The following is a 60,329-nucleotide window of genomic DNA, read 5'->3' on the forward strand; positions in this document are numbered from 1 at the left end:
CCAGCCTCTTCTGAGATGGAAGCAGAATCTTCCTCTGCTTGTGGTGTGGAGGCTGAGGGCCGGGTTTTAACTCAACAAGCACCCGGGCCATTGAACACTGGCCATTGGTGTCTGGCCAGGCTTCAAGTCCCAAAAGCCTTGACATAGATAATCTCTGACCACTTTCCGCCTTTGGCAGAAATTAGAGAGATCTAATAGAACGTTATAGCCAAGTGCCATCTGCGGCCATTGAGATTGGTTCGTCTAATTTATACTGCGGCCATGCCACAGTGGGAAAGGAAAAATTAGCCGCTTCTGCTCTTTTAAATCTTGGGCTAAATGTAAGGTCAAGTTTTTGATAAGACACCCTATAAGTGTCCTTAGGGATTTTGGATTGTGAGGTTCACGTTTAACCCACCAGAAATGGAAACCCGACTAATGCGGTAAAGCCGCCCTTTTGCCGCTGCTAGAGACCGGGGCCCTGGAGCCACTAACGAGAATTGAGTAATTTAAGACGGACGTCTCCGGGTTGAAGGCTCCCACTCGCCATTAGGTGGCTACGTCCTGGGGATGTATCGCATCTAATTTCAGGCCATAATTTTAAACGGGGACGGAGATGGTAAACAAAGGGGAGTAATTCCACGAAGAAGAAATTCTCAGAGCGGGCACCAGTGGAAAGCTGGAACACTTGTTCGGTGTTGGTGGTTGGTTGGGTTGGGAGCCGGTTCGCTAGAGGAGGTTCCTCAGACCTCGGCGTTATAGCGCCCTCCCAGGCCGGGCTTCGCACCAGCTGCTTTGTTTCGTTTTTGCTTCTCTATTACTATTATTAATAGACGCAAAGACTAAATATCAATAAAGGCCAAAACGAGTGAAGAAAGTGGCAGCCCTTTTATTTGCAAATATGCACGCACTCTGGACGAGGTTCACTGGTCCGCGGGAAAGGGCAAGGGAAGTCGCGCCAGCGCTCTTGGGTGATGTTCTCCGGTCCACGAATGCGGGGGGGCCGAAGAAGTCACGCCGGCTCCTGCCTGGGAGCTGGAAGAGGAGGAGTTTGGGGCGTGTGTGTAGGAGTGGCTTCTTGAATTTCGGTGTCCCCGGCTTGACGTCATTCTGCGCATGCTCAGTTGATTTGGTTCTTTTCCCGGGCGTGGGAATTTTTCCCGGGCACGGGAAAATCTGTGATGAAGAACCCAGAAACAATAGGGACTGCTCCATCTTGTTCACCTTCCTCCATCTTGTCCCTTTTCCCTCACCCAAACATATATGATTACTGCTTATTTCTGTATAATTCTGTTTAACAGTTGCTTTAAAGGTGAATTTGGCCACATTTATTTTGACAACAATATAAAGAGAGAGATAGACATGAACCTGGATTTCAATTTAAAATCATGCAAGATAGGACAAAAAACAGCCTAAGAAAAATCTGTCAGGCCTTTGAGCCCAATCCAAGTCATCGCATCCCCTGTGACTTGCACATATATGCCCAGATGGCCTGAAGTAACTGAAGAATCACAAAAGAAGTGAAAATGCCCTGCCTCGCCTTAACTGATGACATTCCACCACAAAAGAAGTGAAAATGACCGGTCCTTGACTTAAGTGATGACATTACCTAGTGAAAGTCCTTTTCTGGGCTCATCCTGACTCAAAAAGCTCCCGCACTGAGCACCTTGTGACCCCCACTCCTGTCCTCCAGAGAACAACCCCCTTTGACTGTAATTTTCCTTTACCTACCCAACTCCTATAAAACGGCCCCACCCTTATCTCCCTTCGCCAACTCTCCTTTTGGACTCAGCCGGCCTGCACCCAGGTGATTAAAAAGCTTTATTGCTCACGCAAAGCCTGTTTTGTGGTCTCTTCACACAGACGTGCATGACAAAATCAACTGATAAACTGCAAGAAAAAAAATGCAACTTATACCACAAAGGGTAATTGTTTTATTATTTAGAGAGTGCTTAAAAATTCAAAGACCAAACTTCTCTCCACCCCACAAAAATGGGCAAAGGACATACAGCTAGGTCACCAAGAAAGAAGAGCAAGTAGGCAGTGAAATACACGTAAAGATACTCGATAGGACTTTTGCTTATCTGGATCGTTAGCAAATCTCTTATTTCTTGGGATTTTGAAGAAGTAACTTTTAAAAGAGGACTTAAGACTAAATGTTTGGGAATTGGCCTTTTTTAGAATTAAAATTTCCCAACACAAGAAAAAAAATCCTGTGTTCTTTATTTTCCAGAATGGGGTAGGTCACTGAGCAATATGATTAATAAATATGTAATGCCTGTGTCTTCTGTTTTGTTTTGTTTTGGAGACAGGGTCTTGCCCTGGGGCTGGAGTGCAGTGGTGCAATCTAGGCTCACTGCAACATCCCCTGTGAGTTTTTAATTGCAAGAAAGCCAAAAGATTTTTTTTATTACATCAGTTATAATGGGAAATACTGTATATATTATGATAAAATACTTTATTGCCAACTTGTATTATTAAACAATTCTGCTGACCTTTGACCTTACATTTACATCTGAAAAGCAGTGTGATAGGAGTTATTAAGAAACTATTTTAGGCAGATGGAGGGGTACTTGGAACGTTTTAGTTTCTTTTAAAGTAGCTCCAGAAATGTTTCTTGTCTAGCAGGAAGGCCCTGGCTCTCAGAGCTGGGCCAGCAACCTTTAATATGCAAATGCAAGCCATTAGAAACTGGGTCCACCCAACATGGTAATTCCCACTGTTTTCCTCTTGCCCTAGCCGGGAGGTGTGCCTGGCCACGTGGCCACTCCCACATATCTCCCCATGTGTAGAACATCTTGGTGCCCTGCATTTGTATCTTAAAAGGCTAGGGTGGGAAGGCCAGTTTTTCACAGTCTATGTGAATGACATCCCTGGCCAAATCAATCCCCTGAGCCCTGTGCAAATCAGACACCACCTCCTCCAGCCTCTACATATATTTGGCTGTTTTCCACCCCACATGGGGGTCTCCTGTCTTGGGTTTGGAGCCCCTCCACCCTCTGTCTCTGTAAAGGGGAGCTTCTGCCTTCTTTCTTGCCTATTAAACTCTCTGCTCCTTAAAACCACTCCATGTGTGTCCGTGTCGTTTTTCCCAATTCAATATGAGATGAAGAACCTGGTTGGTGTTCCTCCACTCCTCAGAGCCGTATCATTTTGGTGCATGGGCCAGGAAAGGAAATTCATTCATCAGACTGGTGAGTATGGAGTGGATCTCAACTTTAAATCTGTCCTTTAATCTCAAGGCTGTCTTCCAGCTACCCTGTCACCAAACTTTCTCTTTTCAGCGGTCTCTTACCCTCTCTCTGTGTGTCTAATGTGCAGGAATCTTTACAGTTCATGGCAAAAACAGTTCATGGTCTGTTAGAAAAGATCACGAATCATGGCAGGCAGTAACTTAATAAACGTCTCTTACTCTCTACCGTTTCTCTGGCGAGCACATGGTATTTCTAAGCCACCTAGTGGAAATAAAAATCCTCTTCATGAGACACATTGCTGGTTCTCTGCAGTACATTGCAGCTTTGCTACTTTTCCATTTTGCACTTTTCTACTGCTACTTCTGTGGACGGGAAAGCTCTGCTTTTAACAGTTAGGAGTAAGATGTCTTCTGCAATCACATTTTAGTCTCCATATTGTCCCACTGGCAGAAAAACGAACATTCAGTTCCTATGTTCCTTTAAGGCGTGTATTCTGTCTCCTATTAAGACAGTACTTAATTAGTGAGGGAATTTTAAGTCCAGAAGTTAACCGGAACCATTTTTCTGTGGGTAAATGCTTTAGCACGGACTATAATAGCAGGATATAGAGTTCAATCTAGCATGCCCCCTCCCTTACAGGGACCTTGCCCAATTATGTGATTTTTCTTGAAATCCATTTAGGAAGGAACACAGGCCACACAAGTCTAGGACGTCAAAGGGAAATAAAAGGCAGAGGACTAAGACTGCTTGGGGACGGCGTGACTAAGGCCCAAAAGTTTAGTTCCTCTGGTGCCATAGCTTGGAGGGTAACGCCTGCAGTCATGGGTGGCACATTTAAACAAGTGCTGGGAATCCAGGAACCCTGGAGGGAATATAGTTGGGGGGACGCCCTCTACTGTTTTTGTCTCTATCCTGGATCACATACCGAAAGGGAGGAGACTAAAAGGATGCTTTTATTCTCACTTCTCTTTCTAGATGGATAACAAATCATCTTTTAACATGCACTCCCCTGGAGTGTATTTTAAAGCACTGGGACTCCTTCGACCCTGAAACTTTGAAGAAAAATGGCCTATTTTCTTTTGCACAAGGGCATGGCCTTTTTACTTCCCCAAAATTAAAGAAGTAAGTTACAGGGGAACCATCTGAGGATCCCCCTTATTTGGGGGCCCTTCAAGTTCCCTTCTCATTGCAAGGCCTCAGACAAGTAAAAGGAGTCTTAGGACTATTTTCGGACAACCCTGATGGGTATATAGAAGCTTTCCAAAATTTAACTCAGGTATTTGACTTCTCATGGAGGAATGTTATGCTGTTTCTAAGCCAAACCCTAACTACAGCTAAAACAGGCAGCTCTGCAAGCAGAAGAGAATTTTGGAGATGAGCAATATGTCTCCTATAGTAGGCCAAAAGGGAAAAGAGAAAATAGGGAAGGCAAAGAAATAGGGGAAACACCATTCCCAATAGGAAGAGCCAATACCTCTTGACAACCCTAACTGGAACTCCTTTCTAAGGTGTTTTTCCTGTTTTTGCAGTTTAAAATGGATTCTATCTCTTTCATAATGTTCTTCCAACCTGGGAAATGTTAATTTTCCAAACCTTAAAATGCTTGGCTTAGAGTTGAGCCAAGGGGGAAGGGAACCCAGAAGCCTGATATGCTGGCAAAAGGGTAAAAATTTCTTACTAGTCAGGCTTTTGACTTCTCTGTCCCTGTGCAAACCAGTAAACGGGATAATAAGGATCATAATTTATATTATCTGTAAAATTATAATTAATGAAAAAGGATTTGTGAGGTTGGTCTTAAGCTGCAGACAATCTGATGTGCTCTGCATGTCTTTCTGTATGGTTCTGTCAAAGAAAGGGTATCTTAGGTTAGGATGCAGGCCCAGTACCCCATAAGCCTGCTGTTCAAGGCAGCCCAACAAAACGGTCAGTAACAAACTTGGCTACAGGACTCCATCTTGTTTCATGTCCTTGGGAACATAACCTGTAACCGCATGGCAATACTTTGTTTTAGTTTCTGCCATTTTACAATGGTGGCTGTCTTCTTGTGCTGAGTCAGTTCCTGGGTGACAGCCACAAAGTCAGATAAGCCAGTTTGTCAATGTGGGTGGTACCAGCTAATCCATCATGAGCAGGGTTTACAAAATATCTTAAGCACTCATCTTGAGAGGGTCAAAATCTTGTAGCCTCCAGCTGCATTACCCCTAAGTCATGGTTTCTAATCTTATGGCTAGTTTCTTGGTCTGGTCCCCTGGCAAGAGGGGAGTGTATCTTAAGAAAGTGCTGTTATCATCTTTGTTTTAAACTATACACTGTAAACTAGGCTCCTCACAAAGTTGGTTCAGTCTATGCCCAGGGATGGGCAAAGGCAGCTTGGGGGCTGGAAAAAAAATGGAGTTGTTTGGGTTGGATCTCTTTCGCTGTCTCAGTCACAATTTGGCAATGACAGTTTCAAGAGCTGCCTATCTCCCCTTACAAAATACCTTGTACACTTGTAGTTAAATCATAACCTACTTAAGGCTTGTTGGTTTCACCTGTGAGGTTACTTTTTGTAAGGTTTAAGAGTAAAAATCTTAACTGCTTGGTGTGGCTAAAGTCAAGTAACAAGGAGTTTAAAAGAATTTTCTTAAAGAGTGCTCAGCTTAATTAAAAGTCGATATTCAAGTTATAGGTATATTTAAAAGTTTTTCTGGAAAAAGACTCTTCTGTCAGCTGAATCATTTTTCTCAATTTTTTGTCTTACCACTCTTAATACATGCATGAGAGGCCCTAAGATAACTTCTGGTAGCATGGGACTCCTTGGGAAAACTTCTGGTAGCATGGGATTCCTTGGGAAAAACCGAAGACGCCACTTTGGGGAAAAAACAAAAAACAAAAAACAAAACTGTTTTCCTCATGAAACCCCAGGAATTAAAAGGAGATAGATCCCTCTCAAAATCAAAGGCTGTGTTCTGTTTTGCATTGTGTTATCTGACGGTTTTGAGTTTTGGGGTATCAAAAATTACTTCGCATTTTGAGAGAGCTTTGGTGTGTAGTAACCAGGTAGGAAATATACTTTAAGGGATGGCTAATAGCAGTTATAAATCAGAGAAGCATGCTCTTGGCCTCCTGAAAGATATGGAAACATCCCCACCCCATCCCACCCCCAACTAAGAGATGAGACTCCCATGAGGGATGGGCTAATTACAAAATAAGCCGATTGGTTTTGGGTTGCCTTGCAATGAAATACATGATAGAAGCACTACATTGTCTTCTCCCATAGTATCTATAATCATAAATTGAGCATTGAAATAAAAGTATAGCAAGGAAGTCTTAAAACACTAAACTGCCCTTTAGTAAAAGGGTTATAAAAAGTTTGTTAAGCTTTCACCTCATGGTCAAATTGGATTAGATGGGATAATCTATAAGGTTTCATTTAAACAAATTGGGGTTTATATTAACAAACTAATGCAAGGCTAAAATTTGTCTTTGAACAGGATTTTCATGTCATAGTAAAGGCTAACGAAACGTTTTTGCCTTTTGAGTCATCATTTTGGCAAAATAATTTATGGCAATCTGGAATTCTATTTCATAACATCAAGTGTTCTAAACCTCTAACATTTTAACAGTCATCTCAAAATCAAACTTCAAGTTTCAAAATTTTCCTTCCTGAGGGATGGCTTTTTGGATGGTTCAGAGGGCCCCTGAAACATTCAGAAAAGAGGTAAACAGGATTATTTGACATGTTTAGTCACATGAGATTGCCAAAATGATGTCCAATCTTCTTTTAAGCCATATTTTGATGAATAATATATGTTCCAAAATTAGATGGGATTTCCAAAATTCTAATGTTTAAGTATATGCTATCAGTCATAATTAAGGGTAAAATTATTGGAAGCCACAGAGATAAATAAACTTCTTTTTCAGTCATGTTTTTAACTGTAACTATCTGGGAAATGTTGCCGTTCACAGATAATTGTTCGTCTTGCTTTGTTCCTTCTCAAAACACGGTTTATAACCCAGCTATATTAAGGACTTTAACAAGTGTTCTCAAATGCAGGTTTTTAACAGCATTGAACACTGTAACACTGGAATAGAGAAAGGATGTACAGGACTCATAAAGAACTGACATGTTCGCAGATATTAAACAAAACAAGAGTTAACTAAAGGGACTGCACTCAGAAAGTTAAAGCAGACTTTTTAACTTTTGCTTGGAATATTGTTGGTCCTTGTTTTGTTTTTTCAGAGTCAAGGAAACTTATTTTAAGCTATTTCTGGCCTTTGATAATTGAGTAAGGTTTACTACTGTGAACAAAATTTGGAGCATGTTTATTTTTCTCTGCCTGCTTCCTCTGGAATTTGGAGACTATCTGTGAGTATTCTTAACTTATAGCAATATAGTTGTTTGCATCAGTGCAATAAGAATCCTTTTTTTTTTTTTTTTTTTTTTTTTTTAACAAGACACAATTGGAAAAACTGGTTATTTTACCAAGGCTTTGACTGAAAGGATGTGTTTCCCTTTAAGGAATCAAGCTTGACATGCAGAGCCAATAAAAAGCCCTTGGGGAGAACTGGCCTCATACCTTGTCTACACAGTCCCTGCACAGAGTTCCTAATCTGCGGTCAGTAAAGAATGTCACTTTCTAACAGGTCTGGGAGTTCCGAGTTTATCTTGGGATCTCAAGAGGCGAGGATCACCCAACTCACAGGTATTTGCGGATACAAACCCATGGTGGGCTCTGAAGGTCTTATCTGGAATTCCTTATGGAACAGAGTTTCATCAAAACCAATCCAAAAGGCCTATGTAAAAATAACCATTCTTGCTGCATTTTATGCAAGTAATCAGGCCAAGTATAAGATTAAAGTTTATTCTACAAACAACACACACGGTCCGATCATAATTTGTTTTTTACCAAAAATGAGGACTGGAGAGAGAAATTATGCTCCAAAGCTTATCACACATTTGTCATTAAATCCTAGTTTCATTAATTGTTTTTAAGCTTTTTGCCTACATTTAAAACTAACCCTGCTTATTCCTGAAAATCAAGTGATCTCCTGCAACTTGGAAGAAACAAAAAAGGATGGGTAATGTAAAAATCTGGATCAATATGCTAATTATGGGCAATTATCCTGCAAATTCTGCCAGGTAATGAAAGTAAGTAGGGTGCCCATAAACTGGAGGTTTCTTTGTTTGGGAAAATAAAACCAAGGAACTTCACAAACCCCAAAGGGAAATTGTATATCTTAGAAAGTAAAATTTTAGATGGAAATTATCTACCACACCACACTTGTGGGAACTGCTATACTCACTCTACTGTATGTGATGGAGTTATACATGGTAGCATCTTCTAACTGAAATATTGGACAGAAAGTTTCCATTGCTGTATATTTTGCTTAATTATTATCCTTACAGGAGGGATAATAGTTACTAACAAAAAGGAAGCATCAAAGTTTTACTGAGTCTGCTAGGACTTTTTATTGGAATTAGTGATGCACTTTCAAATGAAACATGCTGCTTCTGGATTAACACCTCTACTAAAGTACAGGAAAATCTACAGGTACTCGAAGATCAAATCTAGCCAGGCGCGGTGGCTCATGCCTGTAATCCCAGCACTCTGGGAGGCCGAGGAGGGCGGATCAGGAGGTCAGGAGATCGCGACCATCCTGGCTAACACAGTGAAACCCTGTCTCTACTAAAAAATACAAAAAATTAGCTGGGCGTGGTGACAGGCGCCTGTAGTCCCAGCTAATTGGGAGGCTGAGGCAGGAGAATGGCGTGAACCCAGAAGGCGGAGCTTGCAGTGAGCCAAGATCTCGCCACTGCACTCCAGCCTGGGCGACAGAGCAAGACTCCGTCTCAAAAAAAAAAAAAAAAAAAGATCAAATCTAAATCATCAACAAGCTCAGGAAAAATGCAGGCTTTAGTCCCGGGTAGTTACAATCCCTCTTTAATGGATTCCAGTCTTCTTTATGGAATTGGTTAAACCCTTTATTAAGCCCTCTCTTGCTTATATGTCTTGTATTAATACTTAAACCCTGTATACTCAATACTGTAACTCAAATTGTTTCTTCTCTAGAAGCAACCAAACTCCAAATGGGTGCTGCAAACTGGATCACGCATGGACACACCCTATTTCCAAGAACCCTTAGATAGACCCCAGGAAGAGCCCTAGCTGGTGTTCCCCATTTGACGTCCATTTTCAGCAGGAAGTAGCCAGAAAAAGTCATCACCCATAACCCCCTAACAGCAATTAGGTTGTCTCCTCGGGGGGTTGGGGGAGAATGTGATAGGAGTTATTAAGAAATTATTTTAGACATATAGAGAGGAAAAGGGGTCCTTGGAAAGTTTTCATTTGTTTTAAAGCAGCTCCAGAAACGTTTCTTGTCAAAAAGAAAAGCCCAGGCCCTTAGAGCCAGGCAGACGACCTTAGATATGCAAGTACCGGCCATTAGAAATTGGGCCCACCCAACATGATGATTCCCATGGTTGTCCTCTTGCCCTTGCCCCAACATGTGCCTGGCAACATGGCCCCACATATCCCCACGCGTGTAGAACATCATGGTGCCCTGCATTTGCAAATTAAAAGACTAGGGTGAGAAGGCCAGCTTTTTCGCAGGCTATGTGAATGACATGCCTAGTGAAACCAATACGCTGAGCCCTGTGCAAGTCAGGCACCACCTCCTCCAGCTTCTACATATATCTGGCTGGCTTCTGCCCCACTTGAGGTCTCCACTCTCGGCTTTGGAGCCCCGCTGTCTCTGTCTCCATACAGAGGAGCTTCTTCCTTCTTTCTTTCTTGCCTATTAAACTCTCCACTCCTTAAAACCACTCCACATGTGTCCATCTTGTTTTTTCCAATTCAATGCGAGACAAAAGAACCTGGTGTTCCTCCGCACATCGGAGCCCTATCAGCAGGGGCTGGACACCAATTGCTCTCCGAAGCTATTCCTAGTACTAACATTCTTTGTTTTGTTTGCTTTTTTGGCACACCAAGTATATAAAGTTTATGAGGCTTAAATGAAATTTTCTTTCTACCATTACAATGAGAAAGGAGTAAAATACTTTATTTTTATTTTGCAAATCGACGTATGGAATATAATTTCTAATATACTTATGTTTTTAAAGCCTTCAAAAGCCAAGAGGAAACAAAATACTATCCATTCCTTCTGAGAAATGCACCTCTTTCTATACCTGATTGTTTTCATAATCCCTGTGTTCATATGTAATGCCACAAAAATGCTCTTGATAGTAACAGGAAAGAGGATCAGACACAGCTAACCATAAAGGTCAGTTGGCTGGCAGGTGCTTAGTAGATGCAAATAGAGGCCCATTCATACTACTACACCTGCTCCTGAAAAGCATAATGTAAATACAGTATACTAATTTACGAGGCAAAGAAACATCTAACATCAAATTTTAAAAGAGTTGGCCACAGTTTAATGACATCCCTGCACACCAGCCACCACCCACACTGCCCTTCATAAGCCCCTTAAAGGAGATCCCATAGTTCCAAACGTGGTCCACAAACACACATATCCTCCATTCTCTCCTTTTCTTCTCTTTGGCAGTTTGACAAAATCTATAGGAGGAGTTGGAGGAAACATTAGTGTTTAATCTCATAAATCCACTTCATTCAAAGCTTTGGCTTCAAGCTCTACCCCTGTTAAGGCCTCAGGAAGTTCATTGTCGACAGCCTCCCTTTGAACTGGTCACTAAAATGATCTCAAGGCTAAGGGATAGACCACAGCTCCACTTTACAAGTAAGCTTGCAACACCTGATTTAGGAAAGTTAGCTGTGCAGACATTTGTAGCTCATCCCTTTTACAGACAGATCTCAATTTGTTTTCTAGGGTCTAAAATTATTTAAATCAAAATCTCTCAGAACTTTCTGGGCATTTGGTAAACTCATGCTGGGGGAGAACTGGCAGAGACATGTTAAATGCCCTTGACCACAAGAACCATTCATTTCATCCAACATTTACCAGTTATTCATTGTATACCTATTATAGATTTTGGCACTGTAGATATAACGAGAAAACGCTATCCCTGACTCATGAAACTTATCCAAAAAGTAGAGAACAAGGCTCAGAGCCATTCAAATGAAGCCTCAGTTGAATCAAATAAAAATAAGTTTTAAATATTTAATGTGAAAGTCTTCGAGTATGTTAAGAATGGCTTGATTAACCCCAGGGATAGAAATTTTACTGATTGAAAGAAAGTTTCAATAAAATATCAATCTTTGAGTCTTATCTGACACTTGAAACTAGGAAATCAAACACTAGCCATACTTTTTATTCTATAGTTTATAATAAAATTCCTCATGAGAAAAAAGACATTTTTCTTCCAAGCCTGAAAATAGATGGAGAATTTTTAATATTTATTGTTGCAGAGGACAATAAATAGACTATCCACTTTCGCAAATGAGTGCTGGCATTGAGCCACAGAACATGTCTGTCATATAACTCTTTCACACCATACATTAACAGAAATAATAATTTCCCCTCATTGAGTTTCCTATTTACTATCTCTTTAATTGTACCTGCTTTAATTGCTGTCATGGAGCGTCTGAATTTTATAATCCAAGATACTAAGATGTTTATTTGATATACCACCTCCACACTTAATGTCTTATAATCTCTGCCAAGAATTTTAAAATTTTTGTTGGTCTGACAGGAAGAGGAATTCCATGGTTTGGAGAACCCAGAAAGTCTTCAGTACATCTCAGTTATAAAACTGTTAAATACACTTCAGTTCTATAATTCTATAAGACCCATTTGAGGTTTACACACTGAGCATTCAGTTCCTCATCTTCCTCTTCATAGGTTAACCCTGTGTAATACAAGTTCTACTCCCATAATTCTATGAACAAAACAGCCCTTGATACATAGGTTTGATTTTTAAAATATATTTTCTTTACTTTATTCTAAATGTAATATAAGGTCAACATAGAAAACAGAAAACTGAAAAGCATAAGGAAAGTGAAATATCTATAATCTTATCAACCATTATTTTTGTTGTATTCCCAGTTTTTTATATATATTAGTATGGTACTTTTAATAAAAGTAATGCCAAAAGGCATATGCCAATTTGAACTCTGCTTTTTCCACTTACAATTATATCAGTTTCTCATATTTGGTATTCTTTTGCAATATTTGCTGCATAGAATTCCATCACAAAAGCTAACTACCAGAAATTCCTTATTACTTTTGCTAGACACTTAGGGTTTACATTTTTTAAAATTTATAAATCTTTGATCACAGCTCTGATGATTTCTCTGGGAACTGATAGCCTAACAGAACTCATATCCACTTTAAGACTTTTAACATTCTGAAAAATTGTATTACAAACAGAGTGCTGGTCTCCCTGCAACACGTTCACTCACACTGGCTGAGGTTTTAATTCTTTGCCAGTCTGAGAGGAAGAAATGCCAACTCTTTGTTTGCTCTTGTAATGCCAGTCATGTCCCTTTTTTTCCTGTTACCAGTCATACCGGTTTACTACTCAGAACCCTACAAATCAATCCTGCTCATTCTTAATTTTCCGATATTCTTCCTAAGATTGTTTCACCAGAAAACTTCTCCCCCTTATCCACTCTTCACCTAACAATTTCTACCCACCCCAATCCTCCTGCATTCATTGCTTCCAACTGGCACGTAGGACACCCTTGGTCTTACATTGTTCATGCATGTGTATTTCGTCTTCAATAAAACATTCAGTTGCTCAAGGGCAAGGGCCCCATAGAGTCTCAATATGCTAACGGCCTGGTGTTGCTTAATAATTTAGATTCTGAGGGGTCCTCTCCAGGGAGGGGAGCAAAGAGCAAATTATCTTAGGGGCTGGGAGTGCAGAAGTCAAACCTTTGAGATTGTGAAAACAAGACGGCCCCGAGACGACACAGTAGCAGGCATTCAAGCAAGAAAAACTGAAATATTGTTCCTAATAATGCCTGACTAATGCAAAATACCAAATAAGGGCCCAGGCAGTCCAGACAGCCTGCAGGGCCCCAGGATAAAACTAACCCTGAGCGGTGCTGGCCCACGGTGACCCCCTGCCTGGACTCTGGATCTCTGTTTTTACGTCGAAGTGCTTTATTCTTGATTCTCGAGTTCCCGGAAACGATGACCAAAGCAGCTTAGTTTTCCACCCTTCCTTGGTCACAAATATGACGATGAGGCAGCCCTTTCCCGCACTACGCCTCAGACTTCCGGGATGGTCGGCCAAAGGTTTCCCAAGAAAAGAGGCGGGTCCGGGAAGCCAGGGCAGGTAGGCCCCGCCAGGGCCACGCCCTGTCTCCTTGAAGGCCAACGGCTGCCTCTGAGCGCCGAGGCCCCACCCCACAGCCCGCCGATTGGTCCCAGCCGCCCTCGTGAGTCGACTGACTTCCGCCCCCGGCGCGGTTCAGGCCACGCCCACCTGTCCTGAGGCCCTAGATACTTTGTGAGTTGGTGATTGTTGCGTACCATAGCCGGCCTCAGAAGGGGCTTCCCTGCTCGGCTGGCTCTCGGTTTCTCTGCTCTCCCTCCGGAAAAATAGCGGCGTCTTCCGCATCGCGCCATGGCGCTTCCCGGCCGCCGCGAGCGTCCCTTTTCTTCCGGTCGGTTTCCTGGGTTGCTTTTGGCTACTCTCGTGTTGCAGCTATCCTCCTTCTCCGGTAGGACCCCGGGACGAGTTCGCGCGTTCGCGGCGAGGCTAGAGCTCTGCGCAGTCAGTCGGGCAGGAGGCGCGGGGCGGGGCTCACTGCACGTCGTGCCTGCCTGGGATAGAGAGCGAGGCCAGGTTCTCCGAGGGGTGTAGTGCTCAGATCCCGGGGGTATGTGGCGGGGAATGCGGGGACCACGCAGAGCCCGAGGTGAAGCTTGTTTCGGGGCGTGGTGTGCGCGGCCGGCATTTACGCAGGATCTGGCTGTGTCCCCTTCAAAAGCGTGAACAGTGTTTTCGGGATTGAGCCCTGTCGACAAGGGGAGTGCGGACTGGGCGCCCCAGGTGAGGGCTTGCTCTGGAGTGCACAGGTGCGTGGGAATGTTGCTAGGGCCCGTGCTGTGCCCGTGGTGAGAGTTTGCCCTGTGTTCCCTTGGTGCCTTGGTGAGTGGAGTGTTCATTAGGGCTTGGACAGTACCCGCGGTAAGGGTTGCAGTGCGTCTGCTGTGCCCCATGTGCTGGACTGGGCTGGGCGAGAGGGGCCTGGCCAGGTGTTGCTGGGAGCTTGTTGTGCGCAAGTGGCCTGTGTGCGGAGTTCACTGTGGGCAAGACAGCTAGCTCACTGTTTGCTTTGAATGGAGTGAGCGCGGACGCTGGGGCTGGGGAGGGCATATTGGGTGAGAGCAGGCTCTCAGTGCCTGGGGTTAGAGAGGTGGTAAGGGCGCGCCATGATTTTTGTGCCTTCTGTGAACAGACTTTCGTGTTGCCTGAGCTCCTATTAGTTTTTAAATGGCTGCTTTTTTGGGGGTGGGTGGACCATCGAGTCATCTTCCTGTTCCCAACCAATAGAGACAGTATCTGATTCCATTACCTAATGGATTTTTGACATTGTTTTCCTTCTTTTCATTAGAGTCATATTTGAGAGATGTGAAGCAACCTAAAAAACACTGGTAACCAAGCCTAGTGAGAAATTAGTATCCTAACAAAGGAAGGCAAATAATGTTAATCTTGTTTTCCCCTACAGCTCATAAACTAAAGCTTAAGGCCTATCCCACTAAATGTGTATTGTATTTCATTGAATGGAATCAGTAATTTTAAAAATGCATGCTAGGCCAGGCGCAGTGACTGACGCCTGTGATTCCAGCAGTTTGGGAAGCCCAGGCGGGGTGATTGCTTGTGCCCAGGAGTTCGAGATCAACCTGGGTAACATGGCAAAACCCCATCTGTACAAAAAATACAAAAATTAGCGGGGCATGGTGGTGTGTGCCCGTGGTCCCAGCTACTCTGGGGGCTGAGGTAGGAGATTCGCTTGAGCCCAGGAGATGAAGGCTGCAGTGAGCTGTGATCATGCCACTGCACTCTAACCTGGATGACAGAGTGAGACCCTGTCAAAACAAAACAAAACAAAACAAAAAAAACCGCTAAGAAATACATGCTTATTGTACGACACGAACAGAATCAAAAGACAACTATTTTTAATATTTTGGTATATTTCTTTCTGACTTTATGTGCGCTTCATGTGTATCTATGTCCAAATTATATTTAGGATCTAATAACGTATAGTTTCTGTGTTGCATTTTTTTCCTTAGGAGCATTTGCTCAACGAATATGGGTTTTGTATGTCTATTGCTATTACACTGGTAGGCAATAACAAACCATTCCTATTTTCTTGATCCTTTTTTCACTATTGGTTTACACACACGTTCATGCAGGAAGATAAGCAGAGACTTTGTTTTGTTCGATGCTAAGTGCTCAGTGCCGGGAACACAGTAGGTAACCAATAAATTATTTGCTACAATGTATTGGGAGTGGCAGACATTAACCAAAACTTAATAGTAACAAACAAATTATGAACCAAGGAAAGTTCTCTGGAGGAAAGGAGTATAATTTTCAGATATATATCTGACAGCATTTAACAGATGTCTCGAGGGAGGGAAGGCTTTTCTGCTCATCAAACAGACTTTGGGGCATCTGTGCTTGCTGTTCCCTCAGCCTGGGAACACTTTCCTCCTGTCCTGCTGCAGAAACAGGCCTGCTCTTCTGCAAAGTTAGCTGGAAGGTTATGCCCTAGGAGACCTTCTCTGAACGCGCCCCCCCGCCCCCGCCCCCACAACCTCCCCCATCTCAGGTTGAACATACAACCCGGTTCAAGTCCCTCTTCACTTGTAATCACCCTTTTAAAATGACCTTTTCTGTTCTTTGTCTCTCCCTGTCAGAATGCAGGGATCCTGCCTGTGTTGTCATACTTGTGGTTCCAAAAGCCCCGTTTGTTTGCCTCCATATCTGTTAAATACCAGAAAATTAAATATACTATTCGGCTGGGGATTAGAGCCTAGGAAAAAGCTCCTCCTGCCTCCAAGAGGAGGGTTGTTTAAAGAGCTCTGCTCAGGATGGTCTTTCTGTGGTACCTAAAAAGCTAGGGCAGGGGCAGCTGAGGGCCAGAAAGGATCTGTCTCCCCTGTTTGTGTTAACTTTGCAGGGCTTCCAGTACTTCAGTCTTGCAGCTCACTGATCATTAAAATGTTCATTTTGAAGGAGGGTGATGGGAGTAGGGAGCAGTGGTGATAAGAAAACGAGAGGACTTTTTCTTTTTGTCTTTTACGATTAATGCTTAGAATAGGCTTAGTGCTAGAAGTGCAGCCTGAGCAACATAAGGAGAGCCCACCTATACAAAAAATTTGCCCACCTATACAAAAAATTAAAAAAAAAAATTAGCCAGGTGTGATGTTGCATGCCTGTGGTCCCAGCTACTTGTGACGTTGAGGGGCGAGGATTACTGGAGCGCCCGCGGTCAAGGCTGTAGTGAGCCCTGATTGTACTCCAGCTTTGGTGACAGAGTGAGAGACCATGTCTCAAACCAAACAAAACAAAACACAAACAACACACACACACAAAACAAAACAGTAAGTTGAAGATGATGAATGCGATTTGAAATAGAGGAACATACAAAAATAAAATGAATAGGGTGCAACATGGAAGATAAAACTAAGAATGAAGAGAAGGAAAAACAAGGTTAAGTTTGAGGTTCATAAGCATAAATCAAGACAGGTATGAAACCTAGAGAAAGTGAAAATGAGAACTCACGATGTTAGGCAGAGAGAATACATGGATTAAAATAAACATTCAATTTTTGGAGCAACTCAGTCTCACAAGGAGAAGGTTTTGTAAGCAGACAGTGCTGTGCATGGGAGACCTGCCCTCTCAAAGGTAATTGCCAAATGGTTCCAGATAGCTGAAGGAAACAATGTATCAAAGTTCAGGCCAGTCTCATTCATTCCTCCAGTAGAGGAACTGCTTTTTTGGACAAAATCCCCAATCTCCTGTTGTATGTGGTCTCTTCTGCCTATTTTAGGTGTTTTCCTTATTTCCGATGAAAGAAGCCAAGATCAGTAAGTGCTTACACAGTAGCTTCTCAGTTGCTTACTCGGCATACTACCATGCATAAGAGAGCAGTCCATATCTGGTCACCTGCCAGGATACCAGAAGACTGGGAGATAGGCAGCACGAGAAATGGCCTAATCTTCTTTCTCCACTGTGCTGTAGAATGATTGTTTTCAATATGAAATTGGTTACAATATATTATTCACATTGTTTTGTGTTTGACAGCAGTGGACTTTGAGTACCAATTTTTTTGTGGATAGCTACTATGAGTGACATATTGTGCTGCATGTTGTGGCTGCATGGATGAATGGAGTTGGCCATGTTAACTATTAAACACAAAAGCATGTGATAATTACCTGAGAGATCCATGCAGGAGGAGATTCCAGGGGAAGTTGACTGATCACTGCTTCCCAGGGAGAGGCAGAAAATGCTTCCTGGAGGAGATGATGGGTGGATTAAGGAAGATAAGAGTTGAGCAGGAGTTGTAGCTACTGGCCAGGGAGGAAGGGTATTCAGAGCAGAGGGAGCAAGGTGAGCAACAGCACCAGGATGTGACACTACTGGACTGCCAAGCTACTCAGTGTGGCAGAGTAGGGCAAAAGAGGCAAGAAATAAGGAAAAGGATTAAATCACAGGGCAAGTAATTCTGAAAAGCAACAGGCTTATCAGGAATAAACACTCATCATCATAAACTCAGACTTTCACTTTATTATCTGTCCTTTTAGGGCAGCTTGAGCCTTTTGTTTGACTTAGCACAACATGAATCCAAACTAGGGTTGTTTGATCTCCCCAGGCACAGTAGCAGACAATTTATTGAATACTTATTGGCAGATAGAGTTTGTCAGTGTCAGCATTTCTTGAGCACCCACAAGGTGGGTGGAGTATAGTAGAAAAAGAAGAACATGTTCCTTGAACCCCAGGAACATGCCTTTTAAGAGAAGATAGCCTGAAGCGACAAGCTATTATAAGTTAGTGTTTTAAACTATGGAAGAACAATCTGAGCAGAGTGCTCTATACTGTAGAAGACTTCTTAGAGGAGAAGTTACTTTTGAAATGCATTTAGAAAAATGTGGGGAAAGATGCGTCCGTATATTTTTTAAGACCAAAGACATTAATGCTGTCTCTTCAGTTTATTGGTGAATGCTTATTCCCAAAGAAACCAAAAGCTAATAGGATTGTTACTTAAAACATGCAAGTCCCATTTCCTCCACTACTACCAGCACTCAGGTAAAAGCATGGAACAATCATTTAAAATCTTGCCAAGGACCTTTCTGTTTTTTCTGTACTACTTGCTGCCAGACCACAGTCATGGCTCATTAAAGTGCTATCAGTACTTCATCTTCATGTTCCTATTCTCTTATCCCTAGATGCCTGTGAGGCGCCACCAACATTTGAAGCTATGGAGCTCATTGGTAAACCAAAACCCTACTATAAGGTTGGGGAACGAGTAGATTATAAGTGTAAAAAAGGATACTTCTATATACCTCCTCTTGCCACCCATAGTATTTGTGATCGGAATCATACATGGCTACCTGTCTCAGATGACGGCTGTTATAGTAAGTAAACGAGCCCCCCCTTTTTTTTTTCTGCTTGCTCTAGAGATTCCTTCCTTCCTTCCTTTCTTCCTTCCTTCCTTTTTTTTTTTTTTTCTGCTTGCTCTAGAGATTTGCACATTTTGGGGTACATATTCCACTATGGTGATAATGATTTTCTTCTTGTGAAATGAGGTTTAAGATAGCAATGCATTATTGCGGGCTTTGAGAAATCAAAATCTCCAAGAAATCTTTTTGTAAATAAAGAAAATAATATTCCCATGCATTCAAAAGAGCACTGCAGAATTTTGATTCTGATTCAGATCTGTTTTATAACTGGATTGAAAACTGTCAAAATTATTTTCTTTTAGGAGAAATGTGTCCACATATACAGGATCCTGTAAATGGTGAAGCAATCCTTGTAAATGGGTCTTACGAGTTTGGTTCTGAGTTACACTTTATTTGTAACGAGGGGTAAGTTGCTCCTTAGAGGAAATAAGGGAAATGTTAGTAATTTTATTTTTGTTTTGCTTCTCTTCTTAAGCTTTCCTGTAAACTTAATTTTGCTTTCTATGTGGCAAGTTATACTTCTAGCCAAACAACTCTTGGATGTTTTATGGAGATAGGCAAGATATTAAAGTAAGTAGAAAATAATTGATACTGAAGGAAAGCAAAACTCCTTGTTATTTCTGACAATAAGTCTGTTGTAAGCATTAAGAATGTAGTAATCATGAGAATTTATCCTTCACAACTGAGTGTCCCCTATTTAAATCTGCCAACTCTTAGAGTTTAAGTAGGGCTCACAAAAATGAGAAATAGAATTGCCAACTACGGATACGCTTGTATCCAGATGACTCTGTTAAGTGTTACCAGACCAAAACTGACCTGGTTAGCCTTTACCATCATGTTGATCAAAATCTCTCAGTTGAAAAACCTTATTTTTGAGACTGCTACAATGTGAAGCATCTCAAAAACCGGTACTGAGTGCTCAGTAATAGCCTTTGTTCTGTAGAGATTTTGAAGTCTTATATATTGGAGATACTAGACATTTGAGATAAATGTGCATTTAGAGAGTAAATGTAATTTTCTGTCCATTTTCTCTTGCTAAAACAGAACACTTAAGGCTAGGCATTCATAAAGAAAAGAAATTTATTTGGCTTATGTTTCCAGAGGCTGGGAAGTTCAAGGGCATGGCAGTAGTGTCTGGCAAGGGCTTTCGTGCTGCATCATAACATGCTGGAAAGTGAAAGGGAAATGTAGCACCTGCAAAAAAGACAAAGCACAAGGGAGGGGCTCTCGCTTTATAACAATGTGCTCTTGTGGTAACGAATCGAAGCCTACAAGAATGAGAGCACATTCCCTCAAGAATTAATGAACACCCTCTAGAAAGGCATTATCCTGCTTAATGACCTAATCATTTCTTAAAGGCCCCACCACCTCTCAGTGCTGTTACACTGGCAATTAAATTTCAATATGAGTTTTGGTAGAGACAAACCAGATTCAAACAACAGCAGTAATACACCATAATATAGAAAAAGTAAGTGAGTGTTGGAGGAAAAATCAGCTGTGACTATGTAAGGCAACTGACAGTTTTTAAAATTTGGTCAAGTAGAAATATTGGAATATTCAGTTAACACATACTGCTTGCTTGGCACACCGAGGGATACCAAAACTTTAAGACACTGACCTTCCTAAAAGAAGTTCTAACCTTATTGAGAGACAATATATACTGAGAGCTATAAAAGCAAAATCCTAAATGAGGAATACCAAATAAGTAGAATTATTCATGATGATTCAGAGTCCAGAAGGAGGAGAGATTCCTATGATTTTAAATCAGGGAAGATTTCATTGAGTATAGGGGTATACTTAACGAAAGTATTCCTATACTCAATGAGCTATTCCTAGAAATACACTCTGTTCTAAATAATATTAATAGGAGCTAAAACTTATGTGCACTAACTATGTGCCAAATGCTAACTTATCTAATCCCCTAAACAACCCCATGTACTGTTATCCCCTTTTAATCAATTAGGAAACTGAGTGAAGGAACTTTAAGTGATTTACCCAAGCTCAAGCAACTAGGTAAGTTGAGAAGCAGGGACTTGAATCTAGGCATTCCAGCTCTAGGGCCTGTTCTCTCTACACAGTCCTTGTCCTTACTGTGCAAAGTGGTGTGAGAAAAGGCACAGAAATGAATGTGTGATGTGATTGCAGGAGGCAGCAAAGAGGTTGGGCAGAAAGGCACAGCAGAGTTATTTAGACATCTTTGCTCTTGGCCAATATGTATTCAAATGGAGAAACTCTATTTGATTAAATTGCAGATTTATTTAGCACTTTCATTACATAGTATGTTGTTTAAGAAACCACCTCCTCAAACTACTGCAGTATAGAAAAGAAACCATATAAAAAGTTCCTTCATTATTATGTGTGTCTTATTAATTGCTATGTAAAACAGTAACCCTTTCTTTTCTCATTTAGTTATTACTTAATTGGTAAAGATATTCTATATTGTGAACTTAAAGACACAGTAGCAATTTGGAGCGGTAAGCCCCCATTATGTGAAAGTAAGTAAATTCTTTTTTTTTTAAATTTAGACCAGTAGTCCTCAAAGATTTTTGCCTCAGGGAACCCTTTACACTTCAAGATTAACAAAGATCCCAAAGAACTTTATTTTATGTGGGTTATATCTATTGGAATTTATCATATTGTAATTCAAACAGAGAGGTTTTTAAATAATTATTGATTCGTTTTGGTTTTGTTTTTGTTTTTCCTAAGACAGAGTCTCAGGCTATTTCCCAGGCTGGGGTGCAGTGGCACAATCTCAGCTCACTGCAGCCTCAGCCTCTCCGGTAGCTGAGACTTCAGACATGTGCCACTATGCCTGGCTTTTTGTAATTTTTGAAGAGACGGGGTTTTGCCATGTTGCCCAGGCTGGTCTTGAACTCCCGTGCTCAAGCAGTCTGCCTCCGTGGGCCTCCCAAAGTGCTGGGATTACAAATGTGAGCCACCCCACCTGGCCTGATCAATTTGTAAGAATAGATGCAATACAAATTAACATATGTAACATTTTTTATGAAAAATAAAAATTTTCCAAATAAAAATAAAATTAGTGAGAATAGTGGCATTGCTCACATTTTTTTGCACATCTCTTCAATATCATGCAAAGTCATGCTAAGCCTTTGGAAAAAAATCAGTGTATTCTTATTAGGATCAGAGTGAAAAAAGACAATAATATTTTGGTGGCATTGTGAACCACCAATTTAGATAATGAATATATTTATAAATTGCAAAGGATTTCTCCACCATCACTGAGTTAAGCATATTTTCTCATTAATTGTCAGCATTTCTTGTGATGACTAGAACAGAACTTAGCATGGCCTTGCAAATAAATATAGGCGTATTAGGCCGTTTTTGTATTGCTGTAAAGAAATACCTGAGACTTTGTAATGTATAAAGAAAAGAAGTTTAATTCGCTCATGTTTCTACAAGCTCTACAGGAAGCATCATGCTGACATCTGCTGGGGGTTTGGGTAGACGTCGGGAAACTTAATGATCATTGGGAAAGACAAAGGAGGAACAAGGTGTCTCACGTGGCAGGAGCAGGAGCAAGGTGGGGAGGACGGGAGGCATTGCACACTTTTAAATAACCAGATCTCCCAAGAACTCAGTATCATGAGAACAGCACCAAGGGGATGGTGCTAAACAACTCATGAGAAATCTACCCCCATGATTCAAACGTCTCCCACCAGGCCCCATCTCCAACACTGTGGACTCCAATTCCACGTGAGATTTGGTGGGGACACCGATCCAAACCATGTCGATGGGCATTTACACTTTGAGAAAATGAGATTTGTTCTGAAAGTTAGTTACTACATTAATGGTTTGAATTTGGGATAATATATTTGCTCATAGAAACCTTCTTTTAAATCCATATTGAATTCACAACCAGCTGGTAGAAACCCTATGTTGACGAATTTATTGAAGACATAGAAATTTTACTAAGGCTGTCTTAATCTTTTACATTTCCTTTCCTCATTTTCTTCATTTTTAAGAGATTTTGTGTACACCACCTCCAAAAATAAAAAATGGAAGACACACCTTTAGTGAAGTAGAAGTGTTTGAGTATCTTGATGCAGTAACTTACAGTTGTGATCCTGCACCTGGACCAGATCCATTTTCACTTATTGGAGAGAGCATGATTTATTGTGGTAACAATTCAACATGGAGTCATGCTGCTCCAGAGTGTAAAGGTAACCTTTCAATTTATTTCCTTCTTCATTTGTAAGTACTCTGGAAACATTTTGTAAATAGTTTTATCTACAAATAAACAAAGCAGGTGTATGTGCTTCCTCCTCCTGTATAATTGGTTTCTAATTTATTTTAATACAGGTCAATTCAAGTCAAAAAAGAGTTCTAGATAGAGTTCCCTATTTCTCACCCCTACATGTTCTTGGCATTTCATTTTATACAGTGTGAACTGCTGTGTATCTGTATGAGTTAGAAGTTTTTGTTTGAAATAACCAAAAACAATAAATCAACACACACTAGCTTAAAGAAAGTTTCATCTTGTATTATAAGAAATCTAAGAGTTCTGGCTATGGTAGTGGTAAACTGTAACAGACTAATCATCTCACAAATAAAAATGATAAACTCTGATTAAAAAAAAGAAATTTAAAAGACCAAATGTTTAAGGCACTCTGGAGTGACCAAAAGTATGAAGACCCTGTAGGGGACTTGCCCATTTAAAGAAAGAAATCGCTGAATAATTACAGTGGTTTAAAAGTATATACTCCCAAAGTACACCTGAAACATTCTCCAAAGTAGACCATATTCTAGACAATAAGACAAATTTTTAACAAACTTCAAAAAATTGAAATCATTCAAAATATATTATCCGATCACAATAGAATGAAAGTAGAAATCAATAACAAAGCCAGTCTCCAAAGAACTGGAAAGTATACAGGACACTTCTAAATAACCCATGCATAAAAGAAGTAGTCAGCAGGGAAATTACAAAGTGTTTTGAATTTAATAAAAACACAACATGTCAAAATACCCAAATATGTAGGATGCAGCTAAAGCATTGCTTACAGGGGAATGTATAGCATAACATACTTGTGTTAGAAAAAAAGAAAAGTCTCAAATCAATGATCTAATTTTCCACCTTAAGAAACTAAAAAAGAGCAAGTTAAATCCCAAACTAACAGATGTAAGGAAATGATAAACATAGAGCCAAAATCAATGCAATTGAGAAGAGAAAAAAAAAGAGGAACTCAATGAAACCAACAGTTGTTACTTGGAGATCAATGAAGTATGTAAACCTATAGCCAGACTGACAAAAAAGACGCAAATTAACCAATACTGAGAATGAAAGAAGTGGCAGCCAGGCACGGCACCCCCGCCAGCTTGAAGACCCTGCCCTCCTGCAGCCGGCAGGGGCAGTCACTCCCGGACTTGTCCTTTTAGAAGCTCCAGCTTTACCACTTGCTGGTGGAGCCCAACCACTGCCATAGGGTCCTCAATGCCAACACGCCTGGCAGATCCAAGAGGAGATGGCCCAGGATGGGATGTGGTGAACAGTGGCACCCGAGAGTGTGGGGTGGGTGCTGCTCCACTGCCTGGTTTCTGCAGAGATCCTGTGCCGGTGGCCTGTGCCCGCCATGCGGGAGCCAGAGGGGGTGTGCCATGCCCCCCGCTTTGGACACTGCTGTATGAAGGGGCCAGTTTTCAGACCTTTCCTCTGTCACCTCAGCACTGGCGCCAGGAGTCCTGACAAGCAGTATCTGGGAGGTGGACAGCCCTGGGGAAATAGAGGAGACTTTCAGAAGTATCTAGATATTTATTTGAAATACTGAAGACCAAAAACCCCAGTTTGCATGGAAGAGCTGGCCTCAGACGTGGTCAATTCCTACGACGACCTGGACACACGGTGCTGATCCACACCGTGGGAGGTGGCCCTGCAAAGCATTCAAAGGTTTGGCCCTGTAGCCGCCCCGCCTCCCACCTCCAGCTGCAATTGCATTCTGACCTGGGCAAGTAGGAATATGTGGTGGAGATCCTGATGGAGACCTGAGCCAGGCACCCCAGAGTGCTGGCCAGACGTGGAGTACGGGATCCAGCTAAGGGAGTCTGGCCGGCCTGTATCCCCCCAGCCTTGTTGGCTCCTCTGCTAATTCCAGCAGAGTCTGCAGCCCCAGACCTGTCCCCTGTCTTCCCCTCTGCAGAGGGTAGGCCGGAGGCTGGTCTCAGTGGGAGCTAGGGTTCTCCTCAAAGGCTTTTTGACCTTGGGGCAGTCTTGACATCCCCACAGCCCTACGCCCCTCGTCCCTTTTCATGTCTCCTGGAGGATGGCAAGCTGCAACTGCAGCAATCTTGTTTAAATTTAGGTAGGTGAATTTCTTAGAATTAAGTTTTGTATGTTTTGAGCAATAAATTCTCTTAAGATATATATTTTTTAATCTTCTTATGTTTTATCTCTGAATATTTTTTATTTTTTTCAATGTATGTTTTTTCTGGAAACATTCTGTGCTGCTACATTAGAGCCTACACAGTTGTAGTTGGTACATTTCATTCCTTTTGGTTTAAATAAGGGATTTTATTTTGCAGTGAGTTTCCCTGTATTGTTATTGAGTCAACAGCGTTAACGTATGATTTTTTTTTTTTAATACTTTAAATTTGTGTGCAACCCTTCTCCTTTATGTTCTGTGTTACGGTGAGAGCTTGGTCAAAATGGGGAACACACACACAGCTGCTACATTTTTTTTTTGTCATTGGAAGATCTGTGCCATGTCTTCCTAGACTGAAGTGTAAATTATGGAGGGTTTTATTTGTCAATTTATATGTAAATGTCATTGAAGGCTAAGGTTAAGTCTTTGGAAATCACAGGCACCAGTTGATCTTTAGAGACCTCAGATCCCTTCAGGTGGCGCCTTGTGACAGGTGGTGTTCTGGGAGGCTTCTTGTCAGGTTCAGCAGCACAGGCACCTGCTCTGGGCATGGACCGCGCTCCTGGGGTGTGCATGGATGGAGCTGCGGTGCGCCAGTCACACGCGCTTGGAAACAGCGTGTGCTGCTAGATTGGAAATGCCTATGTTGCTCTGTTAAATTGGTGCTGGAGCAAAAACCTAAGGTTAAATTTAAGTCTGGAATGAAAGAAATCTGAATCCATGCAATTAATGGCCGCTTGATCTTGAGAGTCTTGAGAGTCCTGCCTCAGGAAGTGAGGTGGGGGTTCCTACACCTTTCACTTTCCTTCTTCATGTCTACCCCACATGTGTTTCTCATGCTTTTTCTAACTTCTCCAGCCCTTAGCCAAAAAGCTTTATATTCTTTTGTGCATATGACTATTCTTTAATATCGGTGATGTAAACTTCACTTGAATAACAAAATTATCCAACAGACAAAAGAATGAGAAAGAGAGTATCACTAAATATCCTGCAGACATTTAAAGGATGATAAGGGAATACTATAAACAACTTTATGCCTACAAATTTTACAACTGAAATGGACAGATTCCTTGAAAGATACAAAATGTCAAAACTCACTTGAAGATATGGATAACCTGAATACTCCTATAAAGAAATAAAATTTGTAGTTAATAACCTACTGCAGGCCCAGATGGCTTCGCTGGGGAATTCTACCAACCATCTAAGGAATGAATAATAGCAATTCTACACAAGTGTATCAAGAAAGTGCAAGAGAAGGGAACACTTCTCAGCCCATTTTATGATGATAGCATTGTCATGATACCAAAGCCAGAAAACAAAAACATTATAAGAAAATTACAAATAATATCCTTGATGAACACAGGACCAAAAGTCTTCAACAGAATATTAGCAAACCAAGTCCTGTGATACGTAAAAAGAAAAGTAAATCATGACCAAGCAGGATTTACCCTATGAATGCAAGATTAGTTCAAATGCAAAAATTAATCAATGTAATTTACCACATAAGGAGACTATTAAGGAGAAAGAAAATCATGTGATTATCTTATTAGATGCAGAAAAACAAAGTGTTTCACAGAATTCATCATCTTATTTTTTCATGATAAAACTTCTCAGCAAACTGGGAACAGAAGGATACTATCTGTCTTACCCTGATAACAGACATCTACAAAAATCTCACAGCAAACACTACACTTAATGGTTCAAAAAAATTATACGTAGTGGTAAAAATAACATTGTACTTAGTGGTTAAAAAAACCTTAATTACATTTCTGTCTAATTAATAAAGACCTAATTCTGGAAGGAAAGCAGTGAAGATGTCCACTCTTACCACTCCATTCAGCATTGTACTGGAGATCCCACCCAGTACAATAAGGCAAGAGAAAGCAATTAGGCACACATATTGGAAAAGAAGGAATAAAAACTGTCTCTACTCACAATGAGATGTCACTAAATACCTATTGGAATGGCTGAAATTTAAACACACACACCCCAAACTGACAATACCAGGTACTGACAAGGATATGGAGCAGATGGAACTCGAATATGCTGATGGTGAGAATCAAAGTGAAATGACCACTTTGGGACCTTTTTGGCAATTTCATATAAAGTTAAATCATACAACACAGCAACCCAAATAAACTGAAAACATTTTCACACAGAAACTTATATGAGGATGTTCACAGCAGCCTTATTCATAATCACCCCAAACTGCAAATTGCCACACGTTCTTGAGTTGGTGAATGAATGAACCACCTGTGCTACCTCTAAAAGATGGACTCATACTCAGCAATTAAAAGGAATAAACTCCTGATTCATGCAACCACAACACAAATGAATCTTGAAAGCATCATGCTAAGTGAAGCCATACTAAGAAGGCTGTGATTCCATTTATGTGAAAAAGTCCCACTATAGGGATAAAAGTAGATCAATGGTTTGCTGGTTGTGGAAGTGGGAGTGAGGGGGAAGAGGGGTAACTCACAAAAGAGCATGAGGAAATTCTGGAGAGTAATGGAACTTTCCTGTGTCTTTACTGTGGTGGTAGTTACATGATTATTTGCATTTGTCAAAACTCATACAGCTGTACACTTGAAAGGGTGAATTTTACTGTATGTAAATTATATCCAATAAACCTTTAAAAATATCGTTAGGTACAATTGGACACAACAAAAGATCAGTGAACCTGAAGACAGGTCAATAGAAATTGAACCTTATTTAAGAAGAAATGTTGAAAAAAGAAAGAGAGAGGCTTACAGACCTGTGGGAGAGTATCAAGCAGTGAAACATACATGTAATTGGAGTTTTCAGAAAGACCGGAGAGAGAATGGTGTAAAATATTATTTGAAAAAATATTGGCCAAAAATTATCCAAATTAGATCCAAAACAACCTCAGATCCAGGAGATTCAGTGAACCTTCAGCAGGATGAATAAATTACTAAAATTTGCCACCACCACCGACCCCCTGCAGTAGTTTAGTAAAAACTACCAAACAAAAGTTTAAAAAGCAACCAGTGAGTGGGGAAAACAACAAAAAACCATATTACATTCAGGAGGGCAGGGACAAGAAAGAATGACAGCCAGCCAGGTTTTCTTAAGAAAACGTTACAATATGGTTATGTCTGTTAGTACTGAAAGAAAAATAAAACACCCTAGAATTCTATATCAAGGAGAATATATCAGTTAATATTTAAAGTCTTTTAAAAAATGTTTTTAACATCTTGCATTCCATTCCTTGTCTCTGTTCCCAATGGAAATTACTACTTTGTACTACTTTTTCTGTTAAAGCAGATATCCATTAATTCTGAGGTTTCTCTAATTTTCCAGTGGTCAAATGTCGATTTCCAGTAGTCGAAAATGGAAAACAGATATCAGGATTTGGAAAAAAATTTTACTACAAAGCGACAGTTATGTTTGAATGCGATAAGGGTTATTACCTCAACGGCAGCGACAAAATTGTCTGTGAGAGTAACAGTACTTGGGATCCCCCAGTTCCAAAATGTCTTAAAGGTACAAAGGTGATCTTTTTTCCGTCTTGGTTTGTTATTGTTGCTGTTCGTTTTAGACTTTACTTCTTTGATATTAACTGTCAGTCATACAGAATAACTGAAAAGAAACAATTTTAGTATTTAACTCTGTCTTGTATTCATTTTTGTGCCATCTATATGACATGAAATTCACATCAAATCCTGCTGTTGTGATTTTGTGTGCTTTTCCAGGGTTCTTAGCATGTTATGTACATTGCATGGGTATATGCTTCTAATATTTTTATGTATAAAAAGTGAATTACAACTTTTTGGAGTGAATTGAAACAGGCATTTTTATCTAAGTAAGTCAACAGTGGCATAATTCATATAAAAAATGAGAGCAATAACTCTCAAGTGGTTGATCTTCTAACATTTTGTTTTCTAGTGCTGCCTCCTTCTAGTACAAAATCTCCAACTTTGAGTCATTCAGGTTTAGTAGCTTCTTCCTTATATGTCTCAAAAATCTTGTAAATTCCTGGAGAAAATGCCAGCAATAACTCCCAAGTGTTTGGTCCAATCTACATTATTATTTTGTTTTCCAGTGTCGACTTCTCCCACTACAAAATCTCCAACGTCCAGTGCCTCAGGTTTAGTAATATCCTGCTTATATTTTTTTCGAAAATCCTTTAAATTCCTGGTGATTTTTAAAAAAATCCTTCAAATTTCTGGTGGTGTCCACTTATTTTTAGTAATGAAAGGAGGGAGGACATTTCTATAGCCATTTTAGTTGTTATGCATAGTGATTCTAAAATTATTTGCCATAATCTGCAGATATTTGCCATAATCTGCAGATATAAACAGGAATATGACCTTGGGAAAGTTGTATAAATTTTGAGTGTGTGTGTGTGTGTGTGTGTATATATAATATACATATAGTATATTGTGTGTGTGTGTGTGTGTGTATATATAAATTGATTTAGTACCTTCCTTACTGCGTATTAGTAAGGTATAAGTGGGATGCATTAAAAGCACTTAGCACAGTGCCTGGTATATAGAAAGGTCTTAGAGCTAGCTAATATGACTTATCCTACGCTTAAATTAATGTTAGGGAAGGGGAAAGTTCATGTATGTTAGTTAATATGTATGTGTGTTAATATGTTTGTTCGTTAATATGTATGTTTTATGTCATCAACTGTGCTATTTTATTCTTTTCAGAAGTGATCTGTTGACACCTTTACTGAGTTTGTTCCTATTGCATGACTCTTTCATTTTCTGGAATGCAGCAAGTTTGAGTCTTCTCATGTAACACATTTAAACAGGGAAATTTCTGCTGTCCTCAGAACAAGATCTATATTTCTGCCTCTTCCCTACCTGCCCCTCTTCTACACCTCATAATGTTGCTTTTTTTTTTCTCTCTCTCTAGTGGGCAGTTTTATCTGGCAATAGCACTAAATGTTATAGCAACTGAAAGGCAGGAAAAAGTCCTTATTTATTGAAATGAAAAAGAAGACTTTTGCAGGGACTCCTGGTCATCCACTGTGCTTATGACTGGAGAGATTATTTTGATATGACGGGAGGAATTATCCTGATTTAATCTCTGGTTTCGCTTTGCTTGCAGCAGAAGCAAGAGACAGTAGTAATTGTGGGTAGAGCTTTAGTCTGGGCAGAGTGTGCTTAGTTAACATCATTTCTGTGGTCTTCAGTTTCCCTTTAGTATAATATGAGTGTTGAACTGAAATCTCAATCAGTGGCTTCTAATTTGATTATATATTTCCTATCTCCCTAATATTTTAAAGGATCGAAAGGAATTATGCATGTTAACATAGTAATTAAAATACCTTCTTATAGGCTGGGCGGGGTAGCTCACGCCTGTAATACCAGCACTTTGGGAGGCTGAGGTGGGTGGATCACGAGGTCAGAAGTTCAAGACCAGCCTGGCTAAGTTGGTGAAACCCCATCTCTACTAAAAATACAAAAATTAACTGGGCATGGTGGCAGGCACTTGTAATCCCAGCTACTCGGGAGGCTGAGGCAGGAGAACCGCTTGAACCCGAGGGGCAGAGGTTGCAGTGAGCCAAGATCATGCCACTGCACTCCAGCCTGGGTGATAGAGTAGGACTCCATCTCAAAAAAAAAAAAACAAGAAAAAAACAAACACACACACACACACACACAAACAAAAACAAAATACCTTATAATTCCTATAAGAGCTTGGTAACTGGTAGCCTCCTGAGTTGAGTGCTGTAGGGTTTGAGGGTCAGGAAGAGATGGGTTTTTTAGTGGACTGATATATAAGCAAAACAAGATTGCATGTGCAATTTATACTCAGTGAGGCATCCATGCTTACTAACGTGCTGCTAGTGGGCATATGCACTAAGTTTGTTGATACAGTCTTTTGAAAGAATTGACGATAAGCATTTCATAAAGTATTTATAAAACACTGGTCTAGCTTAGTGTTGGGAGAACGGAGAGCAGAAGAGAGAACTGCTTGTGATAAAATGTTTATTAAAAAGAGAAAATGCAAGGATATTTTTTGAAACATCACAAATCAAAATTCCTTACGGGATTGTCAGTCATTTTTTATCATCAGTTAGAGGAAGACTAAATAACAACATAATGATGTCAAGGTAGATCTAAATGTGTTAACATGAAGAAATGTCGAGGAAGTCCTAAGTGGAAAAGAGAAAGATGTAAATTATGTAGTATCATACTACTTACAGTTTTTTAAAAAGAAAAATATGTTTACCCCAAGCACATTCCTTTTTTTTTTGAGAGAGTCTCGCTCTGTCACCCAGGATGGTGTGCAGTGGCGCGGTCTCAGCTCACTGCAGCCTCCGCCTCCCGGGTCCAAGCAGTTCTCCTGTCGCCTCAGACTCCCAAGCAGCTGGGATTATAGGCGCCCACCACTACACCGGCTAATTTTTTGTATTTTTAGTAGAGATGGGGTTTCTCCATTATGGCCTGGCTAGTCTCGAACTCCTGACCTCAAGTGATTCACCTGCCTCGGCCTCCCACAGTGCTGGGATTACAGGCATGAGCCACCACGCCCAGCCTCACATTACTTTAATGATTTACTATTGGTTATCTTCTAGGATTTCCATTATAAAATACAAAATGTAGTGAGCATTCTTGTACATACATCCTTATATACTTGTGTAAATATATATGTAGGTTAAATTCTAAGATGTGGAATTGCAAAGGTTGTAAAGTATGTGTAGTTTTCATTTTGATAAAAAGTCAATATCAAAATTAAAGTCATAATTTTATATTGATAAGGCCCTGGTGAATTTATAAAATCAAACTTATTTTTCTAGGTCCTAGGCCTACTTACAAGCCTCCAGTCTCAAATTATCCAGGTTGGTTAACCCTTTATCCTACTGATATTATTAAGAATTTATTTATTTATTTATTTTTATTATACTTTAAGCTCTAGGGTACATGTGTACAACATGTAGGTTTGATACATAGGTATACATGTGCCATGTTGGTTTGCTGCACCCATCAATGCATCATTTATATTAGGTATTTCTCCTAATGCTATCCCTCCCCTAGCCCCCCACCACCAACAAGCCCTGGTGTGTGATGTTCCCTACCCTGTGTCCATGTATTCTCGTTGTTCAACTCCCACCTATGAATGAGAACATGAAGTGTTTGGTTTTCTGTCCTTGCGATAGTTTGATTAGAATGATGGTTTCCATCTTCATCCATGTCCCTGCAAAGGACATGAACGCATCCTTTTTCATGGCTGCATAGTATTCCGTGGTGTGTATGTGCCACATTTTCTTTATCTAGTCTATCATTGATGGGCATTTGGGCTAGTTCCAAGTCTTTGCTATTGTGAGTAGTGCTGCAGTAAACATACATGTGCATGTGTCTTTATAGTAGCATGATTTATAATCCTTTGGGTATATACCCAGTAATGGGATTGCTGGGTCAAATGGTATTTCTAGTTGTAGATCCTTGAGGAATCACCATACTGTCTTTCACAGTGGTTGAACTAATTTACACTCCCACCAAGAGTGTAAAAGTGTTTCTATTTCTCCACATCCTCTCCAGCATCTGTTGTTTCCTGACTTTTTAATAATCTCCATTCTAACTGGCATGAATGATACCTTATTGTGGTTTTGATTTGCGTTTCTCTGATGACCAGTGATGATGAGCATTTCTTCATGTGTCTGTTGGCTGTATAAATGTCTTCTTTTGAGAAGTGTCTGTTCATATCCTTTGCCCACTTTTTGATGGGGTTGTTTTTTTCTTGTAAATTTGTTTAAGTTCTTTGTAGATTCTGGATGTTAGCCCTTTGTCAGATGGGCAGATTGCAAAGATTTTTTCCTACTCTGTAGGTTGCCTGTTCATTCTGATGATAGTTTCTTTGGCTGTGTAGAAACTCTTTAGTTTAATTAGATCCCATTTGTCAATTTTGGCTTTTGTTGCCATTGCTTTTGGTGTTTTAGTCATGAAGTCTTTGCCCATTCCTGTGTCCTGAATGGTATTGCCTAGGTTTTCTTCTAGGATTTTTATGGTGTTAGGTCTTACAGTTAAGTCTTTAATCCATCTTAAATTAATTTTTGTATAAGGTGTAAGGAAGGGATCCAGTTTCAGCTTTCTACATATGGCCAGCCAGTTTCCCCAGCACAATTTATTAAATAGGGAATCCTTTCCCCCATTGCTTGTTTTTGTCAGGTTTGTCAAAGATCAGATGGTTGTAGATGTGTGGTACTATTTCTGAGGGCTCTGTTCTGTTCCATTGGTCTACATCTCTGTTTTGGTACCAGTACCATGCTGTTTTGGTTACTGTAGCCTTGTAGTATAGTTTGAAGTCAGGTAGTGTGATGCCTCCAGCTTTGTTCTTTTTGCTTAGGATTGTCTTGGCTATATGGGCTCTTTTTTGGTTCCATATGAAATTTAAAGTAGTTTTTTTCCAATTCTGTGACGAAAGTCAGTAGTAGCTTGATGTGGATGGCATTGAATCTATAAATTACCTTGGGCAGTATGGCCATTTTCCCAATATTGATTCTTCCTATCCATGAGCATGGAATATTCTTCCATTTGTTTGTGTCCTCTTCTATTTCATTGAGCAGTGTTTTGTAGTTCTCCTGGAAGAGGTCCTTCACATCCCTTGTAAGTTGGATTCCTAGGTATTTATTCTCTTTGTAGTAATTGCGAATGGGAATTCACTCATTATTTGGCTCTCTCTTTGTCTATTATTGGTGTATAGGAATGCTTGTGATGTTTGCACATTGATTTTGTATCCTGAGACTTTGCTGAAATTGCTTATCAGCTTGTGGAGATTTTGGGCTGAGATGATGGGGTTTTCTAAATATACAATCATATCATCTGCAAACATAGACAATTTGAGTTCCTCTTTTCCTATTTTATAATCATGTCATCTGCAAACATAGATAATTTGACTTCCGCTTTTCCTAATTGAATACCCTTTATTTCTTTCTCTTGCCTGATCGCCCTAGCCAGAACTTCCAACACTATGTTGAATAGGAGTGGTAAGAGAGGGAATCCTTGTCTTGCGCCGGTTTTCAAAAGGAATGCTTCCAGTTTTTGCCCATTTGGTATGATATTGGCTGTGGGTTTGTCATAAATAGGTCTTACTATTTTGAGTTATGTTCCATCAATACCTAGTTTAGTGAGAGTTTTTAAGCATGAAGGGCTGTTGAATTTTGTCGAAGGCCTTTTCTGCATCTTTTGAGATAGTCATGTCATTTTTGTTGTTGGTTCTGTTGGTTCTGTTTATGTGGTGGATTACGTTTATTGATTTGAGTATGTTGAACCAGCCTTGCATCCCAGGGATGAAGCCAACTTGATCGTGGTCGATAAGCTTTTTGATGTGCTGCTGGATTCGGTTTGCCAGTATTTTGTTGAGGATTTTTGCATTGATGTTCATCAGGGATATTGGCCTAAAATTCTCTTTTTTTGTTGTGTCTCTACCAGGCTTTGGTATCAGGATGATGCTAGCCTCCTAAAATGAGTTAGGGAGGATTCCCTCTTTTTCTATTGATTGAAATAGTTTCAGAAGGAATGGTACCTGCTCCTCTTTTTATGTCTGATGGAATTCGGCTGTGAATCCATTTGGTCCTGGACTTTTTTTGGTTGTTAGGCTATTAATTATTTCCTCAATTTCAGAACCTGTTATTGGTCTATTCAGAGATTCAGCTTCTTCCTGGTTTAGTCTTAGGAGGGTGTATATGTCCAGGAATTTATCCGTTTCTTCTGGATTTTCTAGTTTATTTGCATAGAGGTGTTTATAGTATTCTCTGATGGTAGTTTGTATTTATGTGGGATCGGTGGTGATAGCCCCTTTATCATTTTTTATTGCATCTATTTGATTATTCTTTCTTTTCTTCTTTATTAGTCTTGCTAGCGGTCATTTTTGTTGATCTTTTCAGAAAACCAGCTCCTGGATTCATTGAGTTTTTGAAGGGTTTTTTATGTCTCTACTTCCAGTTGTGCTCTGATCTTAGTTATTTCTTGCCTTCTGTTAGCTTTTGAATTTGTTTGCTCTTGCTTCTCTAGTTCTTTTAATTGCGATGTTAGGTAGTTGATTTTAGATCTTTCCTGCTTTCTCTTATGGGCATTTAGTGCTATAAATTTCCCTCTACACACTGATTTAAATGTGTCCCAGAGATTCTGGTACATTGTGTCTTTGTTCTTGTTGTTTCAAATAACAACTTTATTTCAGCCTTCATTTCTTTATTTACCCAGTGGTCATTCAGGAGCAGGTTGTTCAGTTTCCATGTAGTGAGTTTATTAATCCTGAGTTCTAATTTGATTGTACTGTGGTCAGAGACAATTTGTTGTGATTTCTGTTCTTTTACATTTGCTGAGGAGTGTTTTACTACCAATTATGTGGTCAATTTTAGAATAAGTGTGATGTGGCGCTGAGAAGAATGTATGTTCTGTTGATTCGGGGTGTAGAGTTCTGTAGATGTCTATTAGGTCTGCTTGGTCCAGAGCTGAGTTCAAGTCCTGGATATCCTTGTTAACCTTCGGTCTCATTGATCTAATATTGACAGTGGGGTGTTAAAGGCTGCCATTATTACTGTGTGGGAGTCTATGTCTCTTTGTAGGTTTCTAAGGACTTGGCTTTATGAATCTGGGTGCTCCTGTATTGGGTGCATATATATTTAGGATAGTTAGCTCTTCTTGGTGAATTGATCCTTTTACTATTATGTAGTGGCCTTCTTTGTCTCTTTTGATCTTTGTTGGTTTAAAGCTGTTTTATCAGAGACTAGAATTGCAACCCCTTCTTTTGTACTTTCCATTTGCTTGGTAGATCTTCCTCCATCCCTTTATTTTGAGCCTATGTGCATCTTTGCACGTGAGATGGGTCTCCTGAATACAGCACACTGATGGGTCTTGACTCTATCGAATTTGCCAGTCTGTGTCTTTTAGTTGGGGCATTTAGCCCATTTGCATTTAAGGTTAATAGTGTTATGTTTGAATTTGATCCTGTCATTATGATGTTAGCTGGTTATTTTGCCCGTTAACTGATGCAGTTTCTTTGTAGCATTGATGGTCTTTACCATTTGGCATGTGTTTGCAGTGGCTGGTACTGGCTGTTCCTTTCCATGTTTAGTGCCTCCTTCAGGAGCTCTTGTAAGGCCATAGGCCTGGTGGTGACAAAATCTCTCAGCATTTGCTTATCTGTAAACTATTTTATTTCTCCTTGACTTATGAAGCTTAGTTTGGCTGGATATGAGATTCTAGGTTGAAAATTCTTTTCTTTAAGAATGTTGCATATTGACCCCCACTCTCTTAAGGCTTGTAAGGTTTCTGCCGAGAGATCTGCTGTTAGTCTGATGGGCTTCCCTCTGTGAGTAACCCGACCTTTCTGGCTGTCCTTAGCATTTTTTCCTTCATTTCAGCCTTGGTGAATCTGATGATGATGTGTCTTGGGGTTGCAATTCTCGAGGAGTGTCTTTGTGGTGTTCTCTGTATTTCCTGAATTCGAATGTTGGCCTGCCTTCCTAGTTTGGGGAAGTTCTCCTGGATAGTATCCTGAAGAGTGTTTTCTAACTTGATTCCATTCTCCCCGTCACTTTCAGGTACACCAATTAAACGTAGATTTGGTCTTTTCACATAGTCCCATGTTTCTTGGAGGCTTTGTTTCTTTCTTTTCACTCTTTTTTCTCTAATCTTGTCTTCTTGCTTTTTTTTTTCATTAATTTGATCTTCAATTACTGATACCCTTTCTTCCACTTGATTGAATCAGCTATTGAAGCTTGTGCATGTGTCACAAAGTTCTTGTGCCGTGGTTTTCCATAAGGTCATTTAAGGTCTTCTCTACACTGTTTATTCTAGTTTAGCCATTTGTCTAACCTTTTTCAAGGTTTTTAGCTTCCTTGCAGTGGGTTAGAACATGCTCCTTTAGCTTGGAGAAGTTTGTTATTACCAACCTTCTGAAACCTACTTCTGTCAGCTCATCAAACTTATTCTCCATCCAGTGTTGTTCCCTTGCTGGTGAGGAGCTGTGATCCTTTGGAGGAGAAGAGGCGCTCTGTTTTTTGGAGTTTTCAGCTTTTCTGCTCTGGTTTCTATCATCTTTGTGGTTTTTATCTACCTTTGGTCTTAGATGTTGGTGACCTGCAGATGGGGTTTTGGTGTTGATGTCCTTTTTGTTGATGTTGATGCTATTCCTTTCTGTTTGTTTGTTTTCCTTCCAACTGTCAGACCCCTCAGCTGCAGGTGTGTTGGAGTTTGCTGGAGGTCCACTCCAGACCCTGTTTGCCTGGGTGTCACCAGTGGAGGCTGCAGAACCACAAATATTGCTGCCTGATCCTTCCTCTGGAAGCTTTGTCCCAGAGTGGGCACCCACCTGTTTGAGGTGTCTGTCAGCCCCTACTGGGAGGTCTTTCCCAGTCAGGCTACACAGGGTTCAGGGACCCACTTGAGGAGGCAGTCTGTCCATTCTCAAAGCTTGAACACCGTGTTCAGAGAACCACTGCTCTCTTCAGAGCTGTCAGACAGGGACGTTTAAGTCTGCAGAAGCTGTCTGCTGCCATTTGTCCTACCATTTCCTGCCCCCAGAGGTGGAATCTATAGCGGCAGTAAGCCTTACTGAGCTGCAGTGCGCTCTGCCCAGTTCGTGCTTTGAGACCTCTTTGTTTACACTGTGAGCTACTCAAGCCTCAGCAATGGTGGACATCCCTCCCCCCATCAAGCTGCAGCATTGCAGGTCAATCTCAGACTGCTGCGCTAGCAGTGAGCAAGGCTCTGTGAGGGTGGGACACACTGAGCCATGCACAGGAAGGTATCTCCTGGTCTGCTGGTTGCTAAGACTGTGGGAAAAGTGCAGTATTTGGTCAGGAGTATACCATTTCTCCAGGTACAGTCTGTCATGGCTTCCCTTGGCTAGGAAAGGGAAATCCCCCGACCCTTGCACTTGCTGGGTGAGGCGATGCCCCGCCCTGCTTCAGCTTGCCCTCCTTGGGCTGCACTCACTGTTCCACCAGTCCCAATGAGACGAACCAGGTACCTCAATTGGAAATGCAGAAATCACCCGTCTTCTGTGTCAATCTCGCTGGAGCTGCACACTAGAGCTGTTCCTATTCAGCCATCTTGAACAAGAATTTTTTTTACTTAAAACTTTTTTTAATTAAAAACTTAAGATGTGTCTAAAAAAAAGTTAATTTTTAAATGATGGGTGAAAAATAACATCCTGTTTTAATTTGCATTTCTTGGTTGTTGGTTTTTAGTTGTTTTTGTTTTTTTTGAGACAGGGTCTCACTCTGTTGCCCAGGTTGGAGCGCAGTGGTGCAACCACAGCTCACTGCAGCGTCAACCTCCTGGGCTCAGGTGATTCTTCCACCTCAGTCTCCCAGGTAGCTGGAACTACAGGCACGTGCCACCACATCCAGCTAATTTTTTTGTATTTTTTGTAGAGACAGGGTTTTGCTGTGTTGCCAAGTCTCTTCTCCACCTCCTAGGCTTAAGCGATCCTCCTGCCTCAGCCTCCCAAAGTGCTAGGATTACAGGCGTGACCCACCATGCCTGACCAATTTGCATTTCTTTAATTGTCAGTGAAGCTGAACTTTTTTTGATCTACATTTATTTATTCATATGCTTTGTCTATTTTTCTGTTAGGTTTCTAAAATATTTTTCTTAGTGATTTTTGAGAGCTCATTATGAATTAAAGCCCTAAAAGGGCTTTTGTTCATATGAAGTGAACAATTTTTTCGAGGTTCTTTTGTTTTGTCAGTTTTAAGCTTGTTATACTATTGGATATAGATTACTTTTTATAACTTTTAATTACATGAGTAGTGTATGAATATACTTTTGTAGAATTTCAAACATTACAAAAGTATATAGAGTAAAAGATTAGTTTTATTTTTAACTCATTACCCAGGTTAATCACTGTTAATAGTTTAGGGTTTCTTTTTAAATCTATCTTTGTACATCAACATCTTTTTTAAAAAAGTTTTATTTTAGATTTGGGGGTACATGTGAAGGTTTGTTACATAGGTAAATGTGTCACGGGGATTTGTTGTACATATTATTTCATCACCCGGGTATTAAGCCTAGTACCCAATAGGTATCTTTTCTGCTCTTCTTCCTACTCCCACCCTCCCTGCTCAAGTATACTCCAGTGTCTGTTGTTTCCTTCTTTGTGTTCGTATGTTCTTACCATTTAGCTCCCACTTAAAAGTGAGAACATGCAGTATTTAGTTTTCTGTTTCTGCATTTGTTTGATAAGGATGATAGCCTCCAGCTCCACCCACGTTCCTGCTGAAGACATGTGTGCATTCTTTTTTATGGCTGTGTAGTATTCCATGGTGTATATGTACCACATTTTCTTTGTCCAATCTGTCACGGATGGGCATTTAGGTTGATTCCTTGTCTTGTTATTGTGAGCAGTGCTGCAGTGAACATTCACATGCATGTATCTTTATGGCAGAATGATTTATATTTCTCTGGGTATATACCCAGTAATGGGATTGCTGGGTTAAATGGTAGTTTTGATTTTAGCTCTTTGAGGAATCACCATACTGCTTCCCACATGGTTGAACTGAATTACACTCCCACTAACAGCATATAAGTGTTCCCTTTTCTCTACAGCCTCACCAGCATCTGTTATTTTTTGACTTTTTAATAATAGCCATTCTGACTGGTGTAAAATGGTATCTCACTGTGGTTTTGATTTGCATTTCTCTAATGATCGTGATATTGAGCTTTTTTTCTATGTTTGTTGGCCACATATATGTCTTCTTTTGAGAAGTGTCTGTTCATGTGCTTTGCCCACGTTTTAATGGAGTTGTCTCTTGTAAATTTGTTTAAGTTCCTATGAATGCTAAATATTAGACCTTTGTCAGATGCGTAGTTTGCAAAAATTTTCTCCCATTCTGTAGGTCATCTGTTTACTCTGTTGATAGCTTCTTTTGCTGTGCAGAAGCTCTTCAATGTACTTCAATCCTACTTGTCAATTTTTGCTTGTGTTGCGATTGTTTTTGGCGTCTTTGTCATGAAATCTTTGTCAGTTCTTATGTCCAGAGTGATATTGCCTAGGTTGTCTTCCAGGGTTTTTATAGTTTTGGGTTTTACATGTAAATCTTTAATCCATCTTGAGTTGATTTTTGTGTGTGGTGTAAGGAAGGGGTCCAGTTTCAATCTTCTGCATATGGCTAGCCAGTTATCCCAGCACCATTTATTGAATAGGGAATCTTTTTCCCATTGCTTGTTTTTGTCAGTTCTGTGGAAGGTCAGATGGTCGTAGATGTGCAGCCTTATTTCTAGGCTCTCTTCTGTTCCATTGGTGTATATGCCTGTTTTTGTACCAGTACCATGCTGTTTTGGTTAGTGTAGCCTTGTAGTATAGTTTCAAGTCAGGTAATGTGATGCCTCCAGCTTTGTTCTTTTTGCTTAAGATTTTCATGGCTATTCAGGCTCTTTTTGGTTCCATATGAATTTTAAAATAGTTTTATCTAGTTCTGTGAAGAATGTTATTGGTAGTTTGATAGGGATAGCATTGAATCTGTAAATTGCTTTGGGCAGTATAGCCATTTTAATGATATTGATTCTTCCATCCATGAGCATGGGATGTTTTTCCATTTGTTTGTATCTTCTCTGATTTCTTTGAGATTCTTTTATAATTCTCATTGTAGAGATGTTTCAACTCTCTGGTTAGCTGTATTCCTAGGTATTCTTTTTGTAGTAATTTTGAGTGGGATTGCCTCTCTGATTTGGCTTTCAGTTTGGCTGTTATTGGTGTATAGGAATGCTAGTGATTTTTGTATGTTGATTTTGTGTCCTGCAACTTTGGTGAAGTTTTTGATAAACATCTGGAGCAGCTTTTAGGCCAAGACCATGCGGTTTTCTAAATATAGGATCATGCTGTCTGTGGACAGAGATAGTGTGACTTCCTCTCTTCCTATTTGGATGCCCTTTGTTTCTTTCTCTTGTCTGATTGCTTTGCCTAGGACCATCAACATATTTTTATGTGTTATTATACATGTAGTTTAGTGTTCTCTCTTCTCTTAAAAATGATATCATGCTGTACATGTTTTTCTGCAACTTGAACTTTTTCCACTTACACTGTTAGATTGGGGTTGTGTTTAGATTTATTCTCATCCTTTCTAATGATGACTTTAATATATACCATATTTCATTTAACTATTCTTCTATCAGTGGTCATTTATATGTTCAGACATTTTACATGAATAGATAGCTGGATGTATTGATCTTTTCCCTAATGGCTATGACTTTGATGTCTTTCTTACTAAAACTTTAGGTCTTCCATATGCTGAAATTATATAAAGATTTCAACCATGTGTTCTGACTTTGGTCTTTGCACTTAAATCGTTGGTAAATCTGAAATTTATTCTGGTGTATATAATGAGATATATGGTTCCACCTCACCCCACTCCACTCACCACCCACCATCCAATAGCTAAACAGCGCCATTTTTTGAATAAGTTGTCTTCTTCCCAACTGATTGGAAATGCCAGTTTGTATTGCATTCATAGGTGTTCCATCCTCTTGTCTCCTTTGAACTTTGTCCATTCTTCCATTTTTGTACCAGAAGCAAGTCTTTTTTTTTTTTTTTTAACTATAGTACTATATGTTTTAATAACTGCCAGAACACTTCCTTTTCAGAAATTTCTAAGGTACTCTCATGTTAATTTTTCCAAATAAACTTTTTATTTTATCATTTTGACCATGTTGTTTCCAACTCAGTGGCATTAAGTACACTGACATTGTTATGTAATCATCGGTACCATCCATCTCTAGAATATTATAATCATCCCACACTGAATCTCTACTCATTAAACAGTAATTGTCCATTGCTCCCTATCCCCATCACCTGACGATAACCACTATCTACTTTTTGTCTCTGTGAATTTGCCTATTCTAGGTAAACTTATATAATTATAATAAGTGGAGTCCACTTATATGGCATCCCACTATTTGTCCTTTTGTGTCTGGCTTATTTTACTAAGCATAATGTTTTTAAGGTTCACCTAGATCTATCTTGTGACATGAATCAGAACTTCATTCCTTTTTATGGCTGAATAATAGTCCATTATATGTATATACTGTATTTCATTTATTCATTCATCTGTTGCTAGACACTTGGGTTGGTTTGTTTTTACTTTTCGGCTCTTTTGAGTAATGCTGTTATAAGCATAGGTGTACACATATCTGTTTGAGTTCCTGTATTCACTTCTTTTAGGTATATACCTGGGAGTAGAATTGCTAGATCATAAGGGAATTCTATTTTTAATATTTTGAGGAACTGGCATACTGTCTTCCACAGTGGCTGCACCATTTTACATTCCCACCAGCAGTGGGAACCTTTAACAAAGGTTCCAATTTTTCCACATCTCCACCAACACTTATTGTTTTTTTAGTAATAGCCAAGTGTCTTAGTCTGTTTTGTACTGTGATAACAGAATACCACAGACTGAGTAACTTATAATGAACAGAAATTTATTTCTTACAATTCTGGAGGCTGAGAAGTCTAATATCAAGGCATGGGCATCTGTGAGGGCCCTCTTGCTTTGTCATAATATGATGGAAGGCATCACATGGTGGAAGGGAAAAGAGACGGTGAAGGAGAGGGTAAGAGGGACAAAGCCATGCCCTAAAATAACAAACATACCCCTGCAATAATGACATTAGTCCATTCATGAGGACAGAGCCATAATAACCTAAACACCTCTTAAAGGTGCCACCCCAATAACATTATATTGACAATTAAATTTCATCATGAGTTTTGAAGGGGACATTCAAACCATAGACCATCCTAATAGACATGAGGTAGATATGCATTTCCCTAATAATTAGAAATATGTTGAGAATCTTTTCATGTGCTTATTGGTCATTTGTATATCTTCTTTAGAGAAATATCTTTTTAAGTCTTTTGCCCATTTTCAAGTTGAGTTGATATTTGTTACTGAGTTTTAGGAGTTATTTATATGTTTTGGATATTACTCCCTTACCAAATATATGATTTACAAATATTTCCTCCCATTCTGTGGGTTGCCTTTTCACTCTGTTGATAGTGTCATTTGATGCACAAAATTTGCTTTTAATTGATGAAAAACAATGGTTTTTTTTCGTCTTGCCTGGGCTTTTGGAGTTACATCCAAGAAATCATAGCCAGATCCAATGTCAAGAAGCATTTTATAGTTTTACCTCTTATGTTTAGGTCTCTGATCTATTTTGAGTTTATGTTTGTATATGATAAGGGTCCAGCTTCACTTTTTTTGCATGTGGATATCCAGTTTTACCAGCACCATTTGTAGAAGAGACTGCCCTTTCCCCATTTGACTGTTCTTTGTCAGTCTTGTTGAAAACCATTTGACCATATATGCAGGGGTTTATTTCCAAGGTCTCTGTTCTATTCCATTGGTCTGTATGTTTGCCTTTTTGGCATTAACATTGTTCTGATTATTATAGTTTTGGAATCAGAAAGTGTGAGCCTTCTCAACCTTGCTCTTTGTTTCCAGGATTGTTTTGGCTGTTTGTGGTCCCTTGAGATTTCATATGTATTTTAGAATGGATTTTTCTATTTCAGAAACAAACAAAAAATGCCATCATCAGGATTTTCATAGGGGTTGCACTGAATCTGAAGATTGCTTTGTATAGTAATAACAGTTTTAAAATACTAAATTTTTCCAATCCATAAACACAAGTGTCTTTCCATTTATTTATATCTTTAATTTTTTTTAGCAGTTTTATAGTTTTCAGTGTACAAGTCTTTCACCTCCTTAGTTTGTTCCTAAGTATTTTATTCTTTTTGATACTATTACAAATGATACTGTTTTTTAAATTCCTTTTCAGATTATTCATTGTTAGTGTATAGAAATACAACTGAGTTTTGTATGTTGATTTTGTAACCTGCCACTTGATTGAATTCATTTATTAGTTCTAAGAGATTTTTGCATGTGTATGTATATGTGAGATCCTTAGGGTTTTCTAAATAAAAGATTATGTCATCTGCAAACAGAGCGAATTTTATTTCTTCCTTTCTAATTTGAATTCCTTTTCTTTACCTAATTGCTCTGGTTAGAACTTTCAGTCCTATGTCAGATAGAAGTGGCAAACATGGACACCCTGTCTTCTTCCTGATCTTAGGGAAAAAGCCTTCATTCATTTAACATTGAATATGATGTTAACTGTGGGTTTTTAATATATGGCCTTTATTATGTTGAGGAAGCTTCCTTCCATTTCAGGTCAACTCTAAAGCATTTATTTTTATTAATCCCTCTTTTTTTTTTTTTGAGACAGAATCTCACTCTATTGCCAGGCTGGAGTGCAGTGGCTCTATCTCGGCTCACTGCAACCTCCGCCTCCTGGGTTCAAGAGATTCTCCTGCCTCAGCCTCCTGAGTAGCTGGGATTACAGGCGCGCACTACCACACCCAGCTAATTTTTGTATTTTTTTTTTTTTTAGTAGAGACAGGGTGTCACCAGGTTGGCCAGGATGGTCTCGAACTCCTGACCTCGTGATCCGCCCGCCTCAGCCTCCCAAAGTGCTGGGATTACAGGCGTGAGCCACCATGCCTGGCTAATCCCTATATCTTTTTATTTTAATTAGAATCACACTGGATTTATAGACTAATTTTGAGAATATAATAAAGATAAATTTGCATGTTGAACCACAGAATATTGTCAGAGGAAATGTGAGTGGGCAGGAAGAAGGAAGATTATGACATTAAATACAAGTTTATAAATTTTTATGATACCACTTTGAGAAACATTAATATAGTTTATAAGGAAAATTATGTTTAAGGGATTTTCTACAAAGGTGAAAAAAAATCACGCTATGAATTTAAAGGATTTTAAGATTTATTTAATTCTTTCTTTCTTTTTTTAAATTTAATCTATATTTCTTCTTTTTTCTAGGATATCCCAAACCTGATGAAGGAATACTTAACAGTTTGGGTTGGTATAGCTATCATGACAAATATAAGTGGTAGTATGTGTAGAAATGTGTAAGTAATTACAGTTTTTATGAGGTGCCCAAACATAGGATCCTTGGTAGGGTAAGATAACTTTCTTAAATGCTGTGTTTGTATGTAGGTCAAAATATATAAAACACAATTTTCTTTCCACATTATATTGTTATTTTGTGATGGTAATCTGTAGATAAATTTTCTTTCTATTCATATCTTATATTACATGAACCTTAAAGTAATCTGAGTTGGGTTTATTTTTTCTGTAACAAGCTGATTTAACACACTTGATGTAGGCTCACGCAGTTTACACAATGCATGTTAAAAAAAATGCTAAAGTACAGCTGTGATATAGGACAATGAAACAAAGATTTCTTAATCAGTAAAAACAAAAATCTGTTACCTTTCATTTCTTAGCCTAGTTTAGTAATAATGGTTAATCATTTTATGTAATGCACCTTAGGCTTGTTTTTTAGTATTTGCCTTACCTTCAAAATCTGTTGTCCAGGTGTCATTGTGCCAGTAAATCTATTTGCCATCTTAAACCATTAAATGCTTGATAACTGTTTATGAGATGAGAAGAGCAGAGTTGAACACAGCACTTTATGCTTTGACTTATAGCAGTTTAATAAAAGTAATGGCAGTTTAGAAGCAAAGGTACTACAGACAGAAACATTTCTAAAAATTAAGATTTTATAGGATTTTGTGTTCTCTAGATAGTCAAAAATGTATGCTCAGGTTTCTCTGTATATTTTTTATCCATGTGCCCTGGTGTTTCATTTATTATGGGAATCCTATTGGTATTTAGGACTATGTCTTAATTTTGGGGCAGGGCAGAGTACGGAAGTAGAGAGGGTGGGAAGGGGATTGATAAGATAAAGTATTATTTGTGAAGACTCTGTAAATACCATCTGGGTGATAGAATAATAGAAATTTATTCATGCCTCACTCTACAAATCCACTTTTGGAGGAAAAAATACAAATTAAATGTCTATCAAAATAATAAGAAATGACAGAATGACTATTGAACTAAACCAACTCTCATGGGATAATACTTTTCAAAAATCATTTTCCTCTAATGTAGTGAATTCTAGTAACTTTACCACTAAATAACTTGATGTGGTAGCTATAGAGAAAAACAATGATAAATGAGGTTCCCATTAAGAGTTTCACAAGTGGAACCCTTAATCTGGAAACTGGTTAGAAGGGTTCTATGGTCAAAATGACCTGGATGCCCTAGCAGTCATGCTAAAACTATATAAATTTTTTTTTTTCCTCTGTAGTCTTGTATTAGTCCATTCTCAATGCTGTTGTAAGGAACTGTCTAAGATTGGGTAATCTGTGAAGGAAAGAGACTTAACTGACTCACAGTTCTGCAGGGCTAAGAAGGCCCCAGGAAGCTTATAATCATGGAGGAAGGGGAAGCAAACACATTCTTCTTCACATGATGGCAGGAAGGAGAAGTATGAGAACCAAGTGAAGGAGGAAGCCACTTATAAAACCATCAGATCTAGTGAGAACTTACTATCACGAGAATAGCATGAGGTCCCTCTCATGGGGACCCTCCCACAACACGTGGGGATTATGGGAATTGCAATTCAAGATGAGATTTGGGTGGGGACACAGCCAAACCTTATCAAGTGTTTAGATGGTCTGATCGAAATAAATGCTATCTGGAGATCCATGTGTTCAACATCTTTGAACTGTTTTCTTTCTCAGATGATTGGGTCATTGCTCTGATTGTTATTGTCATAGGTAAGTATCACAAATTTTGACACCACTTAAGTCAAAAAATTATTGTGAAGACATGCGTTTTAAAAATAGTTTTCCAGTTTCTATAGTTTTTTCAGCTTGTAAATTGGTTAAACCAATTTAGGAAAACCTGACCTTTTATTTGATGTACTTACTACCTCCCTTGTGTTAGTGATTTTATATTCTGTTATATTCTGTATATCCACTTAGTAACAAAGCCTAAGTAATACATATTTTCTCAAGATGATCAGTAATACTAGTTGGCTTCCCAAATGTGCTTTTGATAGTTTTCTAAATTAAGCAAGGACTTTTCTCTGACTTACTATGGACTGTGTAAGTGATTATGGGGAGTTGGATTTAGATAGCAAAGAGTCTGGATGGAATATAAATGTGTAGGTGCTTAAATAAAATAACATTTGACCACTGAAATGTAACCAACATTTATTTCTTCTGCTAGATTTTGAATCTTGATTAGTTTTCAGAATTATATGTCATTTGTTTCCTGATTTCTTGTAGTTGTTGCAGTTGCAGTAATTTGTGTTGCCCTGTACAGATTTCTTCAAGGGAGGAAGAAGAAAGGGTAAATTAAAGCATGTTTCTTCTAACTTCTTGGTCCTTCTTATGCTTAACATGCTTTTGTGCAGCTTAAGTTTGTAATCTGTATTGCATGCTATCTTTTTTTTTTTTTTAAATGCCTGCATTAGTGTGTCCTACCAATTGCATTTCTTTGCTAAAAATATTTTAGCTACTTCTAACATCACTACAACATAAAAACATCTGTGCAGAGTTCCTACAGCTATTATGACTTTAAGAAAAATTTCTCTGGGATTTGAGGTTTAAGTTATTTAGCAAATCATGGACCACTCACTATGAGGCCTTCTCTACCCTATTCCCTATTTCCAAAATTGCACTAGTTTCCAAAATTAAATTTAAAGTATTTCACTGTGGAGACTTTGACAGTTGTATTCACTGGAATTTTTATAATGAAAGTTTCCACTTGTCTATGTAGCTTAGCTAGTTGCAAGAAGCTATGTAGGCATCTCATTTAAATACCCAATTTGGTGTCTTTTCATTTAAAGTTGTTATTTATACATGTTAAACTGGGAGATTCAAAACAACACTGTCCGATTTCCCTCTTATGTTCTTTCAATTTACCAGATTGCAGCAAAACTGATGGGGTTAAAGTTAAAGTTGCTGAGAGGGGTTAAATTTATAAGGTACCTCAATTAACTGTGTGTCTTTTAATATGTAAAAATGTAAAAAGTGAGTGGGCTTAGAATAGAAGAAAAATGTACAAGTACATATCTTCTAAAGAAAATAGGGTTTTTAAACATCAAACTCAAATTTTAGTTAAAGAGCTTACAATTTAACAAAAGACTTAGAATGAATCCTAGAACATAGACTAAGATTAGGTGCTTTGACATTTCTGAGAGATAATATACATTCATTTTTATTGATTTTAAAAAAATGTTTTCCCCCATAGTTTTAGAAATAGCTTTGAAATCAAGCCTAATAATTTTAAGATTTTTGGTATTCATGGTTTTATAATATATATTCCTTTTATACTGATCATCAGGTTTGGGCTAAGTCATAAAAGTACATTCTTTACTCATAAGGAACTCAAACTTTTTTTATATTACTTGGTTATCTTTTTAAATACCCATAATCCCTTCACTTGAATCTTAAATCTTGTATTTATGGAACACAATATGCATATTTGATTTATCCATCAGTTGTATATTTTAAAGGTTACATATCTACAACAATGTGAGTACAAAATATTATCAATGGAATATTTTTACAAATCCATAAGGTTTGTGTAGAAACAAGCTCTAAAGAAAACAAAACAAAGTCACAGTCTACTCATTTTCCTTCTTTGTTTAAAATATCACTGCATCAGAATTTTTAAAGGTTCCTTAACAAGTATTGATCAAACTCTCTCTAGCTCGCAGTTAATGGGTTTGTTTAGTTTAGTTTAGTTTTGTTTTTTTGACGGAGTCTCACTCTGTCACCCAGGCTGGAGTGCAATGGCGCGATCTCGGCTCACTGCAACGTTGGCCTCCCGGGTTCAAGGGATTCTGTGCCTCAGCCTCCCGAGTAGCTGGGATTACTGTTGTGCGCCACCACCACCGGCTAATTTGTTGTACTTGAACTAGAGCTGGGGTTTCACCATGTTGGCCAGGCTGGTCTTGAACTCTTGACCTCAGGTAATCTGCCCACCTCAGCCTCCCAAGGTGCTGGGATTACAGGCATGAGCCACCGCACCCGGCCTTAATGGGTCTTTTAAAGCTAAATACTTATCTATTACACTCCCAAATTAAAGGTTCAGTAGCAATAGTGAACTGAGATGCCAAAATTAATTTGTCCAGTGATTTTTTAAAAGCCCATTATTTTACAGCATAGGGTCCAATCAACAATTGCCATCATTAAAATTTTAAAATATTTTGGGAAGGTATGGTATCTTGAGCCAATGCAACATAATTAATCCTGTAAATAGTAGCACAACTTGAGGAAAAATAGTCCAAAAAATGGTGTGAGAGAGGAAACTCATAATTGCCTTTGAACTTTAAAATATAAACTGCACGGGAATCTCTTAGAATAGATGTTGCCCTTTTTATGACAGGAACATATCCGACTGGAAATTCAGCATAATATGTAATGGCCGAATCCAAAGCTGGGCTCTCTTTATGGATCTATTATTTTGTAGTTCCATGTTATTTTGATAGCTGAATTGAATGTGAGGGTGGTTTATCTTTCTTCAGAGTCTAGAGCAATGCTTCTCTGACTTTAATGTGCACATTAATCACCTGGAAATCTGTTAAAGTACAGATTCTGATTCATTGGGTTTGGAGTGGAGCCTGAGACCCTGCCTGTCTAGTGAGCTCCCAGTACTGATGCTGCTGTTGTGCCTGGTCTACACTGACCCGGGTGTTGGCCACTACTGATGTGTTGAAGTCTGAAGAAACACTATGAAGCTTATTGGCAAATGTTTCTAATATTTAAGATAATTGAAGTTTTTAAGATTCCTCATCCATATGTATCCTTAAAAAAAGGCTATGGGGTAATATATAGTAGTTGGCTTTTCTTACCTTTTTTAACTCTTAAAAAACATAAAGATTTCCATTATTTTCTTTGCACTGTTTAATGTCCATAATCTTGTCCCCCCAGATTGGCTGTTGTGGCCTTAGAAACTTCTTATAAAGACTATAAAATGTCTGGAGTTACTTCTCCACTTCGGGAGTAACTGGAGGCAGGCTAGCAGACACAAATAATCCCAAATTGCTGCTAAGGCCTGGCCCAAAGTGTATTTGTTGTAAACTGGTATTTATGATGATTTGGGAACATAATTACTCTTCTGCAGCCTTCACCTCAAAATACAAAAACAGTGTTAATAGTCATTTTAAGATGTTGGATGATCCAACATCATTTACATTACTTGATGAAAAATGGCCAAAAGATTATTCTGCCACTTTTATGTTTCGTAGCTCTCAGCTAAGAACAGTATAGGATACCGATGGGTCCGAAACAGTCCCATCCACGTGCTCCTTCCCTTCCCTTTCCATTCACATTTCCTTTCTTTACTAATTCTTCTACCATACTTTTTAGTCTTGGAACCACAGCTCTGTCTTTGCTACTGCTTGAGTCCTGTATTGCATGGCATGACTGTGCTTCTGAACAAGAGATGCCTTTTGTTTACATAAATATTTTCATTACTTGTAATGATTTTTTTAAATGCATTTTTTTTAAAAACTCTAAGCATCCCTGGATAAGTGACAGTTTGGCTAAGTTAGTGAAAGTTATTTGCATAATGTATATATTTATTACCTGTGACAAATAGTTTTTCCTTTTTTCCATTAATGGTATTCATTATTTTGTATAACCTAAACTGACTTTTAATGTTACATTAATATTGACTGATGCAATTACTTTATTAAAAATAGCAGTCAATTCAGGTAATTGGGGCATATAGTGACATGGGGCAAAAAAAGGGATCAAATTAACTTAAATGTTTTTCTAGTTGGCCCTCAAATTCTTGAGCATTTAACCCTTCAAAAATTTTTGAGCAACTACAAAAATGTTTTGTAATTAGTTTAGAAAGCATCTATACAAAATTAGATCCATCTCAGAAATATGAGACGCCATGTAATATGAAGTTTTGCAAGGCTATCCCCTCATCTGTTGAAAACAGATGTGCCACAAGAAGAAACTTCTTAATGCAAAAGTCCAGAGAAATCTGAAAATACATGACGTCATAAAGTTGATTTCTAAGATAATATTACATGGATTTGATACATACTCAATGTATTCCCTCAAAATTGAGGGTGTTAGGCCAGGTTTGGTGGCTCACACCTGTAATCCCAGCAACTTTGTGAGGCTGAGGCAGGCCGATGGCTTGAGCTCAGGAGTTTGAGACCAGCCTGGGCAACATAGTGAGATGCTGTCTCTTGAAAAAAAAAAAAAAATTCAAGGGTGCTAGAGACCAGTACCATTTCTCCCCAACAATCTGTTATTCCTTGAAAACATTTTGACATGATTCACTTCATGCAAAATAGCTTCAAAGATAAACATATTAAACAGGAATTTCCAGTCTGTTTATCTGCTGGATGATCTATATGACTTCAAAGTTCAAGTAGCTTCTAGCACAAAATTCATGTTTCCAGTCCTTCAGTGAGAATGAGAATGTCTTAAGTTATGAACCTAATTCTCAGCTTTCCTGCTATTCTCTTACACTGGATTTTATTCCACTTGTTATGCTACTCTTGTTTCTTTTTGGTTTGAAGTCACTACTTTATTCAGCCCTTTTCCCTTCCTCTGTTCAGCACATACCTAACTGATGAGAACCACAGAGAAGTAAAATTTACTTCTCTCTGAGAAGAAGAGATGAGAGGTTTGCTTTTATCATTAAAAGGTATTTGTTTTCTGTTGTTTATTTTCAGATGTCCTTGCTTTTGAAAAATACTCAGTGGATATATAGATACCAATAACCTGAGCAAAGAGATATTGGCAGTAAATATCAAAGAGGAAATTTACATTCCTGTTCCCTTTGCTACATTGATGTTTTCTTATACCATTCCCTTTGAAAACATAATGTGTACTGACAGGCTTTTGCTTTGACGTAGGCTTTAAATAGAGTTATGTTCCCCTAGTCCTTTTATCAGACTATCTCACTTCTACCTTGTGAAACAGCTGTGAATCCAAAAGTAAGAATGTGTGAGCCCACTGGGAAATAACCACAGAGTCAACTCATTTTAAGTACAAGGAAGAAAAATGCCCTTTTATAGAAACCAAAATATAGTTTACTTAGTTTTGTAAATTTATTCAATTCCAACATATAAATAACTCTGTAAAGATATTTTATCAGTTTCCCTGGGCTGGGATATTTTTAGCATATAAAAGGAAACAAAAAAGTCCTCAAATGGATTGTATTGCCTTAACCCCTTGGACCCTGTCCACCTTCTGTCTTCGAACTGAATTGGAACTATTCCTCTGTTTGTGCTAGAATGTGTGTCTGCAGAGCTGGGAAGAGAGGGAGATACGCATCCCACGTCTTATAATGTGAGGGCCCTACCCTAGGTTATAATCAAAAGTTTGGGAGCAGGATCTACAAAGGCCAGTTGGAAGGACAATTTCTTAGTAAAAGCAAAGTGGTGTCTTTGATCACGGGGAAAGCATAAACATAAAGATAAAACATACTAACCAGAATTGGCAGTCTGGGCCTACCCAGTCCTATGTACAGTAGTTCCTCCTTATCCATGGGGGGATATCTCTAGTGGTTGCCTGAAACCTGGGATAGTACTAAACCTTATATATACTGTTTTCTCTTGTACATATATACCTATGATCGTTTAATTTATAAATGAGGCACAGTAGGAGATTAACAGCAATAACTAATATCAAACAATTATAAAAATATGCCAGCATCACTACTGTTGTGCTCTGGGGCCACTAAGTAAAATAAGGGTTACCTAACCACAGGTACTGTGATACTGTGACAGTCAATCTGATAACGAAGACAGCTATTGAATAACAGGCACATAGTGTCCACAGCGTGGGTATGCTGGACGAAGGGATGATTTATATCTGGGAGGGACGGAGTGGGACAGTGTGAGATTTCATCATGATACTGAGAATGGCACACAATCTAAAATATAGTTCTGTAATTTTCCATTTAATATTTTTTGACTGTATTTGATTATGGGTAACTGAAACCATGCACAGTGAAACCGTGGACAAGGGAAGCCTACTGTATTTTCTTAGTCTCTTAGGACACTTTTGAGGCTAAAGCCAACTACGAAAATAGTTTTTAGACTCTCTGAGCTTCAGGGTATCTGTAAACATTTGAAGATAATTGAATGAATGCAGTAGTTAATATTTTGCTATCTTCAAAATAGTTTCATTGTTATATCCAATAAATGTTTCTTTAAATTTATGTTAATGCCTTTTATTTTTGGCATAGATTGGGTTTCTATTTAAAATTGTATTTAAAGAAACAGATTCTACTACTATGGGAAAAAAATATTTACTTAGAAAAATATAGTGGTGGCTGGGTGCGGTGGCTCACACCTATAATCCCAGCACTTTGGGAGGCCGAGGCAGGCGGACCAGATTGGCCAATATGGTGAAACCCTGTCTCTACTAAAAATACAAAAGTTAGCTGGGCATGGTGGTGTATGCCTGTAATCCCAGCTACTCAGGAGGCTAAGGCACATGAATTGCTTGAACCTGGGAGGAGGAGGTTGCATTGAGCCAAGATCACACCACACTGCACTCCAGCCTGGGCGACAGAGCAAGAGTCTGTCTCAAAAAAAAGAAAAGGAAAGAAAAGAAAAATATAGTGGTCTTGGAGAATTCAGTGACAGGCCAAACCATTAAGTCTGTCATCACAACAGTCCTTAGGGAACTGCAATATTGTAAGTATAGTAATGATACAGTGGAGAACCATAATGATGGCCTCCCCAAGAAAGAGGAACAAACCCATTTATGCCTGAGGTTGCAAGTTTTTAAATTTTTGCCGTCAGACCCTGGCGATGACCTTGAGCAGTAGGAGATAAATTCCACATGCTTAGTGTTCCAATAATGGAACACTAGGCATACATGGGTTATTAAAGTATCCAAAATTAACATGCTTAGCTGTGACATTGGAAAGGCAATGTGTTTGCTGTGGCACACATACTAGTAAAGAATGACTGGTTCAAATTTGGTTTTCATTTTTCTATTAAAGTCAATTTACTAAGGCAGGGAGGGACCAGAGCTGTGCTGTCCAATTCAGTATTCAGTAGCCATGTGTGACTGCTAAGGACTTCCAAAGTGGCTAGCCCAATGTCAGGTATGCTGCAAGTGTCAAACACACACTGGATTTCAAAGACTAAGCGCAAAAAAATGTAAAATACATCCCAATATTTTGCTTATACTGGGTTAAAGAAAATGAAATTATTTTTTCTATTTGTGTTTTTAAAAGTGGCTTCTGGAAAATTTTTAATTACATGTATGACTGGCATCATCTATCTTTGGCCAGCACTAGACTAGAATAATAGGTTTTACAAAGATGTCTATTGTTATACTAAAAGTGTGACATAAACTTTTGTTATTTAGGAGACTCTTAGTGGAATACATGATTTTCTTGACAGTGAGGGGTAGATGAGGCATCACATACTTGAACAGTTAAAACCACTATCTTTTTGAAGGTTCTGTGCCAGAGCTACAGCTTTAAAATGGAGGGATCAGGAAAGCATGCGTTTGTCTCCAGTCTTTCCCATTGACCCTACATCAAAATGAGGACATAGTTACTAAGTACTTTGTATGCTACTGCTCTATTTCTTGTTTTGGAGGGGATCAGAAATATAAGACTGGGACAAAGGAAAGTTTTTTTTTTTTTTTTACAGTGAGACCAGTTGAACATTTGAAATTATTTTAAAAGAATAATTTATTTCCCAGGTTAGCGACTCAGTAGTATAAAGTATTTTTTTAATTGTTCATTTTCTGAATAGGCTTCTGGAATTTAATTTCTGTACTTAATTATATTTATCTTTGACACGATCTTTATACCTTGGTTTGCAGGAAAGCAGATGGTGGACCTGAATATGCCACTTACCAGATGAAATCAACCGCTCCAGCAGAGCAGAGAGGCTGAGTGGATTCCACAACCTCGTTTGCTAGTTCATCTTTTGACCTCTATTAAAATCTTCAGATACCCAGTTGTTATTCTCTAGTTTCACTCTCATGAATGCAACTGTGGCTTAACTAACATTCCAATGTGGCTTGAATGTAGGTAGCATGCTTTGATGCTTCTTTGAAACTTGTATGAATTTGGGTATGAACAGATTGCCTGTTTTCCCTTAAATAACACTTAGATTTATTGGACCGAGTCAGCACAGCATGCCTGGTTGTATTAAAGCAGGGATGTGCTGTATTTTATAAAATTGGCAAAATTAAAGAAATATAGTTCAAAATGAAATTATATTTTCTTTGTAAAGAAAGTGGCTTTGAAATCTTTTTTGTTCAAAGATTAATGCCAACTCTTAAGATTCATTCTTTCACCAACTATAGAATGTATTTTACATATCGTTCGTTGTAAAAAGCCCTTACGAATATGTGTATACTACTTTGGCTCTTGTGCATTAAAAACAAGAACACTGAAAATTGGGAATATGCACAAGCTTGACTTCCTTAACCAAGAATATTATTGGAAAATTCTCTAAAAGTTAATAGGGTAAATTATCTATTTTTTGTAATGTGTTTGGTGATTTCAGAAAGCTAGAAAGTGTATGTGTGGCATTTGTTTTCACTTTTTAAAACATCCCTAACTGATCGCATATATCAGTAATTTCAGAATCAGATGCATCCTTTCATAAGAAGTGAGAGGACTCTGACAGCCGTAACAGGAGTGCCACTTCATGGTGTGAAGTGAACACTGTAGCCTTGTGGTTTTCCCAAAGAGAACTCCATATGTTCTCTTAGGTTGAGTAACCCACTCTGAATTCTGGTTACATGTGTTTTTCTTTCCCTCCTTAAATAAAGAGAGGTGTTAAACATGCCATCTAAAAGTAGGTGGTTTTGAAGAGAATAAATTCATGAGATAACCTCAAGTCATGTGAGAATCTTAGTCCATTTACATTGCCTTGGCTAGTAGAAGCCTCTTACCTATGTATGTGTCTTACCTCATCTCCTAAAAGGCAGAGTACAAAGTAAGCCATGTATCTCAAGAAGGTAACTTCACTTTGTCTATTTGCTGTTGATTGTACCAAGGAATGAAAAAAGTAAATATAACTCAGGTAGCACTTTATACTCAGGCAGATCTCAGCCCTCTACTGAGTCCCTTAGCCAAGCAGTTTCTTTCAAAGAAGCCAGTGGGCGAAAAGCAGGGACTGCCACTCCCAATTCAGATCACACTGTTAAAAGTTGTGTTTTGAAATTTTATGTTTAGTTGCACAAACTGGGCCAAAGAAACGTTGCCTTCAGGAAGATATGATTGGAGAATCAAGAGTGTAGAAGAATAAATACTGTTTTACTGTCCAAGACATGTTTATAGTGCTCTGTACATGTTCCTTTCCTTTGTAATCTCTGGCGAGATGCTTTAGGAAGATAAAAGTTTGAGGAGAACAAACAAGAATTCTGAAGTAAGCACAGAGTTGAAGTTTATACCCATGTCACATGCTTTTCAAAAATGTCGCAATTACTTAGAAGCAAGGAATGGTGTTTTTTTAAAACCTAATTGAAGTATATTCAAATACTTTAATGTATAAAATAAATATTATACAATATACTTGTATAGCGGTTTCTGCTTCACATTTGATTTTTCAAATTTAATGTTTATATTAGAGATCTATGTATAAATATGTATTTTGTCAAATTTGTTACTTAAATATATGGAGATCAGTTTTCTCTGGAAGTTTGTTTAAATGACAGGAAGAAGTGTATATGAATTTAAGAAAATTTTTTAAGCTGCAAAAATGTATTTGCTATAAAATGAGAAGTCTCACTTATAGAAGTTCTTTATTGCTCACTTTTTAAAAAATTGACTCTTGAAATCTGTTAAAATAAAATTGTACATTTGGAGACGTTTCATGATGATGTGTTATTTGGGTTCTGTCTCAAATCGAAGTATGTTTCTAATTGGGGCCGTCTTCTAACCATTCCACTCCCACCGCCATTCATCCTGTCCCTCCTAGCTCAGACCCTTAAGTATCCCCAGGCTTCTCCACTCCTAACCCATCACATAGATACTGCACAGAGGTATCCAGTGACATCACATTACCTACTGGATGAAGTCCACATTTCTTAGCCTGATACTTGAAGACCTTTTACAATTAAATCCCAACTTTCTTCCCCAAGCCTTTTCTATCGCCCTTCTTCAAATAACCTACTCTTAGTCAAGCCTGACCATTTCCCCTGTGCTTTCTGCTGTATTCCTAGTTCACTGTAGCTTGAAACACACTGTCCTGTTGAGATCCTATGCATCTTCCAAGGCCCAGCTCAGATATTACCCTTCCATGAAACTGTGCCTGATTTCTGCCCAGCTCTTATAGTCTTTATTATTACCTAACCTTGGGATAGCCACATTTAAGCATCTATATATACATGTGTCCAGTAGAAGATATATCTTCTACATCCCATGAACGCATATGTAGAGCTAAATAAAAACCCAAGTCCCAACAAAATATAAAATTTATGTAACTAGTAGGATTTGGTTGTTTCTGCAAAAATCATTGTTGCTTTCTCTGCAGATTTCAGTCGGATTGCTAAATTTCTCAGAGCAGGCTTCAGTGTTTCTCAACCGTGGCTGCACATTGCAATCACTGGGGGAGATTTACGGACACCTGGGTCCCATCCCTAGATATTTCCAGTGTAATTGATCTGGGATGTGGTTTGGCTGTAGGGATTTTCAAGCATCCTAAATGATTCCAATGTGCATCTAAGGTTGAAAACCCATGCATTAGTAAATCTCAAGCCCCACAGTCAATTTTTCTATATAAACTTTTAAAGATAGAAGTTAAAGGCTTATAGAAGAAAATTATGGCTTTCTTAATTCAGCCTATTAAATCAGAAAATTTCATTGAAGACTTAAGGTTTTGTCGTTTGGCTAACTGAACAACGCTATCTGTCAAATATAAAAATACTGAAACAATCTGTTTAATAAAACACTAGGTGAAAATTATATATGTATATATATGTGTATATATACATATATATGTATATATATTTTTTGAGGCTGGAGTGCAATGGCACGATCTTGGCTCACTGCAACCTCTGCCTCCCGGGTTCAAGTGATTCTCCTGACTCAGCCTCCTGAGTAGCTGGGATGATAGGCATGCGCCACCACATCTGGCTAATTTTGTATTTTTAGTAGAGATGGGATTTCTCCATGTTGATCTGGCTGGTCTTGAACTCCCGACCTCAGGTGATCCGCCCACCTCGGCCTCCCAAAGTGCTGGGATTACAGGCGTAAGCCACTGCACCCGGCCTGAAAATTATACTGACTATGAATAGAGCATTTTAGAAAATCTTATGTGACCTTGAGACTGTAATGTATTTTTTAAATTGGCATAAAATACATGGGGAGAGTTAGTTACTTTGTAAGGTAACTAACAATAAATCCGGAAGAATGCTGAAGGGACTTGAGATTAGAAGGAATATGAATTTGTGGTGTTAAAGTAGATTTTAGGGTTTGTGGGAAACAGGCAACTCTGTGTTATTCTAAAACTTAGTAATGTCTTTCAGCTAACATTTTAACCACGAATGAGCTTTTCTGCGTATTTTTAAATTTTGCATACTTGTACTTGAGTAGGATTTAACATGGAGTCTAATAACTTCCAGAAATGATTCAAAATTGAGTGATTGTACATACGGATTTTTTTTTTTCCTGGACTACACTGTTCTCATCAGAATATCCAGGCTCACTCAGAAAAGGTTACATTAATATGACTGATCCTTTGTAAATCGGAGCACTGCTGCCCTCCTGTGGACTGTTACGGCATTTGGCAATCCCTTCCTTACCAGCTCAAACTTAAGTCACTTTTCAGAAGTTTCCGTCATTGCTGTGATTCCCCAGAAGACATTTTAAACTTCATTTGGGATATGGTATAAGACTAGCCCTCTTCTTCTTCTGTGAGATCAAAATTATTTTTTATTTGACACAGGATCTCGCTCTGTCACCCAGGCTGGAGCTCAGTGGCTCAATCACAGCTCACTGCAGTCTCAACCTCCTGGGTTCAAGGGATCCTCCCAACTTAGCTTCCCCAACGGCTTTCGCATCTTGCCCAAGCTAGTCTTGAACTCCTGGCCTCAAGCAATCTGCCTGCCTCAGTGTTCCAAATTACTGGGGTTACAGGCATCAGCCACCACGCCAAGCCAAAATTAACATTTTTAAAAGAGTTTTAAATGCTGTCCCTTATTGCTTAAGTATAGGACAAGTATAATATTGTGGATCTGTGGTCAATAAACAATTTTTCCTTCCCTCTCACATACCAGCAGAATGTAAACCAATTGCCACAAGTATAGATAACATTTGAAAAAGCCACCCGTCCTGATTCCTGACTTGAAAGTACATAACCCAGGGAAACCTGTACAGAGGTAGTAAAACTGATGTTAGGAGACTCCACCTTCCTTTATAAGATTTACGTCTCTCATGTAGCTTTTTAAAAACCCACACTATTATAATATGGTGCAGTGGCAAACCCTGTGCTAAACTACTGTAAACAGGAGCCCCACTATCCTGGCGTTTGGGGCTTGTGGCTTCATTGAGAGAGAATTCAGAAACAAACGCTTGGAGAAGCACTTCAGAATGGCGTTCAGGAAAATTATCTATCTTCTGATTAACATACTTCACCTGAAAGAGTTCCTAGGAAAAATAGTCTGTAAATTTGTATTTAAGTTGGGACTCAGTGATTAGAGAATTCTTTGGTTAGGTTCCCATAGCATCATGCTTCTGAAATCTTAGTGTGCTAGCTGGTTACATGGTGATCTTCTTAACAGAAATTAGAATCAGAAGATTCAAAAGGTATCGATCGGTTGGGGCCTGAGGTCTGCATTTCTAATGAGTTCCTAAGAACTGCTGTTTGTAGTGGGCTATATTAACGGCCTCTAAAGATATCCAGGTCCTAAGACCTGGAACCTGTGAATGTTACTTTATATGGCAAAACGGTCTGTACAGATGAGATTAAGAAAATTGAAATAGGGAGATTATCCTGGATTATCCAGGTGGGGCCCTAAATGTAATCACAAGGGTCCTTCTAAGAGGGAGGCAGGGGGAGATTTGACTGTGCCAGAAGACAATGTGGACGCTGAAGCACAAGGCTGCCCTGCTGGTTTGGAAGACGGAGGAAGGGGGTGCAAGCCAAAGAATGCAGCTCTAGCAGCTGAAGAAGACCAGAAAACCTGCTCTCTCCTGGCGCTTCTGAGAGGGAGGGCGGCCCTTGCAGTCCAGTGAGCTGACTGCAGGCTTCTGACATCTGTAACTGTACGAATACATGTGTGTTGTTTTAAGACACCAGGTTTGTGGTAATTTTTTAGGGGAGCCACAGGAAACTAACACACCAGTGCTGGGGGCCCTCAGACCACACTA

The 60,329-nt window shown here is 39.1% G+C and overlaps 1 protein-coding gene and 1 long non-coding RNA gene across 11 annotated transcripts; one reads left to right on the plus strand and one right to left on the minus strand.

The window, feature by feature from the left end:
• Nucleotides 1-10,564: 10,564 nt before the first annotated feature.
• Nucleotides 10,565-13,435, minus strand: LOC103878145. Its single transcript, XR_638160.4, has 2 exons — nt 13,170-13,435; nt 10,565-10,729 (listed from the first exon to the last, which is right to left on the minus strand). It is a non-coding gene; the product is annotated as an uncharacterized LOC103878145 (long non-coding RNA).
• A 98-nt stretch (nt 13,436-13,533) lies between these two features.
• On the plus strand, nt 13,534-56,831 carry LOC116272447 (membrane cofactor protein). 10 transcript variants are annotated; one of them, XM_031661206.1, is made up of 14 exons: nt 13,534-13,801; nt 18,537-18,725; nt 19,073-19,175; nt 21,180-21,265; nt 22,754-22,951; nt 28,469-28,651; nt 29,054-29,098; nt 29,211-29,255; nt 31,923-31,964; nt 44,967-45,005; nt 46,736-46,771; nt 47,285-47,348; nt 47,927-47,985; nt 54,827-56,831. In XM_031661206.1, the coding sequence occupies exons 1-13, from the start codon at nt 13,705-13,707 to the stop codon at nt 47,940-47,942; spliced, it is 1,143 nt and encodes a 380-aa protein (XP_031517066.1). In that variant the 5' UTR covers nt 13,534-13,704; the 3' UTR covers nt 47,943-47,985; nt 54,827-56,831. The 10 variants fall into 10 exon arrangements, with proteins under 10 accessions (XP_031517066.1, XP_031517064.1, XP_031517063.1 ...); XM_031661204.1 differs by lacking the exon at nt 47,927-47,985 and adding an exon at nt 51,589-51,677; XM_031661203.1 differs by lacking the exon at nt 47,927-47,985.
• Nucleotides 56,832-60,329: the final 3,498 nt, after the last annotated feature.

The sequence above is a fragment of the Papio anubis genome, unplaced genomic scaffold (assembly GCF_008728515.1).
Source record: "Papio anubis isolate 15944 unplaced genomic scaffold, Panubis1.0 scaffold107, whole genome shotgun sequence".
Lineage (NCBI taxonomy): Eukaryota > Metazoa > Chordata > Mammalia > Primates > Cercopithecidae > Papio > Papio anubis.

What these genes read in the sequence shown, in the direction of transcription:
- LOC116272447 (XM_031661203.1), top strand. Translation starts at nt 13,705, where the DNA reads ATGGCGCTTCCCGGCCGCCGCGAGCGTCCCTTTTCTTCCGGTCGGTTT. An exon ending in TAAGCCCCCATTATGTGAAA is followed by an intron (nt 21,266 to 22,753) that starts GTAAGTAAATTC and finishes TTCATTTTTAAG; the next exon opens with AGATTTTGTGTACACCACCT. An exon ending in TCCAACGTCCAGTGCCTCAG is followed by an intron (nt 29,256 to 31,922) that starts GTTTAGTAATAT and finishes TTATTTTTCTAG; the next exon opens with GTCCTAGGCCTACTTACAAG.